The 63,420-nt window shown below is 34.9% G+C and overlaps 4 protein-coding genes across 8 annotated transcripts; 2 read left to right on the plus strand and 2 right to left on the minus strand.

Annotated features, from left to right (window-relative positions):
- Positions 1–17,418: 17,418 nt before the first annotated feature.
- Positions 17,419–21,828, plus strand: LOC120070686 (zinc finger protein VAR3, chloroplastic). Its single transcript, XM_039022529.1, has 7 exons — positions 17,419–17,883; positions 18,227–18,344; positions 18,511–18,857; positions 19,869–19,985; positions 20,440–20,556; positions 21,110–21,208; positions 21,509–21,828. Exons 1-7 carry the CDS (start codon positions 17,492–17,494, stop codon positions 21,627–21,629), a joined length of 1,311 nt encoding a protein of 436 aa, XP_038878457.1. The 5' UTR covers positions 17,419–17,491; the 3' UTR covers positions 21,630–21,828.
- A 797-nt stretch (positions 21,829–22,625) lies between these two features.
- LOC120070651 (galactose mutarotase) lies at positions 22,626–24,968 on the minus strand. The gene is made up of 5 exons (XM_039022481.1): positions 24,793–24,968; positions 24,650–24,699; positions 24,311–24,437; positions 23,746–23,850; positions 22,626–23,361 (listed from the first exon to the last, which is right to left on the minus strand). Exons 1-5 carry the CDS (start codon positions 24,905–24,907, stop codon positions 22,739–22,741), a joined length of 1,020 nt encoding a protein of 339 aa, XP_038878409.1. The 5' UTR covers positions 24,908–24,968; the 3' UTR covers positions 22,626–22,738.
- A 6,080-nt stretch (positions 24,969–31,048) lies between these two features.
- Positions 31,049–32,923, plus strand: LOC120071665 (60S ribosomal protein L19-1-like). Its single transcript, XM_039024040.1, has 2 exons — positions 31,049–31,259; positions 32,334–32,923. Exons 1-2 carry the CDS (start codon positions 31,148–31,150, stop codon positions 32,741–32,743), a joined length of 522 nt encoding a protein of 173 aa, XP_038879968.1. The 5' UTR covers positions 31,049–31,147; the 3' UTR covers positions 32,744–32,923.
- A 2,104-nt stretch (positions 32,924–35,027) lies between these two features.
- LOC120070914 lies at positions 35,028–60,726 on the minus strand. 5 transcript variants are annotated; one of them, XM_039022814.1, is made up of 42 exons: positions 60,511–60,726; positions 59,762–59,837; positions 58,897–58,971; positions 58,700–58,783; positions 57,380–57,456; positions 57,213–57,267; positions 57,074–57,122; positions 56,833–56,970; positions 56,290–56,368; positions 55,891–55,969; positions 55,719–55,786; positions 55,403–55,597; positions 55,226–55,301; positions 54,242–54,322; positions 54,086–54,166; positions 53,760–53,836; positions 53,616–53,670; positions 53,467–53,515; positions 53,139–53,276; positions 51,933–52,014; positions 51,764–51,842; positions 51,528–51,574; positions 51,194–51,405; positions 50,901–50,988; positions 50,673–50,792; positions 50,461–50,579; positions 50,302–50,374; positions 44,497–44,616; positions 43,993–44,061; positions 43,443–43,613; positions 43,299–43,346; positions 42,284–42,425; positions 42,038–42,135; positions 38,164–38,308; positions 37,967–38,055; positions 37,721–37,831; positions 37,344–37,418; positions 36,915–36,980; positions 36,611–36,799; positions 36,422–36,532; positions 35,817–35,897; positions 35,028–35,389 (listed from the first exon to the last, which is right to left on the minus strand). In XM_039022814.1, exons 1-42 carry the CDS (start codon positions 60,601–60,603, stop codon positions 35,207–35,209), a joined length of 4,143 nt encoding a protein of 1,380 aa, XP_038878742.1. In that variant the 5' UTR covers positions 60,604–60,726; the 3' UTR covers positions 35,028–35,206. The 5 variants fall into 5 exon arrangements, with proteins under 5 accessions (XP_038878742.1, XP_038878743.1, XP_038878744.1 ...); XM_039022815.1 differs by having other exon boundaries at positions 55,743–55,786; positions 60,511–60,725; XM_039022816.1 differs by lacking the exons at positions 58,700–58,783; positions 58,897–58,971; positions 59,762–59,837; positions 60,511–60,726 and adding an exon at positions 57,586–57,721.
- Positions 60,727–63,420: the final 2,694 nt, after the last annotated feature.

Raw genomic sequence — 63,420 nt, forward strand, 5'->3', positions numbered from 1 at the left:
ACTACAGACCTATTTAGGTTATCACTTAAGGCATGATCACTTGTATATCTCATATGCATGCTTAAGTTTACATATAATAACCATGGAGCTTTGTTTATTGGATATGAGCAAATGCTATATAAAATAACTCTTATTTTATTCATAACAATGTGTTCACTTTACAAACTATGAGACTCCGGGAGAATTAGGACACCAATCCCAATAATCGAAACATGCTTAGTGGAAAACAATAAGAAAACTTGGATAATGATTCAGGTGCCGCTAATCATATCTATATTTTCTCTTAGGAAACAAGTTCCTGGAGACAATTTATAGAAGGCAAAGCAACCTTTAAGGTAGGAACCAGGGAGGTTGTTTCAGCTAAAGCAGTGGGAGATATGAAGTTATTTATAGAAGATAGGTACATTTTACTTGAAAATGTTTATTACATTCCTTTTATGAAAAAGAATTTAATATATATCTCATGTTTACTGGATTAAAATTACAAAGTTTCTTTTGAAAATAACGAAGTGTTCATTACTTCGAAATATATCAAAATTTGTTCTACAAAACTAGAAAATAACTTATACATGTTAAAACCAACTGAGGTTAAAGCTGTTTTAAACGTAGAGATGTTTAAAATAGTAGAAATTCAAAATAAGAAATGGAACATTTATCCAAATGCCTATCTTTTCCACTTGAGACTTGGTCACATCAATCTCAACAGGATTGAGAAATTGGTTAAGAATGATCATCTAAATCAGTTAGAAGACAGTTCATTACCACCATATGAATCTTGTCTTGAAGGTAAAATGACTAAAAGATCTTTTTCTGAAAAGGTTTTAGAGACAAAGAACTCTTGAAGCAAGTACATTTAGACCTTTGTGGTCCGATGAATGTTAAAGCTAGAGAAAGGTATGAATATTTCATAAACTTCATTGATGATTATTCAAGGTATGACCATATTTACCTAATGCATAAGTTCGAAACACGTGAAAAGTTAAAGGAATATAAGACTGAGGTTTAAAATCAATTAGGTAAAATACTTAAAACACTCCGATTAGATCGATGTGGTGATTATATGGACTTAAAATTCCAAGATTATTTGATAGAACACGAAATCCAGTCTCAACTCACAGCACCTGGCACACATCAACAAAATGATGTGGCAGAAAGGAGAAATAGTTACTTGTCAGACATTGTTCGTTTTATGATGAGTTATGCTCAGTTACCAAGTTCTTTTTGGGGTTATGCAGTTCAGATTATTTTGAATATGGTTCTCTCGAAAAGTGTTTATGAAACACCTTACGAGCTATGGAGAAGACGTAAAGGTAGTTCATATCACTTTAGGATCTGGGAATGTCTAGCACATGTATTGGTGCAAAATCCTAACAAGTTGGAACACCGTTTAAAGGTATGCCTATTTGTAGGTTATCCTAAAGAGATGAAGCGTGGTTTCTTTTATGATCCTCAGGAAGATAAAGTATTTGTATCGACAAATGCAACTTTCCTAGAGGAAGACCACGTTAAAAATCATCAACCTCGCAGTAGGCTAGTAATAGATGAAATGACTAGAGAAACGACAAATACATCAACAAGAGTTGTTGATTGAGCAGGTCCATCAATAAAAGTTTTTGATGAAATTGGTACTTCACATCCTTCTCAAGAGTTGAGAGTGCCTCGACATAGTATGAGAGTTGTGCAATAGCTTGACCGGTACATGAGTTTAACTGAAACTCAAGTCATCATACCTGATGATGGCCTAGAGGATCCATTAACTTTCAAACAAGCAATGGAAGATGTGGATAAGGACCAGCGGATTAAAGCCATGAACCTTGAAATGGAGTCAATGTACTTCAATTCAGTCTGGGATCTTGTAGATCAACTAGAAGGGGTAAAACCCATCGGTTGCAAGTGGATCTATAAGAGAAAATGATACCAAGTTGGTAAGGTACATACCTATAAGGCTAGGCTTGTGGCAAAGAGGTTTACCTAAAGAGAAGGGGTAGACTATGAAGAAACCTTCTCTCCGGTTGTCATGATAAAGTCTATTAGAATACTCTTATCCATAGTCGCCTTTTATGATTATGAAATATGGCAAATGGATGTCAAGACAAACTTATGGTTATCTTGAGGAAAGTATCTATATGTCTTAACTAGAAGGGTTTATAGAACAGGGTCAAGAGCAAAACGTTTGTAAGCTTAATCGATCCATTTATGGATTAAAACAAACGTCTCGATCCTGGAATCTGAGATTTGACACTTTGGTTAAATCTTCTGGCTTTAAACAAAATGTTGACGAACCTTGTGTTTACAAGAAAATTGTTAATAGAATTGTCGCTTTTCTAGTTCTGTATGTTGATGATATTCTACTCAAAGGTAATGAGGTAGAATTTCAAGTTGGCGTCAAGAGATGACTTGCTAAGCAATTCTAAATGAAAGATTTGGGAAATGTATAGTATGTTCTTTGGATCCAAATAGTTCAGAACCGCAAGAACAGAATTTTAGCATTATCTCAAGCATCTTATATAGATAAGATGTTGTCTAAATATAAAATGCAAAATTCTAAGAAAGGAATGTTACCTCTTAAACATGGAATTCATCTATCTAAGGAACAATATCCTAAGACACCTTAAGAGGTTGAGGTTACGAAACGAATTCCATATGCATCAACAGTAGGGAGTTTAATATGTCATGTTATGTACTCGTCCCAACATATGCTATGTAGTTGGAACGGTCAGCAAATTTTAGTCTAATTTAGGATATGATCATTGGACTACCATTAAAAACATCTTCAAGTATCTTCGGAGAATGAGAGATTATATGCTTGTGTATAGAGCTAAGGATTTGATCCTTACTAGATATACTGATTTTGACTTCAAAACTGATATTAATTCAAGGAAATCAACTTCTGGGTCAGTTTTCACTCTAAATGGAGGAGCAGTAGTATGGAGGAGTATCAAGCAAAGTTGTATTGTTGACTCCACAATGGAAGCTAAGTATGTAACTACAAGTGAAACATCAAAAGAAGCAGTATAGCTTAGAGAGTTCCTGATTGATTTGGAAGTAGTTCCAAATATGCAACTTCCAATCACCCTATATTGTGATAATAGTAGAGCGGTTGTAAACTCAAAGGAACCTAGAAGCCATAAACATGGAAAGCACATTGAGCGCAAGTACCATCTCATCAGGTTAATTGTACATAGAGGAGACGTGATTGTCACGTAGATAGTCTCACAAGACTACTTGGTTGATCCATTTACGAAGGCCCTTTCGAATAAAATGTTCAAGGGTCACCTAGTGGGACTAGGCCTACGAGACAGTTAGAACTAGGGCAGGTAGGAGAAATAATGGATATCTAATGCCCTAGTTTATTGTATTTATTTTCTCGTTGAACTCAACATTTTGTATATATTTGCATATATTTATCCACTTGAGTTTTAGTCAAGTGGGAGTTTGTTGAGTTGTATGTCCTGAAACTTGAAGTTTGTAAACTTAAACATTTTCTATTATCAATAAAGATGTTATTGGGCATTGTATTCAATAAAGTTGTGTTGAATATGTAAATTGCACTTGTAAAGACTAAATCCAATAAAAAGATCCATGGTTATTATATGAATACTTGAACTTTATGTACAGACACAAAGATGGATCAAGTTCAAGTAAATAGCAAAAACGGTCTATAGTATACGAATAAGGTTGGATGTCTTATTCTGGTAATACTACTGGATGAAACCCACTCTATAGTTGTTACAATTTGTTGTAAAGTGCTACAAATGAAGTGATCCTAATTTGTTCATGTATTGACATGAGGAGTGGAGGTGTCCTATGCAATGAGTTTGCATAAGATTGGACTAAGAAATAAGTCACTCTTACTTTATAACGTTGTTTACTGTTTAAGACTGACTATTTCGCTTAGATGATCTAGGTAACTTGATTTTAATTCTGAGCTAACTATGAATTCCTGTTTATACAAGATTATCCTTAGATTTTCATAGGTGAGAGTTGGCTCAACAGCGCCAGCTCAATAAGCCTCCAATTTCAGGGGTAAGACCAGGTAAATAGCTGGAGACATAGGATGCAAGATGGAATTCACGGCTACCCGATTTAGAGACAGGAGGAAGATTGCTCTCATAAGTGCTGAATCTAAATCTTGAATAAGGTGCACCACTTTCTCATTGGTCCGAGAGGGATCCGATTTAGTGATTGGATCATAAATCAATTGTTCATTAGAAGATCAGTGAAACTTAAGGAGCAAGATGTAATTTCGAGGGTAAAACAACATTTGACCCAACTGTTATTATGAACAACTTGTGAAGGGTTGACTTAATGATTATGGTTAAATCAAGTGGTCAAAAATATATCTACAGTGAGGAAAGTACAACGATCGAGCTATAGTGGTATGACTCGCTAGTTAATGAATATCAATTAAATCGGTCTAAAGAGTTTTAGCCAATTAATCTTAAATCATTTGGAGCTGATGATCTATAGGCCCATAAGGTCCCTCTACTAACTCATAAAACATGAACACCTTGGATTAGTAAATTGAGTAAATTTAGAATGATTTCAATTTGAAGTGTTCAAATTACAAATTAAGGTTTGAATTTGAATTGTTCGAATTAGGATTTGTATTATTATATTCGATGTAATTAATATTTAATTTATCAAAATTAAACGAAATTGGAGAAATTATAACATTTAAATATTGATTTAAATATTAATAATATGAATAGGATTTATGTTTAAAATTAGATGTGTGATTAATTTAATATTTGATATTAAATTATTATTTAATTAATTAAATTTGTTGAATTAATTAAAATAAATTTAATTTTCATTTTTATTTCAATTTCAAAAATTGAAATATTATTTTTTTATTTTAGTTAATTTTGAATTGATTAAAATTAAGAATGAAAAAATGGACTGGCATAAGGTGGATTCTTTCTAATTAAAACGCCTTGCCCACTTCATCTTGTCCATATGAAGTGGCATTAGCGGTTTCCATTTGTGCCTACATGAAGAAGAAGAATAAAACTCTTCGATTTTGCTGATTCAAAGAGATTTTGGCTGTTGGAAATAGTTTGCTGCAGAAACTGTTCTTTATCTCAAAAACCCACACCATTCCCTTCTCAAATTCACTTTAATCTTGAGTTCCACCACTTAAATTCAAGGCTGAGGATAGTAGAGAATATCTCTTTATGGTTCACTGTAGATTTGGAGCTGAAGTTTCGTGAAGAGCAGCTTGAATTGGGAGAATTCTTCAAAGGTATGTTACATGTTTTTAGAACTCAAATAAAATGTAATTAGAGTGCTTATTGATTATGTTTGCTTATGTTACTTGCTTCTACATCCTAATATGCCTTCCACACTTGTGACTTGTTGAGGAAAACTTATTATGTTGATTCATGTGATAAACTGAAGAACATGCAGTATGCGTTAATCATGTTTGTGATGACCATGCGTTCCTGTACAAGTTTTCTTACTTTCTCGCCAAGTATAACGAGAACACAAGTTTCTTGAGATGATCCGAGGTCGAACACAGGGACTTGAAACTAAAGGATGCTCGTAGAGTAATGTGTTTGAGGTGGTGAATAAAAATAAAAAGAAAGAAGTTGATTAACTATGCATTACTCCTACTTCTAGCTAAACGGACTGAGCAATTGAAGTTTAACTACGAGAATCAATAGAGATGCAGCAATCGTTAACGCGTAGTGAGATGCATAGAGAATTAGAGTTGTCGAGGACAAGATTTCACCAAGTCCTTAAGTTTGGTCGCAAGGGTAATCCCAACTCGCTACACTAACGCATCGCACACCTCTCGGTGGTCAGCCACATGCTTATATCTCTATAACGCATGGTTGCGTTGAGCATAAGATTATTCCTATCTCTAGAAACATTACTTACTTTGCCTAGCGAGTTCCACTACTTACCCTCAGGGCAGTTGGTTATCGTTGCTCCTCTCATAGACAAGCATTGCGATAGCCTCGCACTAAGCAAATAGGATTAACTCACTATACTCTTGCAACACACACCTCTCGGTGGTTTGCTACATGCATCATATCTCTATGCCACATGATTGAGTATGCAAAAACTCTTGCAATTTTCACTTAACTATTTGCAAAGAAAGTAAAAGAAGATAAAGTAGAAGAATATGATAAAAATAATGTTGAAGGAATTAAAGAGATGCATTGATTATAAAATGTATTAATGTCTTAAGCCAAAATGTAATACAATATAGATATGAGAAGAGAGGTGGAGGGTTAGATGTAAGGAATCTCTTGCTTCCATCAGATGTGTGTGGTAAGGCTACCGGTGGTGCAATGGATGGGCGGTGGAGTAGTCTCTCTCGAGCTCTATCTCTGGTGAAGCTCCGATCGTCAATCGGAGGAAGTTGTGGAAGTGAAGTACTCTAAAAAAATGTCTGCTCATGCTTTTGTCTATGATCACAATAATCTGCCTAGGGCAGAGTCCCCGATGCTTTGAAGTTGGGCTCCAAAGCTCTATTTATAGAGCTTAAACACCGACAGCATTGGTAGTCCCACTTTGAATCACTGCCACTTCTGACGCGGGTTGCTAGCCAGTTCTTAACTGCAGTCAGTAGACCTATATCATTCCCAATGAGTAGTATATCATCTACATACAATACCAAGAAAGCTACTGAACTGTTATACTAAGAAAGCTACTGAACTATTGACTATCTTCTTGTATACACAAGGTTTATCAGTATTTTGGTCAAAGCCATACGATTTGATCACAACATCAAACCGAATATTCTAAGATCAAGACGCTTGCTTGATTCAGTTTGCACACTTTTTTCTCTTGACCTTGGGCAATGAATCCTTCAGGTTGCACTATGTAAATGGTCTTCTCAAGATTGTCATTCAGAAAAGCCATCTTGACATCCATTTGCTAATTCTCATAATTATAATAAGTTGCAATGGACAGGAGGATGCAAATCGACTTTAACATGGAAACAGGTGAGAAAGTCTCCTCATAGTCGACTCCCTCCACCTAGGTATAATCCTTTGCCACAAGTTTAGCCTTGAAGGTTTGCAGCTTCCCATTAGCACCCTATTTGCGCTTGTAGATCCATTTACAACCTATCGGTCTTACCCTATCAGGCTGATCTACAAGATCCCATATCGAGTTGAAGTACATCGACTCCATCTCGAGATTCATGGCTTTGACCCATTCATCCTGGTCAACATCCTCCGTTGCCTTTTGATAGGACAACGGATCCTCAACGTCGCCATCTGCCACCATGGATAGGATTTTCTTGAAACCCATATAGCGATTAGGTGGATTCATAACCCTCCCACTGCGTCAAGGTTCCTTAAACTCTTGAGGTGGAACTGACCTACCAGATGAACTATCATCAACAACTCTGGTTGATGAAGCAGGTCCTTTAACAACTCTTGTTGAAGTTTCAGTAGTTTCTTTGGAAAGCTCACTTAACACGACTTTACTACGTGGACTATGCTCCCTGATACGATCCTTCTCCAGGAAAGTAGTGTTCGTGGAAACAAACACCTTGTTTTCGGACGAATCATAAAAGTAACTCCTTGTGTACCTTTGGGGTAGTCTACAAAGAGGCACAACCTCGATCATGATGCCAACTTCTTGGAATTTTCCTCAAGCACATGTGCTAGGTAACCTCATATGCGGAAGTGATGTAAACTAGCTTTAGGCCCGTTCCACAACTCCAGAGGTGTTCTCGCAACACTCTTAGAAGGAACACAGTTGAGAATGTATACCGTAATCTCCACTACGAAACACCAAAACGAGTCCAGTGAGGAAGTGTAACTCATCATCGAACGAACCATGTCCAACAAAGTTCTATTTCTCCTCTCTGCTACACCATTTTACTAAGGTATACCTGATGCAAAGATTGGAAAACGATTCCATGTCCTAATAAATAGTCCTGAAATTCATAATCCAAAAACTCTCCACCTCAATCTGATCGACGTGTTTTAATTCGTCTATCCAAAGCATTCTCAACTTCAGCCTTAAATAATTTGAACTTTTTAAAAGTTTCTGACTTTTGTTGCATCAGATAGATATACCCATATCTCGAGGAATCATCGGTAAAACTGATAAAGTACTCATAGCCTCCTCGAGCTCGCACATTCATAGGACCACAAAGATCAGAATATACTAATTCAAGAGGCTCTTTGGCTTGATAACCTTTTCCAGTAAAAGGTCTTTTAATCATCTTACCCTCAAGGCAAGATTCACACATTGGTAAAGAATTTTCTTCTAACTTGTTTAGAAAACCATTCTTCACCAATCTCTCAATCTTATTGAGATTGATATGCCCTAATCGAAGATGCAAAAATTGGGCATTTTCTTTTGGAGAAACTCGTTGGCGTTTAGATTGAGTTACAACATATTTAAACATCTCTATGTTATGGAGGGAACTTAAGGCTAATGGTCTTAGCACATACAAGTTATTTTCCAGTTTAGCTGTACAAATTTCAACACCATCCTTATGAATAAACACTTTATTCAATTTAAAAGAAAGAGAGTGATTGCATTGTAACAGACACTTTATATAAATAAGGTTCCTTTTTAGTTCAGAAACTACAAAGACATCTTTTAATATAAGAAACCTATTCTATAAAGTTAACTGGATGCCTCCCACTGCCACAGCTGAGACAACGTGTCTTGTGCCTACTTGCAACGTCATCTCACCAGCCTCCAGCTGTCGCCAGGATCTAATCCCCTGAAAAGAAGAACATACATGATTAGTGGCGCCCGAATCAATTATCTAAGCAGAATCATCATTCTCCACTAAACAAGTTTCTAACACAAGTAAATCACATTTACCTTTGTCTACCTTGGCCTTAGCCTTGGCTGCCTTCTTTTCGTTCAGATAACGAGGAAAATTCCTCTTCCAGTGTCTATCCTGGTTATAGTGGAAATATTTTCCTTTTTCAACCGACAATGGACGCTTCTTCTGGGCGATAGGTGGCGGGTTAACAGGCGCATTCCCTTTCCCTTTACTACCCTTCTTCTTTTTTCCCTTTCCAGAGTTAGAAGTTGAAGGTACAAACTTTGTTCCTGAGGTCGAACCTCGATAGAACCTTTTAGAATACGAGACAACATTTGCCTCACCTCCCTTTTTCTCCTTACTTTTCAGCAAGGATTGGCAAGTCTGCAACTCGTTGAAGAGAGTGGTAAGGGAGTAGTCCACTTTGTTAAGAATTGTATTTTAGACCCATTCATCTACGTCACGTTAAAGTGGACCATCATATTCAGCACGTATTCACGAACAGAGGTGCCTTCTTCCATTTTGGAGCTGAAGATGTGTTTCAGAGCCTCATGCTTGAGCTGTCCAGACAGTTGTCCGAACATTCCCCACAGGGACTCCATGATATCATCTGCTGAGACCATGGACTCATGTTTCTTGGCCAACACGTCACTAAGATTGGCCAAGATATAGGCTTGGGCCTTCTCGTTTGCCCGTATCCAATGCTTGTACTTCGCCCAAACATTTCGAGTAGCGTCCTGAGGTGGAATAGAAGGACATTCCTTCATAGGGACAAACTTCAGATCCTCAATGATGAGCATCGTTGTGAGCATATGTTTTCAACTTGAATAGTTTTGGCCATTTAGTTTTTCGGCGCTAAGTAAACTGATAATGGTTGTAGCAATTAAAAAACCGTTGCTAAAAACACGAATAACCTTTTATAAGACTTTGCAAAAACCACGTTTTTCAACCAATTAGTTTTAGCAAAATAGATTCCAAGTACCCTAAGTGATAAGACTTCTATTTTACAATGATGCCCCAGCGAGGCAGGACAAATGTCACCGGTGGGGTGATTAGATGTCCTTTCACCGGGATGAGACATTCTCAACCATTAGACAGGACTAGTTCTTAGAACTGAACCTAATAGCCACCATTTGTTCGGTCCAAAACTATTAACCCTTAACAATTTCGCGTAAGTGTAACCCTTCGTTTTCGACCCCAGAGTCCCGCACTAATGCGCCCATCGTAGGGGAAAAGCATATTAGGACAAGAGACTAAGTAATTTTATCCTTCTTTACATTGAGATTCAAATAAAGAATGTGCAAAACTGCCCATCCCTATAGGGACACACCCAGGGTTGCCACAGCATACGCATAAACTTTATTCAATTCAACGAGAGGAGACCGTGAGATAGGCTGTCACCACTTCCCGCTCCACTTACTATGACATTCTTTCACTCCACCTTGATTATGATCTACCCAAAGCACCATCCTTTAGGGACCACTCCCAGGGTTGTCACGAGGCCGATGATAGATCTCATGGTGTGGACTATGAGGGAGAAATGCAAGAGGTGTAAATGAAGCATCAAATACCCCAAGTACCTCCCACTGAATGTTCTACCTAGGGGTTTATTAACCTAGACAATCCGGCTACTGATTATAATCTAAGTCATTTATTAAGTTTGCTAAAAAAAACTTTTGTTTTTGAAATAAAAAACAAGTCCAAGTACTCACATTAAACTCTTTAATGGACTGACTTTAACTTGCATGCATGTATCAAATCTATTTAAATCACCTTTCCAGGTAGATTCCCAGGTAGAGGTATTCTGTTGCCATCACCTTAAATACCCCAGCCTAGACAGAACCCGCCTTAGACAAAAGGTCTTTTATAGACAGATTTGCTACATATTAATATTTTACTAATTATTTTAGTTCTAATTTCATTTTATAACCATTTATAAAATAAACAACTAAAACAAACTTGCCACAAAACGAAGTATTTATAATGCTTATAAATATTACGTTAAATAAATCATGCATACATAAATATAACCCTTATATTATATGATGCATGAGCATGCACTTACATAATTAAATGATCGTGTAGCGCACGTATTATCTATGTGTGAATACCATATCACATAAAAAAAACATATATATCACATGTATAAAACCATGGATTAATGAACCGGGATGAACCAAAACAAAACCGAAGTGAGAAAACAATCTATTTACATAATTCTGCTGAGCAAAGTGGTTCACAAGCGAACCGGGTCTTGAACCATCGGGTGAAGCTCCCATCGCTTAGTAAACGGCTCCAGGTAAACGATCGTGTAGTGCACACTAGACGATAACGTAAAAGCGAAACGATCGCATATACAACAATGAGGCCGCGAAGCCTGATCGTCTAGACGATCTCTTAACACGCGAAAGGTAAATGATTTACCATGCAATTACTCCGCGATCGTATAGTCAGTAACTAAGCAATAAGGCTTGCTGAGCTATACAATCGTCTAGTGCGCATGTGCGTTAAATGACAGTCGAGCATCCGATACTCAGCGATCGTCTATCTCATCGTCTACACGACACGACCAACACTTGATCATCTTCTTCCACGAAGAACAACAACTCTTACTCCGAACTTCATCACAAACGACTCAAGACTCAAATTAACTTTGAATTTATAGACTTGATAGCAATTAATTGTGCCAAAAAATGCAGGGGCCTTTACAATTAACTCGAGAATTCAACAAACCGAGGTTACATCCCAAAAAACTCCATCAATTCACACATCCACAAATGAATTAACAATTAAAACAGAGAGTAGACATGTTGCACCTACCGTGAATGTAAATGCAATTCTTTTGCAGCAATGAATTGGAATATTAGAAACCGAGTGCTCTGATATCAATTGAAGGAACTTTTATTCAAGAGTACCAACAAACGGAAGCGGATTTTTCCAATTCATTGTGACAGAATTACCACATATACATTCAAACATACTAAAATGCATTCATTATGCTAAAGAGGTCGAGAGATCATACCAGTTGAATACTTCTTCTTCATAGCAAATCTAAAACCCAATCGTCTACCTTGAACAATCTCTACACGAATAGAAGGAAATGAAAACGACACCACCACTCATAACCCTCAGTATTCTTGGAGTGAGAATCCAAATAGTGGGCTTTGTTCGGATTTGGTAGAGGAAAATAGGAAGAGAGATCGTATACAACGACCAAACAAGTGGAGATGAGCTTGTCTATCGTATAAACAAAATGCTTGATCGTTTAAGTGATGTATATGATCATGTAGGAAAAAGGTAAGCGGTCGTCTAAACGATCGTGTAGGAAAAGGTAAGCGATCGTTTAAACGATCGTGTAGAAAAAAACTAAGCGATTGTCTATACAATCGTTTAATAAATATCGAGAGCCAAACGATCGCTTAGGAAAAGGTAAATGATCGTTTAGTAAATAGCATGCGCGAGTGTAATCGTTAAGCGATCGCTTAGCAATATCGTATAGGTAAGCGACCATGCAAGCACTATCGTATAGGCACTAATTTTGTAAGTGATGATACACTTTTTAACACAATGTCTGCGCATCTCATGCTTAACACACCATGAGCTATTTATACGTCTTAAAGTGATCATTCAAACTCATTCATCCGTTATTAAAACAGAAGAGACGCCGTCTCATTTCCCTTTTAACCGTCCAATGAATGTGATCACATCGTATTTATAACATATAAATTAATATCATATATTAATTATAGTATTTTTACTCCACTAGATATAAATCATATTTATATCCAATTTCCTCCAAAATAATGTATCTCATACATAAAGTTAAATATATCATATATAATTAACTAGTTCAATTATATCATACATAATCGAACTCCCCTTTGTCAATTTGAACATTTCAAACTGACCTAAAAACTGATTCTCAACTTGTATCCAAGCTACCAAGGGGAACCTTATGGACCTAAGGCTCGAAGCTCCAACGGTACATGAATAGCTGACTAAACTCATTAGTCACGAAATCTACCATCCGTTAACTGCTAGACATTCCACTAAAGACTGACAGTTGAACTCTTATTGCCATAGATATATTTCTATCTCTATTGGATATAATCAATCATCAGTATGATGACCCTTCACAGATGCTCGTAATTACAGCAGACCAATTTACCGTTTTGCCTTTGTAATTACATCTTCATCCTTAAGTACCACTAATCCCTCTAATGAACAATACAACATAGTCCTACTATGTGTGAAAACCTCTCGGGCCATGAGAAGGTGTGTGGCGCCACATCGTTCAAGCCCCGGGATCAGCCCTTAAGAGAGCATTCTATCTACTTACCCTTACTTTGGGGAAGGAGTAAACTCCATCTTGTGAAGCTGAGTTCCCAACTCCCAAATTAGACGAATCCCCAAAGTGGTAGGTTTGAGTCAGCACTCTGGCCACTCGCACCTATGCAAAACAAAGGACTCCCTTCAATGGTAGGAGTTCCCAACTCATTCAGGATTGAGGTCATGTTACCTATGGTCATCCTAGTGAAGTGAAGTCTCAGTCATGAACGGAGTTATATGACGAGACATTAACACTTCAAAGTCAGGTCTTATACAAACTATTTGTATAGGACGCCCCGCTCGCATGTCCACTACACGAATGATCAAGATCAGACTATCTGTGACAAGTCACAACACTTGTAACATTTCCACAAAACAAGCCGTGTCCGTAGTGTTACCAGGATAAGGTTTCCCTCCTATATCCATATACTACAGACTATTTTGGTTGTCACTTAAGACATGATCCACTTATATGTCACTACATACATACTTAAGTTACATAAAGACAACCAGAGATATTAAGTTTATTGGTTTGTGGTCAAATAAAAACATCTAAATGTGCAAAGTCAATAAGTGAAAAATATCATATATATTATACATCACAAGTGTTCTTACAAAGTTGTTTACAAACTACGGGACACGAGACTTTAAGGCATAAACTCCAACACGATTACCTTTCACAAATTGCCTGTAAGGATAGTTGGGCCAACATTACCATTTTTCCTCTGTAGTTACATCTATGTCCTTAAGTACCATTAATCCCTCTAATGAACAATAAATCATAGTCCAAATATGATTAAACACCTCTTGGTTCAGGAGAGGGTGTGATGTCACATTGTTTAAGCCCCAGGATCAATCGTTAAAGGAGCAATTTATCTACTTACCCCGACATTGGGGAAGGAGTAAATTTCTTCTTGTGTAGCTATGTTCTTGGCTCCCGAATCGGACGAATCGTCAAAATGGTAGGCTTGTTGAGTTGGCGATCTGGCCACTCTCACCCATACAAATTAAATGACCGCCTTCATAGGCAAAAGTTCACAACTCACTCAAGATTCAGGTCATGTTACCTATGGTCATTCTGGTGAAATGTAAGTCTCTATTATGAACGACGTTATATAATGAGACAAAAAATTTCGTGGTCTAGTCTTATAGAAACTTCTTTGTATAGAATATCCCCGCTCACATATCTCCACATGAATGATCAAGACAGATCATTTGTAGCACTTTATAATAATTGTAACATCTACAAGCAAACCATACTCGTAGTGTCATCAGGATAAGGTATCCAACCTTATCCATATACTATAGACCATGAAGGTTATCACTTAAAACATGATAACCTTGGATGTTAGTTTATTGGTTTGTGGTTAATGCAACTCAAAATGAAATAAAACATCATATATTTTATTAAATACATGAGATGTTTGTACAATACAATTACAAACTATAGGACCTTACGAGATTTAGGGCATCAATCCCAACAGTTTCCTTATTAAAACATCATCAAATCTCAAATTTACTTAAGTACTCAATCTTAAAGCATCAAGCATTCCAGTAGCATAAACATCTTAAATATAGAATTACTGATGAATAACTCAATCAAAGGAATGCTTTGTAAAATATGCTTATGAGCATTAAAAGTCGAGTATGCTTAAGAAATTTTATAAGAAAAGCATACTTAAAACTTATTTAAAAATTTCAAGAATAGCATGCTCAGGAAAACTCTTAAATAAAGCATGTAATAATCTTATATCGTGAAATCATTAATCATTTGAAAAACATGTCACTCACAGTTTACCAATAGTGTTTCTCCCTCTTTCTCAAGTCTTTCTCGTTTTTTGTCTTTTTCCAGGATCCCGAGCCTATACTAGCCCAATTTTAAATTAGAACATCATATTTGGGGTTAGAGTAACCTTAGCATACCTTATTAGCCCTAAACTTAGCTGACCAACTCTAACTGGTATGAAACTATGCCTCTTGACACTTTTGGACAACAGTTAAATGCAAGACAAGCCTTCCCTAAGTAATTGGATGCATGACAACACCTTCTGAAACCCTGAAATTCTTCTAATCAATGCATGGACTCAGCTGAACGCATGGCAACACTGATCAATGCATATCCTCCCCTTGATTAATGCATGGCCCTACCCTGAAACTCTAATTTTCCCCAAAAACTCTTTTTTGAGTCTTCTTTGAAGGGAATTAAGTTGTGAGCTGAAATGAAGTTTTCCGGGGATATTTATAGGCTCTCAAAGGTGTCCTTGTCATCCTTCCTAGGCCACCAACGCATAACACATGTTTTACATGAAAATCCTTGTCAGCACCATGCAAAATCTAGCATAAGGGTCCTTGACACCTCCTACTTGCATGCGAGCTTGAGGTGTCTCCACCATGCAAAGTTCAATGCATAGGCCTCATTGAGCTATCATTTTAGCCTTTTGCATATCCTATTATGTGTCCACCTCACCCTAGGCTTGTCTGAGGCTTCATTTTGTTGAGCCACGTACCCCTTTTTATTGTTAATCCGACCTTGTTCTCCAAGTTTCCAAACTAACGCATCGTAATCTATGTTGGGCGCATGGTTGCTTCACCAACCATTCTCTATAAGTCCAACATCTCCTCTATGCACCCATGATGTGATTCCAACGCATGATCCCTTAGGTTTGGACGCATGATTTCTTAACTATGTCACCAGCTTGTCTTTTATTCACCACATAGTTTTCTTTTTGGTCTATGGCAAAGGCATGCATCCACTTCACATTCTCCCTCCTAGTCATGCGTCCAACTAGGATTTTTGGGCTTCCTTGGTGTAACTCTCTCCTAAGGGTTTGTCTTATACTTCCATCTTGCTCCTCATAGATCCAAAATGGAATCCACAAGACCTCCTATGTGCCCAACTCCAACCTCATGCACCAATCTTTCTCCCACTTCCTTCTCCCTTGGTTTCTATCTTCTTCTCAAAGCATAGTTTACTCTTTCAACTCAAGGTATAGCCACGTGTCCTCTTTGTCTCTCTATTTCCACAAGCATGCGCCTATCTATGTGTCCACGTGGCCATTTATGCATCCAACCCTTCCCTCTTTAGGGTATCCTCCACTTGTGGTGTCTTATGTTGTCCAACACTTAACCAATTTCTCTCTCTTAAATGCCCTATGCGCCCATCATGTTTTCTCTATGCGCCCATTATGTTTCTCCATACGCCCATCATTGTGCTCAACGCATGATTCCCTAGATTCGTAACATAATCTCATAGTAAAGCTTCCCACATCCTTAGACATCCAAAGTTTGTCCAAAATCTCCCATTGGGATGCACTTGTTATGTGTTCAACATGCTTCCTCTACTACACCATGCGTTTGAACTCATCCAAGATTCCCCATCCTCTCCCATGTTATGAATCCAACTTTTATTCTCATAGCATAGTTTAGACACTTAACCAAAATTTTTACTCCAAACTACTATACTTTCAACACTTAGAAAATTTTCTTTCTCCAAGACATAATCTAGGTACTTAATTTAACTCTTCCCTTCCGAAGCTTGAACTTCGAGTTCTTCTCTCCTTCTAAGGAAATCCTATGAGTGCTCGGGTGTTATATTTACCCCCTTTAGGCTCTGAGCATGCATTTTCCTAGAAGTTCAAGAATTCTTGTCAAGATCTGGGTGTTACAAATTCATCCTGAGGACGTCGTGGAATTCTATCCGAATTGCTTATACAAATGGCAAAGCCGTGAAATGTCTTAAAGAGAGCGTAATTTGCAACTCAACTTTTCTCAAATATGTTTTACAGGTTTTGTTCGCTGCTGTTAAATTTTGAGCTTCGTTCCAATCATTTTTTTTGCCAAGTAGCCATTCCAACGACCGTGTTATATGTTAATCACATGAAAATTTTGATATATATAAGACAAACAGGAAATATGTAAAAACAAAATAAAGCAAATAATTATGAAAAAAGAAATTGAAGATGACATTGTAATTGAAATGTAGATTTAATAATTTTTTTTTATGAAAATCTTCTAAAATCAAATCTCTAGGATTGCAAACCATATTTCATCGATATTATAAAATAATCTTCTATTAATTAAATCTTTTCTAATTTAAAATCAAGACTATTTTTAAATATAGAAAAATGAACCATCTACATACGATAGACAGACCATGATAAACTAGTATCTATGTCTATAAATAAAATACGTTTGTAATATAGTTAGATAAACATGATAAAAACAATTCTATGAAATTTTACATTGGATAAATTTGGCCTTAACCTAAAGTTGGACAACAATTTTTTTTTTCCAAAATAATAATAATAATGGACCCTTGTCTCGTTTCTCTCATCTTCCTAAAACCCATTTGCATATAAAACACCGAATGGCAAAAAACCCTTCTCATTTCCGAAATTCACCAAACACACAATCATGGCAGCTCCAAAGTTCCTACACGTCGGCACTTCAATATCCCGAACTACATCCAGAGCTCTATCGCCACTCCTTTTCCCCAGAAGACTCCCGCCAAAGCTCATATCTTTCATCAAGCGCATTTCTTCTACCGTGCTTGATTCCGCCGGCAGCGGCGGCCCTGATGCTCCCCAACCACACTCCACCCTCACTCACCACCCATGGCCTGAATGGGTTTCCTTTGTTGACGGCCTGAGGACCAAAGGTTACTTGATCGAACCTCCTTCAGAAGATGCGACCGAAGATGGGACCGGTGGTGAGGCAGCTACGCCATCCGTGACTGATTACAGCGACATGAACGTGTTGAAGAATGCTTGCATTAGCTTTGCACGCGACCGCTACGATATTTTCAAGTGAGTTTGGCGTTTACAGGTTTCTGTTTCTGAAAATTGTCGACTAGAAATTGGACTTGATATTGGCTTGACGACGGTTGCATCTTCTGGGAATGGATGTTCCATACCCTTGAAAGTACTTTGTAATCATCTTAAACTTGGATTGAATTGAAAGATCCTTATGGCCCTTAGGGTTTAAGATTCTGGATTATCATTGCCTAGACTATCTTTGTTGTTCTTGGGAGGGAAATGTGGTAGTGTCTTTGTCCACTTGCATTACTTAGCGTGGTATTGATCACTGCCCTTGTCTCACAGGGAGGTACGTTTTTCAGGGATTAGAATCTGAAACTTTTTCTTTGTGCAGGTCATTGTCCACAGATGATATTCAAACGATTGTGAAGGATGGATGTCCCAATCTCTTCCGGAAAGTTGTTAATTCAGCCAAAAGGTTGAGGGCTTATGTGCAACTAGATGAAGGGGACGTATGTGGTCTCACTTAAATATCGTAATTATTTTTTTCATCAGTTAGATTTCCTTGTACCACGGGCTTGGTTGAGTCAATGTTGTCTAGTTTGAGAGGGGAACTGAGTAAATTCAAGCATATGTCATAAGGTTTGTTTTTCATTTCAATATATCTACTTTGTACAGGTTTGTAGTACTTGCAACCTTCGAGGCTCCTGTGACAGAGCTTATGTTTTTTTAAAGGAAACAGAAGCAACTGCAAGAACTGTGGATATAGCTCGATTATTGTTGACCTATGCATTGGATCCACTTGTTTTGTCTGGAGGGGACAAACCATCTGGTAGAGAGCATGTCGAAGTCTCTGTGAGGAAATTGCTTTCTGAGCTATCGGAACTGAGTGAAAAACCCCTTGATCCAGCAGCAGTGAAGGACGATACAAAATCTCCCCCAAGAAAAGAAAAACCATCAAAATTTACTAATGATGCCTCAACACAAGATGTTGAGATGAAGAGAGGAGATTGGATGTGTACAAAGTAAGTTATTTCTGGAATGTAACTTCATTCCTTTGTTGAACTACTTTTGTACTAGCTTGAATTTCTTTGTTTCTTTTGAGTGAAAAACAAAGCTACCTTGGTACTATTGTTAGGGACTGTGCTTTGAATTAGGAGCTAGAAGGCAGGTACAAAGCTACTTTAACTTGATCAGTCTCTTCATTATTATTTTTTTACCATTTACGTCTCTCCTAGAAATTAAAGAAAAGGGTATAGATGATTAACTTTTAAAAAGTGAAAAGTAAGCCCCACCAAATACACTGCACAAAACCAAGGAAAATGAATGATCAATTGGACGACAGAGCATTTTCTGAAGCTCTTTCAAGGACGAGCAGTATATTAGTATTCATTACAGCCTGTTCTAAATATCAATCCAACTATTAATTTCATTGGCTTTTGGTGGTTGATTATTCAAGAGATGATTAAATGATAAGGGTTCTTTTTTTATTTATTTATTTTTTTTTGACGCTTATGCCCTTGACATTTTGTTTCCAATTAAATTAATTTTAGGCTACTTTCCCCATCTGTGGCCTGAAAGAGACCTCGACCTTGACTTGAATGCTTATTCACCATTGCATTATTATATCAAAGGATGTTTTGGATCATGTTAAGCAATATGGCCGTTAGGATTGGATTGTTTTGGAAAAGTTCAGGAAGAGATTGGATGGGTGGAAGCTGGGTTGTGTTTTTTAGGGCGAGAGATTAGTTTGCATACTGTTTATTTTGCAGTGTTTCCACTTCATAATTCCTTAAAGGAAACCTTATGAATTACAAAAAGTTATAACCTTGTCGTGAGAATATAAATGATTATTAAGAAGGTTGACATGCAAAAAAAGTTGTAAGAAGCTTGTGATGAGAAAAACATGGATATTCTTCATGAATGTTTCATCATACCTGTAAGCTTTATATCTTTGTGCTGATGAGATATGGATGAGACCCAAAATCCTCTTAATTTAACTCTTGATATTTTGATTTAAAACTTCCTTTTTGCAGATGCAATTTTCTGAATTTTTCAAGAAACAGAAGATGTTTAAAATGTAATGAAGATGGTCCTAAAAGAGTATGGGCAAATGATATTGAAATGAAAAGTGGAGATTGGATTTGTCCAGAGTAAGTACATGTTCACCTTTTTTTTTCCTTTCAAGTTTTTGGTTTTTTAATATTCGTATACTGACTTTATTGATAAACTAAATAATATTCTTACGAGTTCATACAATAAATATAAATTATTATTGTATCAATGATCCAGCCCCAGGTGTGTGTCATGTGTGTACTAAGAGAAATATTGTTTGATTCAGCAATAATTTCCTTCGCCTAAAACTATTGTTGCAAGAGTTTTGAGCATAGTTTCTGCTGTTCTAATATGATGTAATGATGTTTAGTAATATAAGAGGACTTTAGATCATTTTTCTGGAAATAGGCAGTTTATCTTGATTCGTCAATGCTTCTTTTAAAATCAATCCATCAAATACATCCCTGATTAAACTTTACATGTTATGGGATCGATCTGTTTTTAAAATTAAGGTAAGATTAACCTTTACATGTTCCATTCGTTTTGTAATAGGTGCAACTTTATGAACTTCTCAAGAAATATTCGATGCTTAAAATGCAAAACAGAGGGGCCGAGGAAGCTTAATGGTGAAGAAATTGAAATGAAGAAGGGAGATTGGGTCTGCCCACAGTAAGTTCATTACTTATCCTTATGTCACTTCATCAATATTGTAGTTTTCAATTACAGTAGGTGTCTGTAGTTACATGCACTCATAGAGAATGGTCTGTTTCATTTCACGTTTGTCTGCTGGATCTGATTGCTCGATTATGTAATAGTTTTGTCAAGATATTGGATCTGATACTAAATCTAGTACCTAGCCTCAGGAGAAAAAGTGGGTCAGAGGTAAAATGGATGTTGATACCAACCTACCACTCTGATTTCTATTTCAGAAAAACAATTTCTTTCATTTCTACGAACCAACTGAAAAACTGATTAATTGCAGAAGTAGATTTTGTGGAGGGGTTTGTTGGTCAGTTTAGTTGATTTGACATGTTTTTTGGCTGATAATTTAGCCCCTACATGCCTATAGCGGCCCTAGCCTATACGTAGAAGTTGAACTTATATCTGATAGGTTTGCATCTCTTTTTTAATTGTGCAACTTTCACGTTCATCTGTTCTTGTGTTCTGTGAAATTTGTTTCCTGTTTGACAATGTTCTCTGCTGGTGCATTTACCCTACACAGATGTACATTCATGAACTTTGCCAATAACAAGAAGTGTTTGCGTTGTCGAAAACATCGACCAAAGAGGGAAATGAATCCAGGAGAATGGGAATGTCCTTCGTAAGTTTACTCTCATGCACCCTTTATAATTATTATTATTTTGATAATATGTGGGGTGAGAGAATCGAACCTTTGACTTCGATATTGTCAATATAAGCACTATACCAATTGAGTTCCGCTCATTTTGACTTTTCTTTTTATTATTTTTTTCATTAAATGATGATGAAGATTTAAACCTCCAACATTAAGAAAAATACATGTTTATTATGCTGAGCTATACTCATGTCAGTCTCATATGTTTCAATGGGCAGTTTAACCAATTTACAGGAGGACTAATGTCAAAACGTTTGGTTTCTATAGGTGTGACTTTCTAAATTATAGAGGGAACATGAGCTGCCGCAAGTGCAATGTTGAGCGTCCTAAACAAAAAATAAGTGCCGAGTATGAGGAGCAACTATGGGAGTCACCCAGGGAAAGATGATGTTCAAGGCCAACAACTTGATTAAATTTTGGAATGTTTGGCGATTGAGTTATTTTTCCATTAGCTGTATTATTTTATGGCGTTAAATTAGTATTTTAATTCCCTCTGTTCAATTCCAAGGAGTTTTGTCTAGAAATCTTATTGGAAGAAGAGGTATTTGACTTAATATTTGAGAGTTAAAAAAAATTGATTAAAATCACTTTTTTTGTGATATCTAAAATTATTTTGATCTTGTTTGATAATTATTTGATTTTCTGAAAATTAAGTCTCTCTTCTTAATTTCTTATAATGTTTTACGAGGAAAGGGATGTATTTCTAGTCCATTTTCAAAAAAAAAGATAAGTTTTAAGAAATATTTTTTAGTCTTCAAAATTGGCTTTAAAACATTAGTAAAAGTGATGACAAGTGAAAATGATGTTTATATAGCTTAACTAAGAAAAACTAAGAAAAATCATATGGGTTGTGGGTTTTTATAGATCAAAGTTGGTTTTTCACTTTTAAGTGCAATTTTATTCGATTTATGATTGATTAGAAATATGTTTTCGAGTGATTTTAACCCATTAAAAAATGACATGCCCCTAAACTATGTTGGTTAAGGGGCAATTATGTGGAAGTAATATTTATTGGACTTGCATGTTCAAGATTTTCCAACCATCCAAAGATGTCTTTTGTTATTTTTATTTTTGTTTTATTTAGAACCGCCATCCAAAGATGTCTTGGAATGAGCATCCAAGAATCTCATGAACCAAAGATTACCTTGAGTGATTGGTAGGGGTTCCAACAAGGTAAGTTAAACTAAAACTTATGTCAAATAATTTCAGCAAGGTCTAAAGATAAAAGGGATTTTGACAATGATGGGCCTAAGAGGAGAGATCTCTAGCTAAAGGCAAGGTCCAACCACACTTGGCAGTGGGATTTTATACCATCTGCAATCCTAAAAGAATATGATGCTTTAAACAACTCATCTACCAAACTTCCAGATAAAAGAAAAGGATAAGTAAAAGCCAAAGCAAAGGCATTGAGGAAATACTCAAAACAAAACTATTTTTTGTAAAATAAACTGGAAATGAACCTTATTGTCACAAATTATTCTTAGAAACTCAATAACTCTATTCGGCTGAAAACTCAAATAGCATAGTGTGCTGATACTTCTCACCCGGTTTAACAACAACAGATGGGAAGTTGGGTTGATTCACTGCGTTGGGAAATCCTTGTGTCTCCAAACAAAGGCCTGCATGCTTACCATAAACAGCCCCTCCTTTACCAACAACACCATTGACAGAGTTACCTGTGTAAAACTGCACTCCAGGGGCATTGGTCCACAAGTTCAGGACCCGACTGCTCGATGGTTCCTTCACTTTTGCAACATGCTTCAACCCCGATTTTTCGTCTCCACAGTCAAGAACATAATTGTGGTCATATCCCATGCCAACCTCATGAATAGAGGTACCTATCTTCTTTTCAGAAGTGAAATCGAAAGGGGTGCCTTTGACGGGCATGATTTCTCCGGTTGGGACAGTGTTCTCATCAACTGGTGTTATATGGTTTGCCCAAAGTTGAATTGAATGGTTGAGAACATCCCCTGAGTTATGGCCACCTAAGTTCCAGTAGGTGTGTTGAGCCAAGTTGATTATGGTGGGCTTGTTTTCAGGAATTGCCTCCATATCAAGTTTCATTGTTGTGCTCGAAGTGAGTGAGTATGTTGCAGTAACAGAGACAGCTCCTGGGTAACCTGTTGCCAGAGGAAAAAATTGCTAATCTTCAAAATTAAGACCACCTTTGGTGATCATTTCGTTTTTTGTTTTTAGTTTTTAAGAATTAGGCGATTTTCTTCAATTTCTTACAATGATTTGCATCTTTCCTAAGTACAATAGTTGAATTATTAGCCAAATTCCAAAAACAAAAATAATTTTAAAAATTACTTTTTATTCGATTTCAAAATTTGACTTGGTTTTTCAAAACATCGGTAAAAAGTCGATAAGAGACAAAAACTAGAGGTGAAATGAGTATTTTATAGACTTAATTTTCAAAAACTAAAAACTAAAAATCAAATGGTTAATGAATGGGGCCTAAATCATCTGGGTAAACCAAAATGAGTGGATGAATATTAGATTACCTTCCTCTCCTTCAGCACTATGATACTTAAAGGTGATGGACGGATTCTCCCCCTTTTTGTATTCACTCACCTGCCATACTTTCTTGTCAAATCCTTTGTGCCCACCTGAAAGAAGAAGAGAGAGTACTTCAGACTATTCCTAAAGATGCTAATATCATACAGATAGGGAGAAGCGAAGAAGAGCAAAACTAAAAGTTTCTTCCATATACTCAGCACCACGAAATGTAACATATTCGACGAAGATACTTCAATTTAGCAGAATTCTTTTAAAACTTTGCATGCCCTTATAAACAAAATGAACATGATCAACAACCAAGATTTCCACCACAAGGTAGATTGGGTTGGGGAGGGAGGACATGTTCGAACAAATAATTGAAATAACAAAACAAATGGGAAATATAAACTCGATGCATGTTGTAAGATTTCAGATCAAAGAAAGAATTCACAGCAGATTCAGGTCATAATTTGAGTAAAATTAGAATTCTCTGCAATTCAAAACCTCCGAGTATTGCAACATGCGAGATCCATGAACAGACAGAACCAATGAAAATTTCCAATTCCTCACCATGGAGACTGTTTGGAGGTTTATTAATAGGCAAAGAGTATTGTTCCCCATGGAGTGTGAACTTCCCATCTTTGATTCTATTAGCGACACGACCAACAATGCAGCCAAAATAAGGCGCAAGACCTTTCTGTTCATAATGAAATCCAATCAACATAAGAAAATCATATCCACAAACATAACAAATTTCATTTCAATTCCTTTAGTCGGAATGTTCAGAAAGAAAATACAGGCCATTAAAACCTCACACTCCGTCGATTCCGAGATCTCCAGAACCATTTGAATCGCGGATAATGAACGATCGAATTCAAATGGATCATCAGAGAGAGCGAAAAATCTTACCAGATATGGGTCGAGAGAATCAAATCCAAGGACTACATCAGCCAATTTTCCTGCAAAGTTGCATAAAGTCCACGATCAACAACATTACGAAAAAAAACCCAAAAAACTGAAGGGGAAAATGCAAATACAAATTTGTTTGTTACCATCTTTGTCTGGAACAGAGAGAGAAGTGATGGTGCAACCAAGATTGGAAATGAGAACTTGCATGGTTCCATTGTTGAGTTCGAAAAGCTCGGGTTTCTGAGTCTGATCCGCCATTGGAATACCTTTCCGTGCGAAGAGAGAGAGAGTGACAGTGAAGAAAACAAAGGATTATATATCTATCTCTATATGTTTGAAACGTAGAGTATTAATAAAATATTAGAAGAAACATCAAACCGTTAAATTTTCAGCCGAGATAATGACGTCATAATCTCCTAAGATTATGCCAAATTCAGTTAATTTTTCATTTATAAAATATTTGGGGAAGAGTATTTCTCTCCATTCTGAGTTTAGTTTTCATTTCGTCTAGACATTTCAAAATATTACATAGTCCAAGTTTTGAACTAGATTTAAGAGGTTATAAATTTGAATTTTGTTTCAATTTAATCTTTATTTTTAACTAAATATCCACTTTTAATTTTTAGGATTAATGTTTACTAAATAATTAAAAAAATTATAGTTAATGCAGTTTCCCTATTTTTTTCATCCGTAATAAAATTAATTTTATTTTTTCAAAATTAATTTGTAAGCATTAACGAAAAAATTGAAAGTGAGCATTTAGTGAAAAATTAAGTTTAAAAATATAAACAAACATTTTAAAATTTAAGAACTAAATAGAAATTAAACCAATCACAAAACTAATTAACCAATTTTTTTTCTTTTTTCTAGGGTTATTTTCAAATGTAGTAAAATAAACCAAAATATTTATTAATATAGCAAAATGTCACTATCTGTAAGTGATAGACACGAATAGACTACTATTATTTATCACTAGTAGATGTTGATAGATACTGATAAACATCTATCAGCATCTATCACTAATATGATGGAATATAAAGAACACATGCATAATGGAAGCAATGATCGATAACGTTCTAATTACATAAAAAACAAGAAAGCATGTATAAAGGGTTAGAAATTACAACATTTGTAGAATCCACCGCAATCTTCCTCTCCCAAACTTGATCGACACCACCAACGAAAAATCCTCGCTATTCTCCGGTTGAAGAACACGATTGTGGGACGAATTTGTTAGTGAAAACAAGGGAATTTCACTTTAGTAAAAAGAGATTAAAGAGATTTAGGTGGAAGAGTTTAGGTCAATAGTCAAAGAAACATTAGATTTTACAAAATTCAAAAATCAAATTATTTATAGAAAAAATACATGTAAAATCCTATCTTACATGTCTTCCACCTCAAACTCCACTAGCACCTAATCTTTAGGTGTCAAGCTTGGGAAGTGACACTTCAAAGTCTACTTAGTTAGTGGGAAAATCCAACAATTGGATTTTTTCACTAACTAAATTTTTTATTAAAAAAAATGAAATATAATGTTCTAATTTTAGGAATTATTTAATCAAAACAATTTCAATTAAGGCATCAACTGCAGGCTATATTTTGATCAGGATTACTGCATGACAAGCCGAGTGAGATTCACTCCCCTCGGAAAGGGAGAAGCTGCATGCAGAAGTTTCCGTAAAAACGGAAGGGTCGGACCTGCGCGTAGGCACATAAAGACGGGGAGTGGTGACCCTATAAGCTTTATGTTCCTACGCACGTTGACCTCGACGGCGGTGGCTCCATACCCTAAACATCAAGATCCGTGCAATAGGGTGATACCTCTGTTATGAAGATCTTGACAATGGAAGAGACTTTTTTCAAGTTTTTAATAAACAAATTTAATATCACATACTAAATTGTTTTTAACATCTAGCTTTGATTAATCACATTAATCAAATTTAAAAAACACTTTCATGCTAATGATCAAGTATACTCTAAAAGATAAATTAATTAATAAATCAATGATTTAATTGTAAATTATATCTCATATAAAATAAAATTTTCCTTAAAACTCGAATTTGAACATTTCAAATTCTTACTTCACCTAGTTCCTCAATTTTGTCCATAGTGAGCTAGCAAGGAGACTCGATGGACCTACAGATCATGGGCTCTAACGATCCGAGACTAACCGGTCAAACTTTTTAACCTAGTTAATCAACATTCGTCAACTAACAGGATTGTCCACTATAGCCTTTAGTTGTACTCCTCTCACTGTAGATATATTGTGTGCCCATTTGATATAACCATCATCAATAAGTTGATACTTCACAGGTTGTTCGTAACCTCAGCTAGGATAAATACCGAAATACCCCTGAATTACATCTTTTCTCCTTAAGTACCATTGTCCCTCTAATGAACAATTGATTTAGGAACATAATCACTAAATCCATTCCCTCTCAGGCCATGAAAGGATAGGGCCCCTTGTTCAAGACCCAGGATCAACCCTTAAGGGAACAACCTTTCTACGATCCCTAAAATGGGTAGAGTGAATTCCATCTTGCAAATCTTATGTCCCAACCATCTACTCGGTCTTATCCCTGAAATGAGAGGCATATTGAGCAACGATATTGAGCTTACCCTCACTTATACAGATCAAGGAATAATCTCGAATAAATAGGAGTTCATAGACAACTCAGGATTTAGATCAGGTTATCTAGGTCATCAAGAAGTGAAATTAATCAGTGTTAACAGTAAATGGTGTTAATACGTGACAGTGATTATTTCGTGGTCTATCTTATACAATCTCATCGAGTAGAACACCCCCGCTCACATGTCTCTACATGAACAAACCGATCACATCGTTTATGACACTTTACAACATTTGTAACAATCATAGAGCAGACCGTATCCAATAGTATCTCCAGAAATAGGTACCCAACATAATCCAAGTAATACGGACTGTTTAGGCTATTTTACTCGAACTTGATCAAGTTTACGTCTCCATATAAAGTCTAATTATTCATGACAATAGCCAAGGGTTCGTAGTTTATTGGATTTAGAATTATTAAACAATCAACAATACTTGTTTGAATAAACTTCATATATGTTTACTGTTTACAAAACTACGAGTTTTAGGACATACAACCCAACATAATAGACAGTGACATTTCTTTATAGGACAAGTTGCACAATTAGCCAAAAACAATACAAATATTAGGTCTGTAACTCCATATTTTTTAGGTTTGCATATATAACAAAAAAAAACTCATCCCAACCCAATTACTGAACCTAGAAAGTCCAAAAGGCCTTTAAAAATTGTTATATTTGATATACTGTTGATAGACTTGAAAGTTATTTGATATCTAATATATTGTTCATATGTTGATTGATATGTGATATACTATCGATATACTATTAACATTATATTCTTGAAAGTTGTTTGATATGCATATACTTGTCGATACACTTAAAAGTTTATTGATATGTGATATACTGTTGATACACATAGAATGTTGATCGCCATTAGATACATTATTGATAACTCATGTTTTATTTCAAGTATTTGTTGATTGGTGTATGATACATTCATGTCTTATAACTAACATATTGTTGATACACCAAGAATATCATGCTTATAAAATGAAACACTCGTACTTTACTTCAAAATAATTACTGATTAAATGTTGATTGTTGTTATATAAGTTGTTGATACAGTTAGAATGTTGATTGTTGTTAAATATACTGCTGATACACTAATGTCTTTCTTCAAATACTCATTAATCTATGTCTAATACATTCGTGTCTTATATATGATATACTGCAGTTACAGTTGGAATATTGTGCTTATAGAATGAAATATACATGTTTTACTAACATCTTTTATTTATGTTTTTTTTTTCACTTTTTTTTTCTTATCTTTCAAGTGTTTCACATTTGTACTAACAAAACCAACATAGCTAGCCAAATAGAAAAGAAATCTACCCATTACCCCACAAAAATTATGTTAATAATGGTACTAAATTAAATTAAAATTTCTAAAACTATCCAAATTAATTTGAAAATATGTGCAAAATATAAATAAAATGAACTAAATTTGTTACTAAAAAAGGAGAAAAAAATGTGTCATTGAAAGGGGTAACTAGGTTAAAGACATTTTAATTCGGAACTCAAATGTTAAAATTGTTATATATTGCCCCTATATATTTTCTTTCAATGTTACTGTATAAAAGATAAAATAAAATATAAAATGGTAACATTTTAAATTTTAATTATAACATTTAGTTATTATTAAATATATTTTTTTAAAAAGACCCATTAGATTTTTCTACCAAAAAATCAATTCAAATCCATAAAGGGAGAAGGAATGCAGAAGGTTAAAATGGAAAGATAGAAAAACTAAGAATTAAAACTAAAAAATTATGCTATATATGCAAAATCCAAAAAGCTTCAACTTCATTTGCAATTTCTCTGATTGGTTTTGCCATCCATTCCAATTTCTCAATTTTTTTATTTGAAAATATTTTCACATATATATTTATAAAAAAAATGGAATGGATGCAAAACCAATTAGCAATAGAAACTTAAAAGAAAGAAAGAAAAAAAAAACGGAAGGACATTGAAAAGTTCTCATCGATCAATATATTTTCAATTGAAAGAAGAAAAAAAATTAAAAAATCATAGTAAAGTTATTCTAGGAGATTTAGAGGCGAGTTTCAATTTTGGAGAATTGTTTATGTAAGCCATTAATGGTGGAGAATTATGTGCTAAGATGTGAAGATTTTAGTGCTATTTGTGCTCAGGAAGAAGAAGAAGAGGCCGTTGCCAATGGAATTTGAAAGCAAATTAATTTGTCACATGACAAATCATTCTTAATTATTTTTTAAAATTTTTAGTTAATATTTTATGTGTGTGATGAGATTGAGATACATAAAAATGAATGCATCTTGGATGTACTTAGATTTTACTCTTTTACTTGAATTTGTTAATTTTTAGAATAATTTTTTTTTAAAAAAATAAATAAAATATTTAAAGACACTCCAAAAAAAGGATTTCTTGTAGATTTGATAAACATTAGACTCATAGCCCACACTTATTATTTTTGAAAAAATGATAAAAAAAAAAAAAAAAAAAAACAAACAAACATAGCCCACTAAAGGTTAAAAGAGTATGGATACAACCGATGCACCTATACAAACTTGATATGTCACTGATATACACTTAATACCCTTAATACACTTGAATTACTAGTATACACTTGATACACTTGATACACTATTGATACATGCTTGATAGACTATTAATAGGTACTTAACATACTTGATGTACCATTGATACACAATTGAGAATGACTAGTTATTCGTAAATTGAAGCGCATTTATGTAAATAAAGACTTGTGACAATTTTGTAATTAAATAGATAAATTAGGGCTACTTTATGTTGGAAATATGAGGGTTGTCGTAGGGAGAGAGAACAGAGAATCCCATAGAAACTTATCGACAATGGCAATTGACAGTCGACAAGTGACATGGATAGCGATCGACGGTATCTCGAAGGCGGACAACTCCATAGATCGTTTGAAAAGTTGAGTATGGACAATTGAAAAATTCATATATGGACATTTCCAATCTATGAGCACCAACCAAACTTTGTAAATCATAAAGAAAACATGTAGTATTTTTTAAATTGCCATTTAATTGTTATTGGATTTTAATTTAGTAGAGCATATTAAATCTTTTTATACGAGGCACATATTAAATCTTAATTAACTTCTCTAAGTCCAATTAGAAGAGAAACAATATCTCTCTTTGTTGAAAAATTGTTTAGAAGTTATTTTAAAAAAAATTAATAGATAACTTCTTATGGTAGTTAAATGTGTTTGGAGGATAATAATTTTGGCTAGAAAAAAATTGCATTGGCTATTTTTTAGTGCTCCTTAAAATAGTTGTTCCAACATAAGTTCAAAACATTGAAAATATTTTTGGAAAAATTGAAAAGTTGAAAATTTTGACATAATTGTAATATTTGAAAAGTTGAAGAGATGCCTGCAAATCCCTAAATTACCCAATATAATTTAAAAAAAAGAAAAGAAAAGAAAAAGTGTAATTGTGGTTAACTAGTGAAAAGACTAGTAGTCTATCCTAAATGGATGAAATTAATGGAATGCAAGTGGTATTATGCACTATAACATAATATAATTTCACACTTCAAAATAGTAAGGCCACTAAAAAATTACTTTACTTTGGCCCAAAGGAAACACAAATTTTCAAACTCGTTTGTATGGTCAAACAAACAAATGGAATATAGAAGATACCAAAAAAGGCATAATCCCTTGCATCCCAAGTAACACATAACCAAGCAACTAGCATTTTTATTTCTATATAACAGCTTTCAAATTTGTTTTCATATAGAAATCAAGCCAATTTATTTTATCTCACGCTCTTTCAAGTTTGCTATAGTGACCCATCAAGAAGAACCCAGTTCAGTTTTGAGGAGAAGCCACCATAAGCAGCACCAACAATGGTGTCCCTCACCCTACAAAAGCGGCTTGCCGCCAGCAGCCTCGACTGCGGCAAACGTCGTGTATGGCTTGATCCCGCCGAGACCGTCACCATCTCCTTAGCCAATTCAAGTAAGCACTGCAACTTTGCTCGAGTTATTACCTCTTTTCTTTTCTCTTCTCTCTCTTTTTTTTTTTTGTGTTAAAATTTGATCTGTCCTGAAATTTGCTTGTGAGTGCGTAACCAATCATATTTAAAATGATTCTAAAATCATTTTTGTCGTGTTGAAATCGCATCCAGATGTTTGACATTGAATAAAATTGAAGGAAAATCTAAAGACTAAAAGCATTTTAAATTGATTTTTCAGAAGAATGAGTTGATATACGATTTTTGTCGAGATGGTTGACTGGGAATAAGTCCAAAAAATGACTATCTAGTTCATTTTTATTAAAATATTGCCCGTTAGCTATTTGTAAAATGATTTTTTTAATTTAAATTATCTGTTAAAAAATGACAAGTATTACCTACCATGAAGAAGTGCTTAGTAAGTAAATCAAACAAGATATATGATCTCAATTTTCATTTGATATATCACACATTTATTTACTCAACATATCAACAATGCATATAAAAGTTTAACAGTAAACAAATGAAAAAAATATATACTTTCATGGAAAATTTGTTAAAAATATTTTCAAATATAGCAAAATGTTAGTCCACCACTAATAGATCATAGTAGTTTTATTAGTGTATCGCTGATAAATAGTGACATTTTACTATTTTTGTAAATATTTTGGTTCATTTTATTATATTTGAAAACAATCCTATTTTCATAAGTATTTAGTTAAATAATTTCTCAAATAGAAAATACTACGTTAGTGATTTGATAATTCTAAAATCACTTTTGAAACAAAATATAATAATTCAAAACCACTTTTAAATATATGAAACCACTTTTTAGAGTTTGGAACCAAACATAAATACAATTGTATAAAGATTAATTTCACAAAATCATACGTATCTAACTCATTTTTCAAAATCACTACTTCAACCATCACTCTCACCCTTATAATAATTGATTCTACCAAATTTAACTCAAGAGTGAACAATGAGTTCTTTAGTTTCAGGAAAGAATTTTGTACCTGATATTGACAATTCAAGCAGCAAACTTGTTTCTAATAGAATAAAAACATTGTAACTACCAGGAATGAGCATCAGAAAGCTCATAAAAGATGGCTTGATCATCAAAAGATTGACAACAACTCATTCAAAATCGCGATCTCGACGACGCAGCGATGCAAAATCGAGAGGACGACACTCAGGGAATGGAAAACGAAGAGGAACAAAGGAAGCAAGGTTGCCTACAAAGCTGTTATGGATGAGAAGAATGAGAGTCCTGCGAAGATTACTGCGCAAATACAGAGAATGTGAGAAGATAGATAAGCATATTTATCATCAAATGTATATTAGAGTGAAGGGAAACGTCTACAAAAACAAGCGTGTTCTAATGGAAAGCATTCACAAAGTCAAGGCTGAAAAAGCATCAGAAAAAACACTTTCTATTCAGTTGGAGGCCAAGAGAGCAATAAATAGTAAAGCTACCGTAAGGTTGTAAACCAGAAAGATTACTCTACCATTAAGGCTCTGGCTGTGACAATATTCACACATTCAGGGCCTGTCTTCCTTTTGAGGGAAGCTCAATAAAACAGATGGTTAGATCATAAATATATGATGGCCATTTTACTTTCACAACTTCATATGTATTTGTATGTTACACATGAGTTTTATGTTGTAATAATAATAATAATAATAATTATTATTATTATTATTATTATTAACTCATATTCTGTTTACATGAGTTTATAATATTATAATAATAATTATTATTATTATTTTATCTATAAATTATTTTCTAATTTTCATTTCAACCTTTTCGTTTATTGATATGGGGATGGAGAAGCCTTCCCTGCCCCATGAACATCTCTACTTTGGCTTTATAATTTATGTGCTCTTTAGTTTTGGTTTCCTTTTTGGAGCTGGTTTGTTCGGTTTTAAAGGGGCATTTGGTTCAAGAATTATCCTAAGATTATAATAACAACCTCTTGCTACAGTAAATATTAATATTTTACAAAATCCCCAATTAGCTACAATCAACACTATTTCAAAACTCTTATTTGCTATTTTTACTATTTTACATTCATCAATTTTTTTATTCTTTGCTATAGATTTTATTATTTCCTACTCAAACTAAAATAGTTTACACCTCAAACACTTACTATTATAACCCAAACTAAAATAATCTACATCTCGAACACAAACTATTATAACTTAACTATAATAACCTAGGACTATAATAACTAACTGACCCTAAACATCCTAAGAGCTTGTGTGGGGACCCAATATCCTATGTGGGGAGATGATATAGTCTATATCATCGTTTGGCCCACTAATATACCATCTCCCCTTTTCACTTCCTTTAATATGTGCACAGGAACCCTCATTTAACAACTAGCTTCTCCATCCCCTACTTCCTATGTCTCATCTCTTTTCATACCCAATCGTCATTCTCGTCAATCTCTCCTCCCTTCCTATGGTCCACTTCTGTTTTTATTTCTTTATTCTTTTCTTGAGTTTATTTCAATATACTTCATTCTTGTCACTCTCTTCTCCTTTCCTATGGCCCACTTCCTTTTTTATTTCTTTATTTTTTTTCTTGAGTTTATTTCATTATACTTCGGGTCTAATTTTTTTTTCACTATATCCATTTTATTAAGAAACTATGATATTTCAATCTAGATCCATGCACCCATTTTTTACCTTCAATTTACATACATCGTTTTTTTCCTTCAATGTCCTATGATAGAGTATATTTTATTTAAGTTTTCACTTTTATTTGCTTAGTATATCAATTATTTATCTGTATAATGCTCATTAAAAAATCACAATATTTTAGATTAAATCTTTGTACAAAATTTCTCAAAAATAAATAAATATATATAGATATATATATTAATCTCTTCATATACAATGTCAATATTCAAAATCTACTATTCAAAAATTCATTATAAAACCTCTATAGAAAACTTATCCGTGAATATATATGAGAAAAGCCTCGACAAAATCCCTTAAATCAAACCGAAGCAAAACATTTTTTATTCTTAAATGTCTCAATAACATATTTAACTGGCCATTCATAACCATTTAGTTCTTGATAGTTTTTAAAAATTAAATTTATAAATACTGTTTTCACTCATTTATTTTTATTTTTATTTTATTTTTTATTTGCCTTAATTTTGAAAAAAGCTTTCAAGTCATGATTGAAAATTATATATATATATATATATTTAGTATTATAGAGTGGAAAAAGGTTTTAGAAGGAAAGTTGGTACATTAATCCCTAGCTTAGAATTAAATTTCATATTTTTAAATGTTGGTATTTCGTTGAACATTTACGATTAATCTTAACTTTTGATTGAGTTTTTTTTTAAACAACAATTATAAAGAATTATTTAAGAGACAATAATTGAATACCGAAAATTGAATTATAAAATTTGAAAAAAAATAGTGTTCATATAGACAAATTATTTTAAAGTACAAAAAACTGAACCAAACAGCATTGACATATGCATACCCAAACACAAACATGAACTCAGACATAACAACTCTACACACTTAAACACAGACATCAGAACTCCCCAAACATCATAACTCCAGACATCCAATATTATCTCAGCCCCAAACAGCCCCTAAATGTTTGGTTTTTAATGTCTTCTCTTTGTATCTCAATAATATTTTTTCTCCTTTTGTATTTTTGACAATTTCTAGTTTCTTTTAAAGGTTATTGTATCATTGAGCATTAGCCTCTTTTCATTTTATCAATGGATGTTATGCTTCCTTTATTTTTTTTTTTAAAAAAAAGACGAACATTGGAATGCTTTTTATTTTTGGAGGAAAAAGAATAAGATAATCAGTTACAAGTTAAATGGAAGTTACAGATAACCATTTATTAACTACATGCTATGCAGTATGTAGTTTGATTGTTCAGTTTAAATAGAAGGAAAGAGCATCATAGTTCAACTCAGAATGCTTTTCCTGCAGAGCCAAATAGATGCATCTTCTCTGCAATCACAGCTTTCATGGATTCTTTGGCTGATTCCATCACATGGACTAAATCTTTGCTGGGGTTATTCAACGAATCCAAGTATGCTTTCCGAACCTCAGTGTTTACGTTGAACTTTCTCACTCCATCCCTGATGCAAGCCTGTTCGTACAATCAGATGTTATTCAAATTAATTTAGATCTCGTTTGGTAGTCATTTTATTTTTTGTTTTTGTTTTTTAAAATTAAGCCTGCAGACATTACTTCTACCTCCAGATTTCTTCTTTTGTTATCTACTTTTCACCAATGGTTTAAAAAACCAAGCCAAAATTTGAGAACTAAAAAAAGTAGCTTTTAAAATGTTGTTTTTGTTTTTGAAATTTGGCTAAGAATTCAACAATTGTACTTAAGAAAGAAGCAAAGAAATATGGATGAAATGGGCTTAATTTTCAAAAACAAAAAACTAAATGATTACCAAACGGGTCCTTCGTTAATTATCTCAAAATCTCGATGGTTGATTTCTTTCCAGAAATAAAATTTGACATGAACTCATAGTAAGCGTAGTGTTAAAGAAGATTAAAGGTTCATACCTTTATGAGGCTCTCAGGCAAACCTGAAGCTCCGTGCAGCACCAGCAAGACTTCTTTTTTTGAGGTCAAAGCATGCAAGTCCTTGTTAAAGAATTTATCAAAATCAGTTTACTCATATAAAATTATGCTAGTTTAGATTCATATGACTCAAGGTCCTACTTAAAGGAAACAAAAATCCAACTAAATGGTTAAAGTTTAAGATGATGGATGAAGGTAAATTTAATATTATATCATCTAACACTCCCTTCCATATGTGGGCTTAAAACATTTAGAAGACCCAACAAGTGAAAATCAATATTAATTGGGGAGGAAATAACGTTGAACAAAGGACCATCTGCTCTGATAGCATGTTAAATCACCGATTGATCCAAAAGCTTAAGCTGGTGAGTGAAGATAAATTTCATATTATATCACTTAACCTAAACAAAAGTTATTCAACCATATGACACTAATTACATCATCATTTTTCGGCCATTCACCCAATCAGTTAGTGTTCATGAACAAGCAAAGTAATCTAAAATCTCTCATTGTAACATTAGAATAGTTGGAGACGAGACACATTTTTAAACTAGAATGGCTTGAATATAAATGTTTATATACTAAACCTTGAGCAGATCGAGTCTGAGATTCGGGCCGCCTGGTGGATATTTTCCATGGACATTACCAATGCACACTGCTAGAGCATCTATACCAGTCTCCTCAATAAACTGTTGAGCCTGAATTGTTTGACACCAGTATTATTTTTCTATGCTAAGCTAAAGAAAACGTTTCTATATAGCAGAAAGAGAAGTAACCTGCGAAACATCGGTCAGCCTTGCTTCATAATCTTCGACAGTCAAGTCATCTTCTGTTCCTGATAATCTTCCAAGTTCAGCTTCCACTAGCATGTTCTTTGATTTAGCCAAGGAAGAAATGAACTTAGTGTAGGCAATATTTTCCTTAAATGGAAGATGTGAACCATCTGCCATTACTGAATCAAATCCCTAGTAAGAAAAGCAACTTATCAACCAAATAGTAAGCGAAATTTTTTACATTAATGCTTGATACAAAATCAAATGGTTAGTACTGAAAACGTCTTTAAAAACCTAGAAGACATACCAATTCAACAGCTTCTAACAGATCTTGCATTGAATTTCCGTGATCAAAGTGAACAGTAATGGGTACCTACAGATATTCGATGATGAGAAATCTATGTTTTAAAAACTAGAGTCCCATGCTTTCCCCATTTTCTTTTCCCCTTGTTTTTTTCTTCGTATTTTCAGAATGAACAATACTAGCAAAACATACAATACGAAGCATCACTACTTCGTGTTCTTTTAAAGAAAATTTAAAACTGTAGCATTGGTTACTCTTCCACACTTTATAAAAGCCGTGCTAGAGCCTGTAATAGAGTTCAGGAATATTCAATGTACACTCTTAAAACTAAGAACCGCCCCAATAACATCAAATAGAAATATAGAATCGATGTTCTAAATTCTATTTTTCCTATTCTATTCCCCCCTCCTTTTGAGAAGGATCATCACTTACATGGGCTCGTTCAGCAGCAGCAATACAGCATGAAACCAAAGAGAGCCCTCCTTGCTTTAAGGCACCCGGATGGATCTGGAAATTTGAAGAATTTGCATTTTTTTTTTAACAATAAGTGCAAGGAGCATGGTTTTATTGGTCATCTTTTAGAAACAGAATCCAGCAGTATCTGAAGAAAGACTAAAGAGTTTTGCTAACAAAAAACAATCAGGAGAGAATAATCTGGAAAAATTCTATAAAAAAGGAATAAATATGCAATCATGAAAGCACATGTATTTTTGCAAAGGTCATGAAAGCAATGAAGAAAGTTAAGCTGATTTGGCATATTTTTTAGAATGTTTAGAATGTTTTATCCTTTAAACTACATGGTACCTTACCTGTAATATGGCGGGACTGTGTTGTTCTTCAGCAGCAGCAACAACAGCCTGAACTCCTTCCAGATTATAGACATTGAAAGCTCCCACTGCATACCCACCTCGTTCTGCCCTCTTCATTTGGAATGACATTAAAAAATTTAGGGAAAATTACTAGAGAATTTAACATTTAAATAATAATAATAATAATATAAAAATTTTAAATTTTAAAAAAATAAAAAATAATAATAATAATAATAATAAACTTACAAGAAGAATCTCTTTTGAAGAGGAAAGTCTGGCAGGAAGAGCCCAAGTACTGACTACTTCTGCTAGTGCTTCACTACTTCCAACATTACCTAAGACAGATAACTCAAAATAGTCAGAGATCATAATCGAGTTATTACAAATTGGAAAGTCTAGAAAAGGAGAAGAAAAAAAAAAAAAAGAAGCTTATTTAAATTTACCTGGGAAAACAATGTACGGAACTCCAGGATGTCTACTTTCATGGCCTAGTTGCCACAAGGGAACCCCAGAAAGGGCCTGTCCAATTATCCTAGCACATTTTGCTTCAAGAGCCTTTGTAGCAATGTCTGATGAGGTAATTCCACCCTAAATTAAGCAGATAGATAGATTGATATAAATTTGTCTTGCTTTTCGAGTTTTGGTTCTGCAAGATAATTTTGTACTCTAGCCCAGTTTTTAGGTTGTTTAAATTGATCAGAAAAGGAGGTGCTTCCGAGTAGATGTGTGTATCAATGCACGAAGTCTCCAATTGTTTAAGGAAAACAATTTATTTGTAATCATTTGTTTTATAACTTTTATTACAATTAAACGATGTTAATAATTAATATTATGAAAGCCAGGACATATTTCACATTATCTTAAATTGATAAACTGTGCTCTGTCGTCCAATAAGAGAAGTTTCAGGTCCAGAATAGGATTATGATATAAGGATTCAAGCATCTAGCACTTGAATGATCCCAGTTTCAAATGACAAATATGCCAAATCATCTCAACCATGCATGATTAGCTTAAACTGCAAAAGCAATTATATTCTGCAGCACACACCCAAACCCAGATAATGTTTCGTTTCAGGACCTGAGCTCGGGGAAGATGATTGGCACTACACGGCACAATAGAGGGCTCTATTTCCTTTCCAAGGATGCTTCTTTTAGGAGTTTATCTAGCACTTGTTTACTGTCTTCTCTTACTATTTCTAAAACTAATTTCTTATTATGGCATTTTCGTCTTGGACATCCAAACTTTCATTATATGAAATATCTATTTCCCCATTTATTTCGAAATGTGAATGTGTCATCTTTGTCGTGTGATGTTTGTATTCATGCTAAACAGCCTAGGGCGTCTTTTACCTCACAACCCTACAAACCTTCCGGACCCTTCCACCTGATACATAGTGACGTTTGGGGCCCTTCGAATGTCACAACGGTGTCAGGTAAACGGTGGTTTCTTACCTTCATAGATGATCACACCCGTCTTACATGGGTGTTTCTTCTTACAAACAAGTCTGAAGTGACAACGGTCTTTCAATAGTTTTACACCACCGTCGAAACCTAGTTCAATACCAAAATCGCCATTCTTCGAAGTGACAATGGGCGTGAATTTGTTAATCAGACCCTTCATGAGTTCTTAAACTCTGAAGGAATCGTCCACCAAAATTCCTGTGCCTATACACCTCAGCAAAATGGGGTAGCCGAACGGATAATCGTCACCTCATCGAAGTAGCCTGATCCCTTATGATACCTGCATCCTTACCCTCGTATCTATGGGGAGATGTTGTTCTTATTGCAGCTCATCTCATAAATCGGATGCCCTCCCGTGTGCTCAAATTCCAAACCCCCTTAGAGCATTTTAAAGAATCCATCTCGTCCACTCGCCTTTTCCCAGATGTTCCTCTTAGGGTTTTTGGGTGCATCGTTTTCGTCCATAATCATGGTCCTCACCAGAGTAAATTTGCTCCTAGGGCCCAAAAATGTGTCTTTGTTGGGTATCCGCTCCATCAACGGGGCTACAAGTGTTGTTAGTCCTCTTCAGGGAGAGACTTCGAGTGAAGAGGCTAACACTTCCACCTACTCTGCTCCGTTAGACTTATTTCCCGAACCTATCCCTAAAACAAATGAGCCTATCCTCCCTAAAAAACAAGTGCCTTGGATAACCTACTATAGGAAGCATCCCAAAAGGAAATAGTTCCTGAAATTGTTTCCCATGTTGCTCCGCCGGAAGGTGTTCAAGAGTCAAAACCGGAACCGGCTCTAGCATTTTGTTTTTTCAATTAAATTTTTCATTTTTAAATAGCGGTTTACGTGCTCTACGTCTGGAGGATTTCAAGGTACCCCTAGTCATAATGACAATGAGTATGTTGAAGGTGATATAGGGGACTCAGGCGAAGTCAGGGATGATGGCAGTAATGAAGCGCCAAGTGGTGCTCAAGGGACTGAAAATGAACAACAGTTGGGTACAGATCAACAGGCTGACAAGATCAGTGAGATTGAGATTAATGCTACCTTGGATTTGCCGATAGCTCTGGGAAATTCCTGAATGGCGAGTTGTAATTAAGGAGGAAATGCAGGCCCTTGAGACTAACAAAACGTGGGATCTGGTTAGTCTTCTGGGAGGTCACAAAACCGTAGGGTGTAAGTGGATTTTTACTGTCAAATACAAGTCAGATGGAACTCTCGACAGATATAAGGCCAGATTGGTTACAAAAGGATTCACTCAGACGTATGGAGTGGATTACTCAGAAACCTTCTCACCTGTGGCAAAACTTAACACTATTCGTGTTCGCCTCTTCGTGGCTATTAATCAAGACTGGCCCCTCCATCAGTTGGATGTGAAAAATGCTTTTCTGAATGGTGAGGTGGAAGAAGAGGTTTATATGAACCCACCTCCAGGTTTTGAAGCACAGTTCGGCAATCAGGTTTGCAAATTAAAAAAATCCTTGTATGGCCCGAAGCAGTCCCCTAGAGCCTGATTCGATCGATTCACCACCTTTGTTAAATCTCAGGGGTTTGTTCAAGGGCATTCAAATCACACCTTGTTCACTAAGAAGTCAGCACCAGGAAAAATAGCAGTCTTGATTGTCTGTGTTGACGATATTATACTATCAGGAGATGATTCAGCAGAGATTGACAGGTTGAAACGACGATGGCAGATGAGTTTGAGATAAAAGATCTCGGTGCCTTGAGATGTTTCCTAGGAATGGAGGTAGCAAGATCAACGGAAGGGATCTTAGTGTCTCAGAGGAAATACACACTCGATTTGTTGAGAGAGACTGGAATGACAGGGTGTAAACCTGCAGATACACTTATAGAAGCCAACCTCAATCTGATAGAGTCAACAGATGATGTTCTTGTGAACAAAGAGAGATATCAATAGCTTGTGGGGAAACTGATATATCTTTTGCATACCAGACCTGATATATCATATGCAGTTAGCTTGGTCAATCAGTTTATGCAGGCTCCGTATGAAAGACACATGGAGGAAGTTACACGGATCCTAAGGTATCTGAAGTCTTCTCCTGGAAAAGGCTTGGTTTTCAGAAAGCATGATAAAAGGTGTATCGAGGCCTACACAGATTCAGACTGGGCCGGTTCTGTTACAGATAGGAAATCCACCTCAGGATACTGTACTTTTGTGTGGGGAAACTTAGTTACCTGGTGAAGTAAGAAGCAAGGTTGTCGTGGCTAGAAGCAGTGCCGAAGCCGAATACAAGGCTATGAGCTTGGGTATATGTGAAGAGATTTGGTTGAAGAAGGTTCTGGTAGATCTACATCAAGAAAGTCATGACCCGATAAGACTTTACTATGATAACAAGGCTGCCATTAATATTACAAACAATCCGATTCAACATGACAGAACCAAACACGTTGAGATTGACTGACACTTCATCAAAGAAAAACTGGATAACGGTAGCATTTGCATTCCTTATGTTCCGTCCAGCCAACAAGCTGCGGATGTTCTCACCAAAGGGTTACCTAGACAGACTTTTGACACCTATATTAGTAAGTTGGGTCTCATTGACATCTACGTCCCAACTTGAGGGGGAGTGTTAGAAATTATATTTTAGCCCTAAGGGTGTTTTGGTCTTTTATCAGTCTAGGGTTTCTTATTGTTTGGTTATTTATACCTGTCCCTATATTGTGTACTGTGTATCTGAATTAAAAATAAAAAACTTTTATCGTGGTTTTTTCTCTATGGTCTAGGGTTTTCCACGTAACTCTGGTGTTTTCTTTTCTTCCCTAACTTTTTTCAAGAATAATAACCAACACATTCAGCATGAAGGCAAAAGAGAGGACGGATGAAAACTTGGTTATTTGATACCTTTGCAAGGATGTAGCGCGGTTTTGTAGTAATCCTTTGAACTATTTCCACCAGTGCCGCACTTACTTTGACGTTGATTTCTAAACTCTCCAGAGGACCTAACCAAAGAATGAGTAGCCACCTCAGGAACAAACAAGATATATATATATATTTAAAAAAACCCTCCAAAGAATGAGTATGCTAGAAGTATGCATTTAACTACATCAGTGTGATATATTAAGCAATATAAGCGTTAGAAAGGCTAACTTTTTCCCGTGATAAGTTCTCTACTAGTCATAATGAGAGTATCTTTATGAGCCCTGAGATAAATATCTGCAAACATAGCTGCTTTTCTAATTTCCTCCTCCCTCTCTTCCTCTGTACTCATGGAAAGTTTAACAGCAGAAACCTGATGAAGAAGAAGGAAAGTAGATACAAATATAAAATACTTATAAAATCATACATGCACAACAATTCAGTCTTTGAGGAATGTAAAAAATATATGTTTGGTCGACATAAGGAGCATGTACTATGTTGCAGACCACAAACAAGGAAATACTCAAAGGAGGAACTAGACGCATTATGTAAAGCACAATATGAAATAGGATCTATCAAGGTATCTCCCTGAACTTCTATTTTCTTCCATCCATCAATGAAAAGTTTGTTTCAAATGCACTATCTAATTTCTATAAATCTGACCTAAATTCTTTGGCATCCATTATACATTTGTTGAATCTAGATATTACCATTCCTGAATAAGTATTCGAGATCACCCATGTTTTATTTATGCTTCTTAACCAATGATTTCACAAGTCACGCAGCTAGCCATCCATTGTAAGAACAATATTATCCATGTGTACAACCAAAATGCTATTCTTCCCCCAGTTCCATGTACAGAAAGCATAGTGTTGTTAATTGCTATCACCCATGCTTTGACAGTAGTAATATGCAGGTGGACCTGTTGGCTATACCTTTTAAGAGTTTACAAGACTGTAAGAGGTCATTTGTATGGATACTAGGCTATTATGTATCAATTTATTTTCACACAACCTAGCTCTGTTACCATATAGCAAAAATAGAACTTACAGTATTTGGAGTAGTTTTTCTTTAAGCAAAAAATTAGAGAGAGAGATAGAAATGATGTAATTGCAGCAATTTTCAAGAAAAAGGAGAAACGAAATAAACAAAGAGATTCACAATATACGTATATATGAGAAAGGATTAACTAACATAAATAAGGTAAATAGAAATCCAATCTTCAATTGAATAATTGTGGGATTACCTCAATACATCTTAAAAATGGGCCACATCGCAACTTCAGCTCTTGAACCTATGACATTATTGACATAAGTTGAAAATATTAACACTAAAATAAGTGAAAATAGTAACACTATGATGCAAGGGAACTTAAAATCATTGATTCTACCTGTTTAGTAGTTTTTGGAACATATGAACCCACAATTATAAGACCACCATTTCTCTCTTTATCGATTCCAACATCCTTTGGCAAAAGAGGAGCTATTGGAGTGATCCCAACTCTGGCTGATACAAAACTGGCAGCAGTACGGCATAAGAAATTCTTGCCCTTCATTTCTGCCTGCCAAGTAAAAGAATAATAGTGTAAATCTAATTTTCCTGGACACAATCTTGGAGAATTCTTGTATTATTTTCTGAATAATACCTCTTACAACTTAGGGAACTCTACTTAAAGACTACAAACCAGCCTCTTATCTTTAACTAACAACAACTAATCAAAACAGTTACTGAACTTTTAACCAAAGGAAAAGTATAAAAAAAGAACAGTAGACACTTAAAACCAAAGAGAGGATCTGCAAGTCAACTAACTAACTGCTAACTGACAACTAACTGCTTGACATTAAATACTTTGATGAGTACTTTCAGTAATCAAATATCAACGTCAGGTAAGTTTAGAGGAAAGCTTGGAAATAGACATCAGAAGACTACCAGAGGAATACCTTGATCATTCCAGCTGCAAAGACGGCCATATCCCTTTCACTAGCGGCATTAACTATACATGTCATTCCCTGTTTTAGCAAAACCACGTAAGACAGGTTATACATAGATAATGAAATAAATATAGCATGGAGAACACTTTTCATTGAAAATGTGAATTGTACACAAAATAGGAAAGCCCCGTAGCCAAGGGAGTTCACAAAAACACACTTCCATTGGCTTTGAATAAAAAAAGAATTAAAGTTACAATATGTTCAGAAAAAAGTCTCTTAAAAGCCACAAATGGAAAATTTTCTAATACTGCTACGGTATGGATAAGCTACCATTCGTTATTTGTCGCATTATCATCATTTTAAAATACACCCTAACAAATCAAAGATGTTAACAAATCAATTGAAACTGAAAGATAATTAATAATTAACAGATTAAAAAAAAATACGTTAAAAGAACAGGAAAATGTAATTTTCTATCCATGTATGTTGTTGAACATAGGTATATATTGTTACCTTCTCTAAGCTGCATAGATGCTCACAAACAGCATCTGGCCCACCCTTTCTTAAAAGTTGAATAGAAATGGAGGCAACAGTGCCAGCTTGTATGCGTCCAGCTGTTTTCTCTTCTACCCACTGTTATTCAGAAGATGGGAGAAAAATTTAAGAAATTATTACAGTAGAGTTTAATATGTGTTGAAATACGTTGAATTAGCCCTAAGGGTATTTTTGTAGATTACACTATATTTGCTAAATTAGGGTTTCACCTCATTCTATTTATATCTGAGGTTGGGGTCTATTATATGTATGATATTAAAATAATAAGTCCTTTTCTATCGTGGTTTTTCTTCCCTGAATTAGGGTTTTCCACGTAAACTCCTTGTGTCATTTTCTTTCTCTTCTATTTCAATATGGTATCAGAGCAAGGTGATGAAACCCTAGCCCCGATAGAAGAAACTCAGTCATCAAACTTGATAGGTGAAGGTACACTGACTAATGAGGCTGTGATTCAAGCAGCAGTTGACCGCTATCTCCGAACCATCATCCCAGGTGGTGCAGCCGAACAGCAGGTGGTGGGCTTGCTCCAGCCGGCGTGCCGATTAGCTTCCAGACTCGGCCGTTCCAGCTGAACATCATCGATGAAGGTCCCTCGGCTTCGCACGCAAGCGATTCTTCTCCGGTGCACATATTCTGTCCCTCGCAGCCGATCGGTCCCTCGACTTCGCACAGGACCGGATCTGCCCCAGACGGTCGTGGGTTTGCTCCAGCTGCCAGGTCGGGTCAGATTGGCGCGATTTCTTCAACCTCGCAGCCGATCGCCAAGCCTTCTATCCATTACCCACCGTCGCAGCCATCTGGGAGAAACGCCGATCACGGGTTGCCGCATTTTGCCGCCGGTGGACTTCCGACAGTAGCTTCTTCACAGTACCAGGGTGGACAGTTTCTTTCTCATGTGTATCCAGTTCAACCTCAGTTTCGAACGGGTGATTCCGTTGAAGAAAATCCCACGACTTTTGGACAGAAAAATTCCAGATCTGAATCTCATGGGGAACTCCAACAACAATTGGTTAGTCTCCAGCAACAGATGGCCGCCCTTGGAGCCAGATTGAATGGCCATGATTCTTTCCCGATGTATTCAGAAAATCCGGTATCAGTGTTTCCTACTCTTCCTACTACTAATTTTTATCTGGAACTATAGGAAATTCTGCAGGAATGATCACGGGAGAGAAGCTGAATGGGCAAAATTACTTCTTTTGGTCCCAAACAATTAAAATGGTTTTGAGGGACGCCATAAGTTTGGATATATTGACTAGAAAGATACCGCGACCGAATCCTGGGGATCCTCAAGAGCATGTCTGGAAGGCAGAGGATTCTTTGCTCCGCTCAATGTTAATCAGTAGCATGGAACACACAAATTGGGAAACCTTTACTCTATTCAGCCACTGCCGAGATATTTGGATGCAATCCACGGTTATATTCGAGGCGTCAGAACACATCCCGCCTGTATACCCTGCGTAAACAGGTTCACGAATGCAAACAAGGGAGCATAGATGTAACGTCATACATCAGCAAGATGTCATTGTTATGCAAGAAATGGATCTCTGTCGGGAGATCGTCTGGAACTGGCTATAGATGGAATTCAATACTCCAAGATAGAAGAGGTTGAGCGCTGTGTATGATTTTTCTTGCAGGGTTGCACCCTAAATTTGATACAGTTCGGAGTCGAATACTAGGGCAGAAACCAATACTGTCTCCATGAGGTCTGTTCAGAGTTAGATTGGAAGAAGATAGATCGAGTGCAATGAATGGCCGGGTGTTACCACTGTAGAGTCAGCTACCTTCGGGTGAAGTCCGCTGGAGCTAATGGTGATAAGCAGAAATAGTAAAACACCCCCAGTATGTGAGCATTGCAAAAAAACAGTGGCACACGAAGGATCAATGCTAGAAATTGCATGGTCCCCCTCGAATGGTAAACGTCACCCCTATCCGAATGACAAGTCGAAATATTGGGCTGCCTCTAATGAGTGAATCAGTTGAGGGCCGCACAACCTCAGACACAGCCTCCAGTGACCAATCCTGGTGATTCAGTACCATAGGATTCGGAACAGTTGCATCGATTCATAATCTCAATCTTTTAGTTTACCTTGTTGAAGGGAATGATTATGGATTCTAGATTCAGCGCAACAGCGACCGATCACTTGATTGCTCATCCGACCGGTTTCTCTCATACTATCAAGCCGGAATGAGAGGATTTCGAATTGCGATAGGTCCTCACTCCTGTTGCTGGAAAAGGGCAGACCGTCACCATTTCAGGGATTAACTTTGCAAAATGTCTTACATGTGCCCAAAATTTCTTACAACTTATTATCAATAAGCAAAATAACAAAAGATTTGAACTGTAGAGTTGTCTTCTCACCAGATACTGCTTTGTTTCAAGACTTGAGCTCAGGGAAGACGATTGGCACTGCCCGATATGACAGAGGCCTATATTTCCTTTCTGAAGATGCTTCCTCCAGAAGCTTGTTTAGGACTAGTCTTTTATTTTTGTTTACTATGTCTGAAACAAATCATTTATTGTGGCATTTTCGTCTTGGACATCCTAGTTTTCAATATATGCGATATTTATTTCTTCATTTATTCCATAATGTGAATGTTTCGTCATTATCTTGTGATGTCTGTATACGTGCTAAACAACCTCGCGTGTCATTTGTTTCTCAGCCCTATAAACCTACCCAGCCTTTTCACCTGGTCCACAGTGATGTTTGGGGTCCCTCAAGCATCTCTACCCTGTCTAGTAAACGGTGGTTTGTAACTTTCATCGATGACCATACCCAACTTACATGGGTATATCTCCTTGCTAATAAGTCCGAGGTTCTATCTACCTTCAAACAGTTCTATACCACTATATTAACATAGTTCAACACAAAGATTGTCATTCTTCGGAGTGACAATGGCCGTGAGTTTGTCAATCACACCTTCCAGGAATTCCTAGAGTCAAAGGAGTTCATCCATCAAAACTCGTGTGCATATACTCCACAACAAAATGGGGTGGCTGAACGAAAAAATTGTCACCTCATTGAAGTTGCTCGTTCCTTGATAATTCCAGCGTCTCTCCCTTCGTACCTGTGGGGAGATGCGGTTCTTACCGCAGCTCATCTCATTAATAGAATGCCTTCACGAGTTCTAAAGTTTCGAACTCCTCTTGAGTACTTCAAATAGTCCTATCAGTCTACCTGTCTTATTCCTAAGGTTCCTCTTGTTTAGGTGTACAGCCTTTGTTCATACTCATGGTCCACACCGGACTAAGTTTGCTCCACGAGCTCAAAAATGTGTGTTTGTCGGGTATCCCCTTCATCAGCGAGGCTATAAATGCTTTCACCCATCTTCCAGAAAATATTTTGTCACTATGGATGTCACGTTCCTTGAAGATAAACCGTTCTTTCCCGTTAGTCATCTTCAGGGGCAGACCACGAATGAAGAGACTAACAGTTCCACGTACTCTGTATCGATTAGCTTCAATCTTGAGCCTAGTCCTAATATTCCTAGACCCAGTCTACCTAGTCTTGAACCTAACTCTGCTCCTACTGTTCCCGTGTCGGTCCTTCCTACTAGACAAGTGCTCTGGATAACATACCATAGGAAGAATCTCAGAAAGGAAATTCAAGAAACCCTGGTGTTCCATCAGAAAGTGTCCAAACGTCAGAACCAGCTCAGGTTCAAGATCTCGTTGTTTCAGAGGAGATTCTTGAAGAGAAGTCTGGGAACATAGAAAATGATGAGATAAGCTCAGAGAAGATTGAAACTTCAGGAGGTAATGAGGTGCTGAAAGATCCTCAAGAAGATGCAGAATTGTCTCAGAAGTCTGATACTGAAGAGGGACAGACGAAAACTGACAACTATGACACCACTCTGGATATGCCAATTGCTCTGAGAAAGGGAACCAGGTCATGTACAAAGTACCCTTTGCATAGTTTTCTGACCTATAGTAACTTATCTCCTGGTTTTAAAACTTTCACTACTCAATTGGATGCTCTAGCAATACCTACCAGTGTACATGCGGCCATGGAAGTTCCCAAGTGGAAAGCAGCAGTAATGGAGGAAATGAGAGCTCTCGAGGCAAATAAGACTTGGGAGTTAATAGCTCTCCCTGGAGGTCACAAAACAGTTGGTTGCAAATAGGTGTTCACAGTGAAGTATAAGTCTGACGGGACATTCAAGAGATATAAGGCCAGGTTAGTTGCTAAAGGGTTCACTCAGACGTATGGGATTGATTATTCAGAAACTTTTTCCCAAGTGGCTAAGTTAAACATGATTCGTGTTCTTCTGTTTGTCGCCGTAAATAAAGATTGGCCCCTACATCAACTAGATGTAAAAAATGCATTCCTAAATGGTGAGTTAGAAGAGGAAGTTTACATGAGTCCACCTCCAGGTTTCGAAGCTAAGTTTGGGAATCATATTTGCAAACTCAGGAAGTCTTTATATGGGTTGAAGCAGTCCCCTAGGGTATGGTTTGACAGGTTCACCGTGTTTGTTAAGTCCTAAGGGTTTGTTCCTGATCATACCTTGTTCACCAAAAAATCACCCTTAGGAAAGATTGTTGTGTTGGTAGTGTATGTTGATGACATCATCTTATCAGGAGATGACACGGCAGAAATTGCTAAGCTAAAACAAAGGATGGCAGGTGAATTTGAAATCAAGGATCTTGGTAGTTTTAGGTATTTTCTCGGGACGGAAGTGGCAAGATCAAAGGCAGGAATATCTGTATCTCAGCGGAAGTACACTCTGGACTTGTTGAAGGAAACAGTAATGACTGGATGCAAACCCATTGACACTCCTATTGAGGTCAATAGCAAACTGAAAAGCATTTCGGAAGGAGTTCCTGTGAATAAGGAGAGGTATCAACGCTTGGTAGGAAAACTGATTTACTTATCTCATACTAGGCCCGACATCTCCTATGCTATGAGTGTGGTAAGTCAGTTCATGCATAGTCCATATGAGGAGCACATGGAAGCTGTGACTCGAATTTTGAGATACCTGAAGTCCACCCCTGGGAAGGGCTTGGTGTTCAGAAAACATGACACACGGAGCATCGAGGCATATACTGAATCAGATTGGGCCGGATCTGTGACTGATAGAAAGTCAACCTCAGGGTACTGTACCTTTATATGGGGAAATTTGGTAACTTGACAGAGTAAAAAACAGGGTATAGTGGCCAGAAGTAGTGCTAAAACAGAGTATAGAGCTATGAGTCTGGGATTGTGTGAAGAAATTTGGTTGCAAAAAGTTTTATCTGATCTTCACGAGAGTAGTCCAGGGCCCATGAAGCTGTATTGTGATAATAAGGCTGCCATCAGTATTGCGAATAATCCCGTGCAACATGATAGAACCAAACATGTAGAAATTGACAGACACTTTATTAAAGAAAATTTAGACTGCGGAGCTATCTGTATTTCCTATATACCTTCAGTCCAACAGGTTGCAGATGTTCTTACGAAAGGGTTATCGAGACAGACGTTTGAAGCTTGAATTAGCAAGTTGGGTCTTGCCGATATCTACGCCCCAACTTGAGGGGGAGTGTTAAAATACGTTGAATTAGCCCTAAGGGCATTTTTGTAATTTATACTATATTTCCTAAATTAGGGTTTTACCTCATTCTATCTATATCTGAGGTTGGGGTCTATTGTATGTATGACATGAAAATAATAAGTCCTTTTCTATCGTGGTTTTTCTTCCCTGAATTAGGGTTTTTCACGTAAACTCCTTATGTCATTTTCTTTCTCTTCTATTTCAATAATATGCAGCACAATTTAATCAACGAACCTGACACAGATTTGAAGATTTATAACCAAAAGTAGCATCTTTTGCAAACTCAGTGTCCCCTGCAGGAATGAGCCTACATGCATGATCATGACATGCAATGTCAAGCTCAATAAGCCATCACGAGTAATCAAAATACACATTAAAGGAAAAGAATGTTACTCATCAGAATCTGCAACATAGTGTATATCGTCAATAGTGTAACGGCCTCCTTGGAAAAAGAATGGGCAGATGATCCATGCATCCACTACACCTAACACTGACATAGCAGCATCGGCTTCCTAGACAAATCATAATTTCTCATGTTATGACAATTAAATCTTACTCAACATTGCCAGTAACAACTGAGATAATACTGAAGCCAGTCTATATACCTCGGGAAAATGACCTCGTAAGGTTGAATCACCTCTCAAAACTACCATGTAGTCACTATGCTCGACACTCTCAGTTGCAGCACGTAAATTAACGCAGATTTGTTCAACTAATGCCCCCGCCTGTAAAGCTTGTATCAGTACTATAATTGAAGATATTAGTTACACAAGGAAAACTATATTCTAATAGATCGGAAACAAGTAGCACGGCAGGAGGAGATGGATTTCTACCTTTTCAGAGCTCAGTGACCTTGAGTTGGTCAATATAAAAAAGCATCTGGGATTTTTACGAAATTGCTCAATAAGTGAATCAAGGCTCCTGAAAAGATCACGCAAAAATTAAACCGCTAGGAATTTACCTCCTTGAGAAAAACTTACATTCTTTAGATGAAACAAGCTTGACGTTTACAACAACTTACATTAATGAAATGAAAAAAATAAATTCATTTTATAAAGTTGGTTGATGCAATGCTAAACAACTGTTCCACAAAGTCGCATAGTGATTTAGAAAGAATGAAGCTCACCATTCAGTTAAAACATCAATATCATGAACAGTTTGGGTTCCTGTAGGATCATCGTCCAGCACAACCAAAATTTTTGAATTTCTTTCATTTAGTTGTTGAATATCAGCAATTACATCTTCCGGCCATTCAGGTGGAAGAGAATTTAATACAACTTCTTTTTTAAGAGTGGAAGGCTTTCCTTTAACCTTGACACCTGCAAGCGTCTCATAAACCTATGACATCACATGAAAAATCACCAACTTGGTCATATCTTTTATGGATATTATTAGTTCAACAATCGTCCACAGAAATGTGCTTTTCAGTGAAAACAAAATGTTGCAGGACCTCTCCATACCTTTACTACTCCAGCATCATCTTGACGTCCCCAACCTGCAGCAGAACCTGAAATACAGCAAAACTCAGATACCATCCTAAAATGTTATGAAAGATACAATCAGACCAGCCTTGCTCTCTATAAGGAAGTTTATTCTTTTTTTTTTTTTTTCCTAGTGTTCAATAAAACTGAGCAAAATGCTAAATGGCCCATTCATTTGTCGGATTTTGGATACTGCCTTATCTAGATTTCAATACCTGCCAGAAACAATTGATGTGCAGTCACGGATAAGTGTAGAGGAACTTTATGAGATGCACATTCCCGAGAAACAATGCCCTGTAGAATATAAGTTTTTAATACAAGGAGAGATAATCATAGGATTACAAATTCTTCCTTTAAAGTCAACAATGGATATTCCATGCTGACCAGGTCTTTCACAAAGATGTCAAGTGCAGAGTATGGTGTATAATCATTGTCCAGCATATGAGGAACTCGGTTTTCAAACATCCTGCAATTAAATGGGGGTAGAAAAATCTTCTTACTACAGAAAATGGATGCTAAAATGTTAAGAATTAAAGTCTCTTGGAGGCAGCCATCTCTGCAAGAATGGCTATATTATAAGAAGAAGAGGAATGCAAATTTGTAATGGTAGAAATATGGAATAACATTGAAGTGTTTTAATTTCTTATCAATCCCCATATTTGTTCAAATTTTTAATCTACTTCGTCCTAGTGAAGATTACTTTACTTCATCCTTTTTTTTTTCTTTATTTATTTAAGAATTGGAGGTTTTATTACTTAAAATAGATGCAGTCTCTACCCTAATACTAAATGAAAATTTTATTTCAAATTGTTTACCGAATACAATATCTTGTTCAATTCTGCTAGAATCAGGCTGTGGTTAAGCTTTTCTAGATCAATTTGTGTGTAGATTTTCTAGTCAATAAGTAAAGGTATTGCATGACAAAGATTGATAATCAACTTACGAAAACACAAGTCTGTACATGTTAGCTGTGAGAATGAAGTGGATGGCTTTAGATTCAATTTTCAAAATAGTACTTGCATCTAAAAGGGTGGGCAATGTTCCATTTGAGAATATCAAGCAAAAATTCCCTTAAAAGATGGAAAAATTTCACAGTAATTGACATTGTTAAGATAAGTGTTGAAAAATCAGAGTAGCTCTGACGGTTGAAAAAATCAAAGTAGTTTTGATACCACTATTGTGAAAATGGAATCGATGAAAAATAAATAAATGTTGCAGAAGCAAACCAATATCTCAATGTTTGTTAAACAAAGAGAAGCAAAATGAAAAATGAGTGAAATTCACACTTTTGATTGAAATAGGGAAAAAATTGGTGATACCCAAAATGTGATACTCAAAATATGGTACACAAAACTGTGATACTCACAATGCATGGTAGCTCACCCTTTTATAGGAAAAAGATGAAACTAAGTAATAATTCTAACCTACAAATTAAAAGCAATATTAAGAACACAAACTTACATAAATTAAAAACTTAAAAAACCAAAAACTGAAAAAGAAATCAAACAATAAAGTAAATAACTTCAAGCATTCAATTTTGAAACTAAATGTGGAAAAGAAAAAACTCATAACTCAACAATAAGGATTTACCAGGACGTTCCCTGACTATTTAGGATGACGTCAAATAAAATTCGAGTATTGAGACCAAGTCGAGCTCCAAATGCCATTGCCTCTGCACCCGATGCTATATGAACTCCAGCAAGCAATTGATTGACCATTTTCACACCACTATAACAAAGCATTTGGAAAATTAGAGGTCAGGCTGACCATTGCTCAAGAGAAACTACACAACTACATGAATGTTTGGTAATGACATGAAATGAAACTGATGATTGAATGGAATAAAATCGAAGGCTCTGGTTAACATCCAAACAAACACATAAATGTGAGCTGATCAAGTCTAGGAATATTGAAATACCTTCCTGACCCGCAAACTCCTTTAATTACGTAAAGCTTCTCACTTAAGGCTGTTAACAAATAAAAACCAAATATAGTGGCATGTCATCTACTAATATCTGGCAATAAAACATGTCACGTAATTCTTATAGTACTTTTACGTTTCACAACCTGAGAGGACTGAACCAGCGCTCCTAAGAGCTTCATTTGTCCCAGAAGCCATTATCTGTGTTAGAAAATAGCTATCGTCAATTTTGAGGTAAGGAAACTCAAAATTTAAAGGAACCGTAGCTATTTGAGAGGGAGAATGCACACCGTAAGGGATCCCTTTGAGGCCCTTTGAACACCACCAGAAACGGGAGCATCAACCAATTTCAAACTTTTGCCCTCGTCTTACATATTAAGAAATGATGTCAATTCAATCACTGAATAAGTATCAAGCATTCAAAATTCGGCTGAAATTTTATAATCATGCTTAAGTATACATCACAGGAATACTTTAGAAAGACTCAATATTGAATAGTGATTTAAGACAGATTTGTCGTCAATAGCATATTGATTTAAAACACTTGTTACTGTCTCATAACAAGGAGATATCTAAAAAATATTGAGTAACATTCCACACCATTCGTAGGACATACTTCCCAAGCGTTGTTCTAGTTGGCTCACATATCCAGGAGAAACTGTAGATGATAGAATAATCGAAGCTCCATATGGAAGGGCTACCAAACACAAGGAAATTATAGAATTAGTATCAGCTCTAACACAAGAAGTTGTATTCTGAGATTTAAGAGTACCAGAAATAGCCCCAGCTTCCCCATACAGAACGCTCTCCACTTGTGCTTCATTTGTCACCATAATTACAAGCACTTCAACATCTGGGAAAAGAATTTTTTAAGGAGAAAGGAGAAGATTACTCTTTCGCTTTGTAAACTAGAGTAGCACATTGGGTCCCACATATGGTTCATACATAATGGAGAACGAGTTACAAGTCCGGGAAGCTACTAAAAGTTTTCTAAATATCAACTTACGACAGAAAGATGAGGACTGCCCTAATGTTGTGATCCAACAGCTACAACATAGCAACTGGTTTTAAAATCTAAATAAAGGTAGAACACATCAATTGAAGACAAATCTAAAGTTAGCAATAAACTAATAATTGCAATGCACGATAATATAATTTATCTTTTGTTAGTAAAAAAAATGTTATCAGTAGAGTTTCTCATTACTTCGGCATCTTTGTATTTTACATGGTCAACCTTCTTAGAGTATTTAATTCTTCTAGAGGGCTTCCTAAGATTTTTCTTCTTCTTACATTTTCCCACTATAATGTATTCTTCTTTCATAGATCAACTAAAATAATACTCATGTTACCATATATCCATCAATAGTCAGCGTATATGTGTAAAATCAAAATAGCTCAACTTATAGGATTTTGATAACTTTCGGAAAACATTTGACCAGAAGACAAAGGACTAAACAATTTTGTAACTGCATCTAGTTAATTCTAGTTAATTCAGCAAAACATTGAAAACTTGACTAACTTTTATAAAAGAAAATTCGATGATTCCTTTTGGAAGGATGAGCAATCCAAAACTTTTTAAGTTAAACGAACAGTTCTTAACAAAACAATATATGATAATTTTATTTTCCTCGTCTTTCATCAGCAGAACTGATTATCCTAATTTATCACTGTAAATATCAATGGTCTATGCAATTTTATGTCTCCAGAACAGTAAAAATGAATTACGTTCAACATTGATCTTCCTTGATTTGTTCACCTTTACTAACTTCTGCAGGCGAATTTCCAATCAAGCCACCAGCATTAGTGAATTTTGCTAGGGTTGGTTTAAACACCTACGATGAGAAAAGGGTTCCTGTCAGCTTTTACTTAAATGAACTGCAAAGTCATTCTTGAAATAATGAAATAAACCGATAAAAATTGGAAAAGATATTACATCATAACCAATCACGCAAAAATCTGATCTGATAAGGTGAGTTGCCATGCCAAATCCCATTGCACCAAGACCAATGAAACCCACTCGATTAACAGAACTTGATTTAGAAGTTATTTCATTGGCTAGTTGCTCGGGGCTGTAAACTTCTGCATTAGCTGCATCTGAAATACTTACTCCATATGCGTTTTTCCATGCCTGAAAGATTTTCTCAACGTTTAGACGGCAGTTAAAATAATGCTTAAAATGTGAAATAGCATGATTTGAAAGACCAAAATTCCCTATTTCACATTTTAACAATAATTCTACTGAATCACACCAGAAATTCCTGTGAAAAAGTGACCTGTTCTAACAAGTCATCCTCATCTCCATAGCCGTGAGAAGAACCTGAAAAGGAAATGAGGAAAGGTGACAGAAGAAAACCAGATGACTACATATATTGAGATAACCTCAAATATAGGAGTTACTTTAGAGTTGCATGGTGTGTTTACCCAACATAAGTTGCTGATGAGTAACTGCTAGGAGCGGAAGAGGAAAAGTGTGTGACTTGGCCTTATCCATGACAATCCCCTTCAGCAAAAGAGTTACTACTAGTTATGCCAAATAACTTAATTGATCTAAAATGCAGTAATATCAATGATTACCCACATGTAATAATGACAAGAACAAATACACACTATCTCATCTATGGCCATTCTTCATTAACCAATTAATGAAAGGTTCGAGCGATCTATGACATCTCCATAGATGATTTTAAATTTTGTGATTGTTTAAAGTGCACCACACTTTTTGATGATTACAAAGATAAGTAATCGAATCATGAACTATTATAATAAAAAGATAATTGACGATGAACAAATAAAAGCTAGATGGCCTGCATGATATCTTACCATAGCTTGAACCAAACTTCTCAAAAACTCAGGTCTAATATCACCCTTTAACAAGTGGGGAACATAATTCTTGAAAACCCTGCAAATGTAACCCACCATAAAAAAGAATGATACTATTAAAGCACGGATAAGAAGATAATAAACAAATAAATAACATTGTGATTTTTGTGCCACATTATTTTGATTTACTGTGGGATTAGAACTCATTAAAGAAGGTATTGCTCCCACATTTTGATCTTCAAGAATAAACAAACTAAGCTTTTCTACTTAACAAGAGATGAAGGATATGTGGATATATGTTTCCAGTACCGGCAAATTATCTTTATGAAAACTGGATAAAATATTGAACTGAAAAGATAATGCCATACATATAGTTCAATGGACCATCTTCCGCCAAAGATGCTAAAGCTCTTAATTAACCGAAAGTTAGCTGCACTTAAATAGGAAACTGAAATTTTAAACTTCTAGCAAGTGCACTTCAAACATTCTCTCTATAGTACTTTGATGAAGAATAAAATATTCAGGCAACTATGACGAGCTCACCATGAATTCCCAGCAGCATTTGAAATAATGTCATAGATTATCCAGGGGTGAATTCCAGCTTTAATACCTAGGGAAATAGCTTCCAGCGAAGCCACAAAATGAATTCCTTTAAGGAGATCAATTACCATATTTGTTTTACTGCAATGTGCATAAAAGTAGGGAATACGTCAAGGAGTTTTAATATTACATAATTGTCAATGGAAAAAGTAAACATTTTAATTATAAAACAAACAAAAGATACCTTCCAGCATCAACTTCACCTTCAAAAATGAAAAGCTTTCCACACATAGCTGCAGGACCATAATTTTAAATAGTTGATCCAAAGACATGGGAAAAGGAACAAAGGTTTATGCAAACATTTATACTGAGAATGAATCTACCTGATAGAAAAGGTCGAGCTCTAGAAATTGCAGCTGCCCTTCCAGAGGTTACTGTCTGCGCAGTTAATACAAAATCAGTGTTCTATGCACCCGGGAAGAAAATACCAATGTCCAATTTTTAGCAACAAAAACAAAGAAGAAAAAATGTTATATGATATAACAACTACCATGAGCTGACCATCCAGAGCTTCAGAAACACCCTTAAAGACATATGCTTCAACAAGATTGTGTATCTCGTAATCAACTGCAGAAAAGGGGAAGCGACTGTCACAAAGGTATAGATTAATTGACTTGTAAATGCAAGTAAATACCCGAAAGGTGTTACTTAGAAAATCAGCCCCAACACTTTAACATATGAACAAGAAATGTCTACCATGATAGATGTTAATTGCATTTCTTTATCAGTTTTTGCTAGACTTTTTTCCTATCTCTCGAACACCCTCCCTTCCTTGGATCTCTCTCGTTTTGAATGTAAAATCCCAGGAACACAGTTCATACAAATATAGTTCCTGTAAATGCCATGAAAGGAAAATTGTTCCAGTGCTCAAGATCATAATGTTGCAAACAGTTTATACCATTTCTTAAGGTGCCAATATACACATCTTTGATAGTTGGTAAAAAGAATTAATAAATGAAAATTCAAACTCTGGCAGCTAACAAAAAAATAAACTCGTTCATTTTTNTATATATATATATCGATCGGTGATAGTTATTCGCTAAAATAAGGGTAACATACTGTTTAGGAAAAAGCAGATATAAGGTTTTGTCAAACCTCATTCACCGCCAATATTTTGATTGAACAAACATTTCCTTAGAAAATAAAATCTCAATGTTATAATAAAATGTACATAAAGAGGCCTAGCCTCATCGAAGCTATACATACATAAATACATACATATATATATATATATAGGACAAAGAACTCTAGGTGGGAGTCAGAAAACTAATGAGATCCAAAACATCCTACCAAGATTTTTCTAAACCCTAAAAATTTGAGCATGTCTGATTGTTTTCATAAAGTGAAAAACTTTTACATTTTTTTTAATTACGAAAAAAGGATTAGATTTGAGACACTATGAAGTACAAAATATAATAACTTTCCAATTTCACCTAGGCTTTAGTCTTAATTAATTAACAATTTGACATAATAAGTGATGTAGCTTTTTGAGGGAGCTGGGAGGAAAACTTTAATTTCACAAGGCTTAATTCAGAGGGAAGCTTTTGTGGAAAGATAAAGGATTTATAAGTGAGATTTCAGAACGGTTGGTTTTTTTATAATAGAGTGAGCGTGAAATTTTATGAACTAATCTTCTAATCTCATCCCCGGGAAGCACATAAGAAATAAAGAGGAGATGGATCTTTGACAGCAGAAACCTTTGTCACCTCCAAACCCCAGACAGTAAGAGATGCAAATATAGAATAATAGACAGGACATTCAGTATTCACATTCCATCATGAAAGTACTAAGAAAGTAAGAGTGGAATTGCCTGTAAAAACTTTCTCCAAGTTCTGGACATCATTCCCCAGTGGAGTTGAATGGACAAGGACAACAACAACATCCTTATGCAACCCTGCCAATCAACAAGGTTAAGCAATTCATATAATCAAATGTAAAATATAAATTTAACATTTACTCCAAGTTCTAATATATTATTAAAATCATGGCAAGAAGTTTCGTTTAAACCTCTAAGAGCATCACCAAAAGATAAATCATTAATCAAGTTCAAATGACTATTCAATATAAGCAGTGCTGCAACATCTGCAAGGAAACAGAGAACCAAGTGAGAAAGAAATGTGTAAAGAGACGAGATATAAAGCAAGCATTATGAATATGATATTCAACTATTTAATTCAAGAAATGCCATCTCTTGTAGTTAAAAGTTAAATTGCTATATATGACGTTTCAATATAAAGCCCAAAGAGAAGCACTTTCTCAGTATCTCGGAAAAGAAATAGGCTTTCAAGAATTAGATCACAAAAATTTTTGTTGTTAAGACAAGAGTTAAATGATATCAATCGAAGTTGCCTTTCATATTTCTCCATAAAACTTTTTTTTTTCTCTTCATCGAGACTTCCAGCCTCTTCTCTGGCATTTATTTTCTCAATTCTTGAAGAGAGTTGGCTTTTTTAGGAAGGACTATTTGACAGAAATGATTTCTACAAAGACACAGATGGCTTAGCGTCTGACAAACCTTTGCTTTAGCAACAAGCATATATCCCTAGACAATGATCCTTAAACTATCCACTCCTCAAAAATAATCATTTGCGATTCAAATCGTTCAAGAAAACACTATACTTTTTTAATGGAATGGAATGGTGAGCCAAACAAAAAATGCAAAACTATATTAAAGTGATATATATCAGTACTCCACAAGAATCAGTGGGACAGTACTTAATATTAAACATGAATGTCAATTAAATAAATGTATAGGATCCAGCTCCAAACCCAAGTTAAACCATTCAATCTAGTTGAACCAAAGAAGGTAGCCTAATCAAAGATTTGATGCTGAAATATAATAGAAATCAACTTAACCAAGCAAACAGTTTACCTTCCCCCGCCTCTACGATACTGGCACAGTTTATTCCGCCTGACTTCAAAAATTTATCTGTCCAGGCCTGATTTATCTAAAGACAGAATGGTAGCAGTTAACATGAACTTGTCGCCACTATTCAAATATACAATACACTAATACTGAAAGTTAACCAAAAACAAGGAAAATAAACCGGGGAATCTGCCGAATTGAATTACGGATTAAAAAGTTAAGAAGTTCACTATGAATACATATATCCCCTGCTTCAGTGAAACATAGAAAAAATTTCCAAGGGTTGAGCGCTTTTTTATAAGACTTCGGAAAGTATTTTCCAACAGAAGTACTGTTACTCATCTTATAAACAAATACATAACTACCTCGTTTAATGAGTGGACCAACAAGAAAACTAGTGAGCATATGATAACAAAATATTTGATACAACATTCACCGCTACTTCATGAACATTTTTTAAATCTACACATGGAGAAAAACGACTAAGAAAAATATAGATTCTCATCTTTAAGCTTCCATTTCCCATTACAAGTTCAATATTCAACAGATCCACCAAAATTCATAACGCCTTTTCTTTAACATCATGTTTTTCCACTCAACAAACTCAAATTCTAACAGAAATGATTGAATACATAACTCTCATTTGTCCCAATATTGACACTAAGGATATGTCGATTCAATAACAAAATTCCAAGTCCGAAGATGAAAGAAGTACTGCAAACTGAAGAGCAAAATCGTATGGATTAGTGAAATACCTCAAAAGCTTTGACTCTGTAACCGGCGCGGATTAGTGAAGTAGCCAATTCGAGGCTAAAATCGTCCAAGCCAATAAACCCAACGAACGCCATTAATGAAATCGTCGAGATAGCAGTTCCCTGCTCTCACCTAAAGTTTCTGTAGTTGAGCAACTACAAAGCAGCAGGTTGACGATGGGTGTTGTTTTATTTCGTGGCACAAGCATACTTTTCAATGCTCCATGATTTAATTTTAATTTCGGTCCATATCACCGAAAAGTTTTAGGGAAAATTTATAAAAACATCTCAAAAATATTTATTTTTATAATAGAACATCTCGAAATACTTTATACTTTTTCAACTTTTTGCTAAATATTTTTTATATTTAAAAAGATCCTAAATTTTTATTTTAAAAAAATAATTAATAAATAAATATTTTATTATTTTTAAAAAGTAAACATGAATATCATTTATATTAATGACATTTTGATGCTTGTTTTATGTGATTTGATACTTTTTTATAATTTAATAGAAAGACATTCACCATTTATACCAATATCGAATTTATAAAAATGTGAAATGATCGATGAAAATATCGACATATTAATAAAAAAATTAATATTATGTATATTAATATTAATAGTTTTTTTTTTTTTTGAAAAACAAAAGGTTATTGAATTAATTATTATAATTTGTGAATTGTAATAGTATAAAAATTATTTTAGTCTAAGTATAAATTACTAAACACTAAAGCAAATAAGAAAGTGGAAAATACTAGATAGTAAATTAGAGAGAAAGAGAGGAAATGAGATGAAAATAGTAAATAATGTAGTAAGGGTCGTTTGGTTTAAGGTTTTAAAAATATTTTGAAATAAAGGATGTTTGGGAATAAGATATTTGTGAATCAAAGATAAGTGTTTTGATTGTATATGGAAATACTATCAAAATTTCATGAACAAAATTCGTGTTTGTGTTTAATTTATGAAATTAAGCATGAAAATCTTATTATAATTGTTATAGAATAATAATTTAAAGAATAAACAATATTCAATATATCAATAAAAAGTTAATTATGAATCATTAATAATTTTAATTATAAATATTTGAAGGAGTAATTTATAATTAAAATTAACTAACTAATGCATTTAATGAGCGTCGTACTAATTATAATCTAATACTTAATCATTTTTATTATTAATTAAGTTCAACATTATTAATTTTAAATTTACTTAAATAATACTAAAAATAGATATTTTAATAGACAATATATTATATAGAAGTGAAGAAAATAAGATAAAAATATATATTTTAATAGACAATATATTATATAGAAGTGAAGAAAATAAGATAAAAACATGATATATTAATAAATAATACTAAAAAGTGTTTTGTAAATGTAATATGTTAATAATGAATGAAGTAATAAAAATTAATTACAATAAATAATTAGTGATGATTATATGTTCATGATGAATGATCAGATTAAAATTAATCTCAATAAATAATTACTTGATTATTAAAAACAATAAAGTAATAAATTATTATTATTGAAAAATGAAGTTTAATATTAATTAAATTTAAATAATATTAGTTTACTAATTAAATATATTTAAGATATTGTTGGCTAGTAAATTAATAAAAAAAAATCCATTCATTTAATAAATTTTTATTATAAAAATAAATTAAGTAAATATTTTAATAAAACATTATTGATTTATTAAGATAAATATTTATATTATTGTTATCGAATTAATATTAATTAATTAATTAATTAACTATATTCAAAATAAAATTATATGTAAAATGAAAAAGAGATGGGAAAAGAGAAAACTCAGTTTTAGAACGGAATAGAAAACTCGTATATGTATGGAATGAGAATGTCCGAAAATAACTTATTCTCACGCAAAGATTGAACTATGAAACAAATATGGGAATCCACCTCTAAAAAATATTTTGAAATAGAATTTATTATATTTAATTATATAGTTTATAAATAGCGTAAATAATGAAGCTCGCTCAATTAATTTCAAGCTGGACACAACACTCCTAATAAAGGGCCATTTATTTCATGGGAGTTAGATTGGATTTTAAATAATAATTATTCATTTTTGGCACATGGTATTAAAATTTCAGAGACCCATATATTAATTATAGGTAGATAAAGAAAAGGCTTCAACCATGAAGTTTTTTTTAATTCTTTTGAGGATAGGACATTTTCACATTGGATACTTATTAGGAGGGAGTGTGTTAAAAAAAAGAGAGAGAGATTGAGGCTTATTCCTTGAAAACTTGATTTTCTTTAATGTTAGGTGTGTACATTTTTTTTTATTTATTAAAAATCACTTTTAGTCCCCACAATTTCGTAAAAGTAATAATTTAATTTATGAACTTTAGTTTGTAATGATTTAGTTCTTATACTTTTAATTTTGTAACAATTTAGTCATTGCACTTTACTATGTAGTAATTCAATCATTGTATTTTAAGATTTGTAACGATTTAGTCCCTATTGTAGAAATTAATGTTAAAATTGTTAAAATTTAGTGAGATTTATTGGATAAATAAATCGATAAAGTAATAAGAGAATCAGTATTTTTATAAAATACAAAGTCTACATCATAAAACAATAAAAATTAACATCTAATTTTGATTAATTTTTTTTACATGGAGACTAAATTGTTACAAATTTAAAAGTGTAATGACCAAATTGTGACATGCCAAAGTTCAAGAACTTAATTATTACAAAATCGAAAGTACAGGGACTAAATCGTTATCAACTTAAGTTTAAGGATTAAATGGTTACTTTCATGAAAGTCTAGGAGCCAAATGTGATTTTTAACTTTTTTTTTTTTCATACTTCGTAGATATGCTCTTATTTTTTTTCAAACTCTTTTTATTTTTGTCTGATTTTATTAAAATTTTGTGGGTTGGGTT

This window comes from Benincasa hispida, chromosome 2 (assembly GCF_009727055.1).
Source record: "Benincasa hispida cultivar B227 chromosome 2, ASM972705v1, whole genome shotgun sequence".
Taxonomy (NCBI): domain Eukaryota; kingdom Viridiplantae; phylum Streptophyta; class Magnoliopsida; order Cucurbitales; family Cucurbitaceae; genus Benincasa; species Benincasa hispida.

What these genes read in the sequence shown, in the direction of transcription:
- LOC120071665 (XM_039024040.1), top strand. Translation starts at nt 31,148, where the DNA reads ATGGTGTCCCTCACCCTACAAAAGCGGCTTGCCGCCAGCAGCCTCGAC. An exon ending in CATCTCCTTAGCCAATTCAA is followed by an intron (nt 31,260 to 32,333) that starts GTAAGCACTGCA and finishes TGTAACTACCAG; the next exon opens with GAATGAGCATCAGAAAGCTC.
- LOC120070651 (XM_039022481.1), bottom strand. Translation starts at nt 24,907, where the DNA reads ATGGCGGATCAGACTCAGAAACCCGAGCTTTTCGAACTCAACAATGGA. An exon ending in CTCTGTTCCAGACAAAGATG is followed by an intron (nt 24,700 to 24,792) that starts GTAACAAACAAA and finishes GCAACTTTGCAG; the next exon opens with GAAAATTGGCTGATGTAGTC. An exon ending in ACCTCCAAACAGTCTCCATG is followed by an intron (nt 23,851 to 24,310) that starts GTGAGGAATTGG and finishes TTCTTCTTTCAG; the next exon opens with GTGGGCACAAAGGATTTGAC.
- LOC120070914 (XM_039022814.1), bottom strand. Translation starts at nt 60,603, where the DNA reads ATGGCGTTCGTTGGGTTTATTGGCTTGGACGATTTTAGCCTCGAATTG. An exon ending in GAAGTTTGGTTCAAGCTATG is followed by an intron (nt 55,970 to 56,289) that starts GTAAGATATCAT and finishes CTTTTGCTGAAG; the next exon opens with GGGATTGTCATGGATAAGGC. An exon ending in TTCCAAAAACTACTAAACAG is followed by an intron (nt 43,347 to 43,442) that starts GTAGAATCAATG and finishes ATAATGTCATAG; the next exon opens with GTTCAAGAGCTGAAGTTGCG.
- LOC120070686 (XM_039022529.1), top strand. Translation starts at nt 17,492, where the DNA reads ATGGCAGCTCCAAAGTTCCTACACGTCGGCACTTCAATATCCCGAACT. An exon ending in GGAGATTGGATGTGTACAAA is followed by an intron (nt 18,858 to 19,868) that starts GTAAGTTATTTC and finishes TCCTTTTTGCAG; the next exon opens with ATGCAATTTTCTGAATTTTT. An exon ending in GGAGATTGGGTCTGCCCACA is followed by an intron (nt 20,557 to 21,109) that starts GTAAGTTCATTA and finishes TACCCTACACAG; the next exon opens with ATGTACATTCATGAACTTTG.